This window comes from Meriones unguiculatus, assembly GCF_030254825.1.
Source record: "Meriones unguiculatus strain TT.TT164.6M chromosome 13 unlocalized genomic scaffold, Bangor_MerUng_6.1 Chr13_unordered_Scaffold_34, whole genome shotgun sequence".
Classification (NCBI taxonomy): domain Eukaryota; kingdom Metazoa; phylum Chordata; class Mammalia; order Rodentia; family Muridae; genus Meriones; species Meriones unguiculatus.
In genome coordinates this window covers 9,218,105-9,290,193 of record NW_026843646.1, presented here as the reverse complement: position 1 = coordinate 9,290,193, position 72,089 = coordinate 9,218,105, and the positions used below count along the sequence as shown (strand labels likewise).

General features: G+C 37.6%; 2 protein-coding genes across 2 annotated transcripts in view; one reads left to right on the top strand and one right to left on the bottom strand.

Moving 5' to 3' along the window:
• The window catches only part of LOC110541892 (vomeronasal type-2 receptor 116-like), a gene marked incomplete at both ends in the record, with an annotated part of 17,192 nt that extends 4,274 nt beyond the window's left edge, over positions 1–12,918 (bottom strand). The window contains 5 exons of the mRNA XM_060376246.1: positions 86–209; positions 2,388–2,615; positions 5,667–6,479; positions 7,210–7,501; positions 12,713–12,918. Coding sequence (XP_060232229.1) covers positions 86–209; positions 2,388–2,615; positions 5,667–6,479; positions 7,210–7,501; positions 12,713–12,918 — 1,663 coding nt within the window. The remainder of the gene's footprint in view (positions 1–85; positions 210–2,387; positions 2,616–5,666; positions 6,480–7,209; positions 7,502–12,712) is intronic.
• A 9,075-nt stretch (positions 12,919–21,993) lies between these two features.
• On the top strand, positions 21,994–56,681 carry LOC110543814 (vomeronasal type-2 receptor 26-like; the record flags this gene model as incomplete). The annotated part of the gene is made up of 6 exons (XM_060376245.1): positions 21,994–22,292; positions 29,555–29,846; positions 31,119–31,931; positions 47,393–47,620; positions 49,274–49,397; positions 55,807–56,681. Coding segments are annotated over exons 1-6 (2,631 nt in total), but the record flags the coding sequence as incomplete, so codon positions are not given.
• Positions 56,682–72,089: the final 15,408 nt, after the last annotated feature.

Here is a 72,089-nt window from a genome sequence, read left to right as displayed (position 1 = left end):
GCACTACATTATGACACCATGGTCACTTCTTAGCTTTCCTGTTCTACATTCCCAAGCAGTTTGAGGAAATATATTATTTTTATACCTGTCTGGTTGGAAATGTGCTGCTCTGGACAAAATACACAAGAAAAACAGCAGACAGGTCTTTCTTCTTGTGGAACTTTCCAGAATCCTGGACCACAACTCTGTGCACATACAGATTGAGGAGTCTGAGGCAATACAGAAAAACTCATAGTAATATTTTACATTAATTTAAAATACTTTATGCTAAATAGCTTAAATGCATACATCCTATGTAAAATCTATGTATTTATGAGGAACTCAGAGGTTTTAATATGGGAGTGTAGAATGGAGTAAGTTAGCACATTTCCCAATGCTAAATGTTCAACATCCCTTTATGGTGTCTAAACTATAACTCACTTCTTCCTAGCTTTTGCAAAATGTGTACAATATCCATATATTCTCTCCTGTGAGGTAGCAAGCCAGAACTCCTTTTTCATATAAATTATGGAACTGTTGGATTGTCAGACAGAAACACAGTCACCCCTGCCTCATCTATTTCTACCTTCACATTTCTAGTCCTGTAGTAATACCCACACACTCTCCTTCAGCTGCAAAAGAAAGTTCAATTTTATCATGAACGATGGTTTGGTCTTTGGTGAATTATGATCTATTACTGTGATTTTACCCTTGACTCCCAATGCTAGGAATAGTTCTATGCCTTCTTTTCAAACATTAGTGACATTGTCACATAAGATTTTTACCAGTTGCACTTTATTTAATCATATTAATTACTAAACTTCTAACACAACTTTAGCTTGTTATATGTTAGAAATTGTGTAGAAGAGGAACTATTTCTGTCTATTCTTAGACCTCTTTTCTGCCTTGATTTGGATTCAGTTTCTGTCTCATGAATATGAATATATTAACAGGAATATATTTCTGGATAACTGGCTCAGAAGTTAAGAGTGCACACTGCTATTGCAGTGAAATATGAGTTCAGTTCCTGTCACACATTTCTGGCAGTTCATATACATTGATTACAGAAATGGCTTGTATCTAAGTCCATAGTTTATTGTTCATGCTAGTTCACAAACTTGTAAAACTATTGATATGCTTTAGTATGAATTGTGTGCATGGAAGGATGCTTGAGCATGATCATGCATGTATAATAAAAATATGTGATTATATACATAGGCTTGTATGCAAGTGTGTGTACACACAGAAAAACCCACATACCTACAAACCTATATATATATAACCAAGAACATTCATTCATTCACTGTAGCATGAATGAACACATTTAAATTCAATTCATGTAAATCCATCTACAGGAAGTACTTGTTTTTATGTATATTTTATGTGCATATATAGATATACATAATTATGAAATGCTAGTTTATTTCTGAGTTAAAGTAATCAAAAAGGACTGAAGAGTTGATTTAGTGTTTAACATGCTTGTCACATGAACATGAATACCTGGATTTGATCATGCTGAAAGGATGGAAAGAAAAGTTGGGTGTAGAAAATATTCCTCTAATAGGAATTTTGTGATCATAAAGACAGTAAGAAAGTCAAGGAAATTCTGTCCACTGAATACTGTAAAATCAATAACCAAAGGTTTCAGAGAAATAGCCTGATAAAAATATAAGGGTGAGCAACTGAGGAAGATAACCAGTGTTGAATGTCGACCTAACAAGTATATGTGCTCAGTCACACACAAGCTCACAATAACAATAGAGCTAGGAACATACAATATATGAATCATTTAAATTTTTCAAAGAGACATCACACAATCAGGGAGACAAGGCACACAGTTAAACATAATAAAGGCAATGTACAGCAAGCCAATAGCCAACCTCAAGTTAAATGTTCAGAAATTTCAAGCGTTCCCATTAAAACCAGTGACAAGGCTGCCAATCTCACCATATCTCAATACAGTGCTTGAATTTCTACCTAGAGCAATTAAAAAAGTGAAGGAGATCAAAGGGATATAAACTGGAAGATAGGAACTTGAAGTATTACTATTTGCAGATGATAAGTGACTCTCAAGATTCTACCAGAGAACTCCTACAGAGGCTAAACAATTTCAGTGAAGTGTCTGGATACAAAATTAACTCAAAAAATTCAGTAGACCTTCTGTACACAAGCAACAACAGGGCTGAGAAATAAATTAGGGAAACAACACAATTCACAATAGCCACAAATACTACAAAATATCTTGGTGTAATTCCAACCAAGCATTTAAAAGACCTGTATGACAAGAACTTCAAGTCTTTAAATTGCTTTAAATTTAAATTACTTTAAATTTTCAAAGAGATATCACATGATTTTAAGAATTCTTTACAAATATTTCTCTACATATTAAATATTGAAAAATTTCAGACCTGATTGAAGTTTCTTGGCCATTTAATCAGAACTTCATTGATAAAAAAGCCTTGATCTTGTGGACTCTTGAAGACAAATTCTCCCACTTTAACTAGTAATGAATTATGCTTAGCATGTTCCACAAAATTTTGAATATCATACATTTCTATAATATTCTTGTTCTCATCAAAGCTTATTTCATCTCCAGCAGCATTTGTCACTTTAATTTTCCTCAGAAATGGATGCAGCTGAAGAGAGACATCATTTGATATGAGTGGCCCATAGAAATTACTGGCTGATGATCTTTAAGAGAAATCCATTCTCTCTCTCTCCCAACATGGCTTTCTTTTTGAAGAGGCTTAGTTTGTTTAGGTGTCTCCCCATTTGTTTTAGTGAGACGAACTGTTCTCCCCATAAAAAGTAATGCAAGAGTTACTGAACAGAAGTAGAAATGTTTTCTAAGGTATGGAAAATTTGGAGCATGTTCTTACACTGAAGAAGGCCCTGTGAATTTCGCCAGCACCAGCAAAATGTGTCTAATTAGAAAATTAGATTTCTGTAGAAAAATATTTTGAGTAAAAAGGTAAACAACATCATTTCAGTGGGTTCATTTGTATTAAGATATGTCCATTTCTATGCCACACAATGAATATGAGTGTATTTCAAAAAGGTATGCATGCATATACAGAGAGTACCTTCATGTGACAATATTAGTAGGAGTTTATGCAAAGCTCCAGATTAATTTTAAAATGTACATTAAATGTGTACACAATTTATGTAAGTTATAACTCAGGAAACTGAAGAGACACACTGCCTGCTTTCATTTCTCTTTGGTTTGTTTTCTGTCACAACAGTTGACTTTCAGTTTTGATATGAACACTATGTGGGTCAATATGGACTACAAATGTGCCTGGTGCCTCTGGAGGCCAGAAGAAGGTGCTGAATCCCTAAGAAGTAGAGTTACAGACAGTTGTAAGCTTTTATCTAGATACCAGGAACCGAGTGTAAGTAGTCTCAAGAGCAAGAAGTACTTCTAAACACTGAGCCACTAAACACTAAACACTAGGTGCCACCTCAGGCACCTAGATATGTGTTAGTTTTGTTTATTGCCTACAACTATGTATATATGTACACAAAGTGTATGCCTGATGCCTGCAGAGAGCAAAAGGGTGTGTCAGTTTCCTTGGAGCTGAAGTTAAAGACAGTTGTGCGCCACCAGATGTGTGCTAACAACCAAACTTGGTACGCTTTGTGAGAAGTACATTCTTATAACTGCTGAGTCATGTGTCCACCATTATCTAATTACATATCTAACAAAGTAAATGGTTAATATTTCAACTTCTGATATTCAATGTTGTGTTACCTAATTCCTACTAATGTTATAAAGAAGTCTTGTTTAGGTACTCTGTTATCTATAGAAGGCTTATACTAACTTACCTAATATCACAACTCTGGAAAGCTATGTTCACAAACCATGTCAATGTCTATATTATTGTTTTCCATGATACTCAAGATAACATACTACACTGTGCATTCAGAATTTATTTTTTGTTTATCTATCTTTGGTAGAATTTAATGTTAAATGGACTTGTTCAACAGTCTTCTTGATGATATCCTATTTGAAGGTGATCATTGAGGCTCATATGTATGCATGAGTCCCGTTTATCCTGTTGGTTTATAACCAGAACATATCCATTTATCACTAATGCATGGAGATATAGCTTTGGTTTATGAACACTGTGCTCTAACTTTAAGATGGAAGCACTGTTTGGTTTTAACTTCAATTTACATAATTATGAATAAAGAATATGTACAAGCAACTACTTTTCAGTTACTTATGACTCTAGGACAGGCAATTATTTTCCACAAAAGGTTTTTCCTAAGGTCTTGTGATATTAACATAAATTGTATTTTATGTGAAAAAGCAGATTTGGGTATGGTCACTATGTCTATATCTTATAGCACTTTATATATTCCATGAAAGCACATACATTTTGATTATTGAACTTGCTTTATTTCTACATGGATTACAGTTATACCTTAAAGAATTTACTATCACACTATGCAAGCATTTTAAAAAAGACATTTAAACTTACTGTCTTCAAGTCAGTGCTTTCAGTCCCACATATCATATAAGATAATTATAGACATATACATGTACACTGTAACAGAATGCTTTTCCATTATAACTGATACACTTTCTTTACTTTTTAAAATTAATTTTTTGTTTTTTATATTAATTACAGTTTAGTCACTTTGTTTTTAATTCTTTTTTAACATTTTATTTATCTATTATCTATCTATCTATCTATCTATTTATCTATCTATCTATCTATCTATTTAATATACAATGTTTTGTCTGCAGAACAAGTATACCCCAGAAGAGGGCATAGATATCATTATAGATGGTTGGGAGCCACCATGTGGTTAGTGGGAATTGAACTCAGGACCTCTGGAAGAATAGCCAGTGCTCTTAACCTTTGAGCCATCTCTCTGGGCTCAGTTTATTCACTATATATCCCAGCTGTAGCCCCCTCCCTCATTTTCACCAAATCCCATCCTCTCTCTTTCATCTCCTCCCATGCCCCTCTTCAAGTCCACAGATAGGGGAGGTCCTTCTCCCCTTCCATCTGCCTCTAGCTTATCAGATCTCATCAGAACTTGCTGCATTGTCCTCCTCTGTGGCCTTGCAAGACTGCTCCCCCATCAGGGGGTGGCAGTCAAAGAGCTAGCTACTGATTTCATGTCAGAGACAGTCCCTATTCCCCTTACTAGGGAATTACACTTAGATACTGAGCTGCCATGGGCTACATCTGAGTAGGGGTTTAGGTTATATCCATGAATGGTCCTTGGTTGGAGTATCAGTCTCAAAAAGGCTCTTATGTCCAGATATTTTGATTCTGTTGCTCTCCTTTTGGAGCTCCTGCCCTCTCCCTGTCTTACTATCTCCCCTTCTTTCCTAAGATTCCGTGCACTCTGCCCAAAGTTCGGTTATGAGTCTCAGTATACATTGATGCTTTGATACATTGACATACAAAAATTTTTACACCTAAAGAAGCTGAACTATAAAGAAGACCATGGGTAAGAGGATCAATCCTCACTCAGAAAGGCAAACTGAACAGACATTGGAAGAAGGAGAAAACAGGAAACAGGACAGGAGCTTACCACAGAGGGCCTCTGAAAGACTCTAACTTATACTTTTAATTATAAGATGAAAATGTTTTATTGGCTTAAACACAGTAAATTACTACTAACAATGTAAGATCCTGGTGATTCCCTTGCTTATGAGTGAGGCTTACCTGCCACGGTAGAAGGCAGTCCGTGTTTCTGTCTTCTTTAGATCCCATTTCAGTTTTGCTCAATAGCATTTTATGGAGGGCATGGGTCACTGCATACACTGCATTCCATATGGAATAGCTGGACTCTGAAATGGTCATCAGATCAATTTTATCATGCTTAATCCTTAGGGAAATATTTGCTGGGCAGGGTTTAGGATATTTACAATGCAAAGCAGGAGGTGAACAAAGAATTTTGTCAATCCAGAATTTAAAGAAATCAAAATCTCCTGGGTACTGGGAGGGTGTAAGATCCTCAAGAAAGTTCTTGAAGCCAGGGATAATTCTTGTCTTTGAAAATGAGATGCTTCCTCTGAAAAAGTTTATCAATTTATACTCCTCTGCTGCAGACTCTAAATATATGAAGTGTTGCTTTGCCATGATCCACACCTTCCCTCTGGCTAAAAAGATTTGATTATCATTGCAGAATAACAGCATGTCATCTATATCACCATAAAATACCTGCACATTTACTTGGGTATGTTGGTTCAAGTCCACCAAACCAGCAACATATTTTAACCCTAGCTTCCAATAAGCAGGGAAATTTTGTGTAAAAGCCACACAGATATCTTCTGTGGCCATCTCTGCTTTCAGGTGAGAGAGGAACTCCTTTCCTTTCAGATCATCAACCACAAAAAGCCCCACCCAATTCCAGCCAAAGTATAGCAATAAAGAGATCACCCCATGTGTTAGACCTCTGTCTTTAGGAGACATTTGATAAAGGGATGGGAATGTAACTTTGTCACTTAGCTCAGTATCAAAAGGTCCATATGTGACCTGAAGAAGCAAAGAAAAAAATGTGATTCTGATGTTCTAGGTATTTGGGGTCATCACCCTATGAGAGGAAATGGATTCGTTATTCACATATGAATTGATTAACTGAGTGATAGCAATCAGAGTTACACTGTGGGTTTTATACTCTTGATTTTTCCTGACACTTACACTCACCCAATGGTTTCTCTGTACTAATGCCTTCTGATGGATGCTTTGCTTCAGTATAGGCTGCTAATAGTCAGTAGTGGGAATATACCTGAGTAGATATTCTCTATGTCTGCTCTTCTGAGCTTTACTATGCTGAATGATATCATAAAAATTCTTTGGAATGTTTTCACTGGTGATCTTCTTGAGGATTGTTCCAAATTTAATTACATGTGCTGTACTTAATTTTTTCTTATGTCAGATATTGATCACTCTATGAATTACGAGATGTTTATATGCTAGATTGGGAACTTAAGTATCTGTGTTTTAGACTTTGACTTGTGAGCAAATACAGCCTGAGTATTCACAGTACATTTTTCCAGCATTTGGAGATAGAATCATGCATACTACTAAATGATCTGCTTTGAAATTCTTAGAATGTATTGCTCATGCTTTTCACTACACTCTTTCCACTGTTCATCATGGCCATATCACTGCTGTTTGAAATCTGCCTACATAAACCACTTATTTGTTTTCTTTTGGTCAGATTTCCTATGTGATTGTGAACAAAAATACTTTCTTAACTTACTTGTGGGACTTTGTAGAGCTCCAAAAGTGTTCCAATAGCAGCAGAAAATTCCGGCCTGCTTCCTGAGATGATTCCTAGAGCTTTGTGTTGTGTTTTGCATTTGTAATTAGGGATATAATCACTCCTTCCAGAAAAGAACATCAGAGGACCTTCCAAGGTTCTTTTGTTGGAATTAAAGGCATTGTAGATATGGAAGCCCATTGTCATATTAGGAAGCAGTTGTGAGTCCTTATTGATTTCCTCAATGGCAAAATATATGGTCAGCAAAATTTGATAGTTTTTCCATCTAGATCTAAACACATAGGGATAGAACGATGAGTATAGTCAATCAAGTTTTTTTTAATAAAGTCTTCATCAAATTCAGGAACCTAGAGATCTTAGACCTTGCCTTTTCCTGTGACATGTAAAGCTTCTGTGAATAAGCCACTGACAACTCAGGAACATCATGTAACAGCTCCTAAACTCCCAGACATTAAACTGCGTGTAGTAATTGTTTTCTTGGAGTGCATTGTCACTTGTCTGTGTCATATGACTGCTGAGTATATAGGTTCTGGTGATGTTTCTGTTCATGGAAGCATTGAGATATGGAAGAGTTACTAAGGTGTTCACTAAAATGTGAATAACTGCTTCATGTCCTTTTATTTTGAAATCATTCAATTTCATACTCACTTAAAAATTGTAACGAGTTTGAATGCACTCCTAGTGTTAAGGTGTCTCTTTGAGGGATCGACAATGTCCAGGCATCTAGGCACACTGGCCCCTTTGAATAAAAGCTAGTGTCAGTTCTCAGTGCCCAGATAGTAGCCTTGGAACCAAGTGTAGCTCTAAGTCATAAGGATCCTTCTGGCATCTTTGGACAGCAGGCACCACCTGTGACATTCACACATATACAAAAAGGTAAGCACTCAAGGACATGAAATAAAAATAAATAAACCTGTGTAAAATAGTGTTCTGGGGCCTTAAGAAATAACTGAGATATTATGACTACTTGCTGCTCCTGTGGAGGATCCTGATTCAAGTTCCAGTAGCCAGCTTTAGGTTCCTATAATATGTGACACCAGTTCTAGGTGATCCGTGTTCTCCACTGACCTCTGAAGGAACCATGCACATAAGTGGTACACACACAAACATGTAGGCAAAACACTTGTAAACAAGGTAAAAATTAATACATTTTTACAAAAATGTAAAAAGTAGTAATGGAAAGGTGTTTCTCGAAGCTTGCAGATTAAATGAAGGAGTAGAATTTCCTAGGTAAGGCACTGAAAGAAAAAAATAAGTTATACTAACGTATAAAAGAGAGGAAAGCCACAAGTACATTAAGACAGTACAAAAATGCTCTCAAGGGGAAAAAGTGAAACTTTGTTGCAGGTAGGTGGGCTGAAGTGTCATACTCATGGCCTTCAGTGTTTCAGGATAGGTCCTCAGAAGCTTCTTTCAAAACCTGTGGTAGATAAGAGTATGGGTGATCTTTACAGAGGGAGCTTAACAGAAATCATGAATCTGAATGTCACTGGGTTCTACTGAAGGAATGATTATGCCTTCACATCTGCCATCACCAGGAAGAAACAGCATTTGGTTGTACTACATTAATCTGAGATATATGGCTAGATCCTATGTTAATAGAGAATCTATTAGTCAACACCAGGCAATTAGGAACAACTGCAAGAAAGAAAATTAGTCTTTCCCAGGGGTTATGCCATAGAAAATATTGAACCGTATGAATGTATACATGTATCAATGAAAACTCCTGGAAAGAGCTGTGTCTGCAAAGACTGGCTATAATAACTTCATTGATGTGGAATGACTGGAATGTTGTAGTTCTAGGGGCTCATTAGCATAGTCAAAGCTACATGGAGTGCTCAGAGTATCCATTTCTTGGACACCTCTGCTGTTGAACTGATCTCCTATAGCTAATGCATAAAATCATTTTGGAATGTAGAAACCCCGAACACCACTGGCTGGTTTCTGCCAATCTAAAAAACAAGAATGACTTCACGTAGCATCTTAGGCCTGTATTATAACTTTCTCTGTTTTGTTGTTAACCTCCTCTCTGCTGTTTCCAGTGATGTATTGCTTTCTTTATTCTGTTACTATGAAAAAAAATGCATGAGTCTGCTTCCACATTGTAACATGGAAACTGGGATAACCTAAATTGTGTTCACAGACTCTCAAATATATTCAATACTGAATTCTGTCTTATTTTTTTTCCATTTGAGCTGAAGGCTGATGTTTTTTTTCAATCACATAAAAGTAATAATAAACACTAAGCAATGGGTTCAGTTGGTTATATCCACTTACATATTTGTTTATATATGTGTGACAGGAACTCCACATGAAGATCATCAGGACCAATCAACCAGGACCCAGAGGGATCTACAGAGTCTCAAGCACCCACTGAGGACAATGAATGGTCTGGATCTAGGTCCTCTACATATTAGTAGGTGAAGGGACGATTAGGCTTCATGTGAGCCCAGTACTTAGGTAGGATTGTGGGGGATTTCTCTGGCACGGACTATGTTTTCTATTTGTTACTCACTTTCCTCTGGTGGAACTGCACTGACAGACAACAGGGGAGGAAAGTAAACTCAATCACCATGAGACTACAGGAGCTGAGGTGTGTAGGTATAGGGCAGAATACGGGAGGTAGATGTAGGAGAGATGGTGGGATTGGGAGGAAAGTAGGGTAGGGCATATGACTAAGATATAAATTGACTTAATAAAAAATATTCAAGTGAAAAAATAAATATGGTAACAAATTAGGTGCTCTCCCTCAAACCCCTCAGAGATTTCTGCTAAATATAGCTTTAAGGAATTCAATTTAAAAAAGCTTTTCTCTGACAGACTTCTGGAGTTAGTAGCTATGCCTATCCTCAAATAAGATGGGCAAAAAATGGCCTTTTCTTTGATCATATTACAACTCTGGTAATGCTGACAACTGAACCACAAATTGCCACATGCTTCACCCACCAATCCATCCCTGCCCAACCTATGGACATTGTTTAGTTAAATGCCTTATTCCACCTGGCCAAGGTAGGTTACTTTTCCCAAGTACCACCTCCAAAAAAATCTCTCAGGCCTCAATAGTCTGGCAGTCTTGAGGCTGGTGATGCCTTGTGTGGCAGCTGAAGCCTTAATGTTGTTGTGTGTGGCATCCAAAGTCTGTCAACCTCTGCTTCCTACAAAGTCTTTGAGATTGCCATGGAGGATCACAGACAGGTATAAGTTAAGTCTCTGACATTTTGACTGATATAGAGGCCATTTTGATTATAATTCCTCTCAAATTTACCCCTCTCAGATCTGTTGTTGTGTTGAGAGCAAGTTGTCACTATCAAAATTTAGCAGAAGTGATGGAATCTTAGGCAGCTCTTCTGAACAAGGCTGCAGCTGCACGGTCAGTCCATATCATACAAGAAAGTCAGGCTTTGTTCTTTTCTACAGATACTAGGTTCCTTGCTGAGGAAGGGATTAATGCTGGCTTCACAATGAAAAATCTAGTATTACAAAATCATATTTAAATGAAATTCAAACTGAAGCTACTAACACCTAACAGCTTTTGTTTTATGGTTCTTTGATTTAAAAGAACATGCTTGTCAATCTTTTCTCCCAGTAATCAGACAACTCTGTCTCCTGGTAAATGCGTATATGGGGGAAACAAACACTTCAAAGTTGAGATAAATTTTGGATGTCTAAGAAAATGATTTAATGTATAGAAATGCAAGATGAGAAAATGGTTTAAAGTATGGGAAAATGAGACTTAAAAATTTAAAAATTCCAGAGTTTTAAAATATTAATCAGTGGAGTTCTGATATGGTATGAAAACCATCAGGTGAAAGCTCTGGTTTGTCTTCTCATAGTTGCGAATCAAATGTTTTAATGTCTTTTCATTCCTGCTGAAGTTATACATCAATGCTTCTCATTGTGCTGAAATTTCATCTGTCATTACATATTTAGAGAGAGGAAAAGCTGTTCATTTTTTTTATTCCAGAATCAACCATCCTTTTTCATGCCCAAGCTTTAGCTGTAAAGCATGGGTCTAAACCAGCTATTTACAGACACTTGTTACCTGCTCTTCCTACAGTGAGGATTTAAGTGTAGATTAAAGTTTGTGGTCATGTTAATATATTTAGAACTTTTATATCTTTGTGTAAACTTTAAAAACTATGACTTAAGCTTCAAGGAATTGAGACTTGATCCACCTATCACAGGTCAAATAGAATCTAGATTAAGACTTCTGTCATTTTTGTCTCTTGTCTATCTCTGAGGATGGGCTCTTTCCTTTCTCTGGTCATGGGATTCATTCTCTCTCTGGCTGCAGTAAGCTACTAAACTATGATTTCTCCATTTTGTGAGAGCATTCCCAAGAGTTCTTTACTCCCAAAATAAATTAGGCAGCCATAGGTTTCCTTTTTTTTAATTCAAGTACTCCACAACAATACAATTACCAGTACCACAGGTTTATATGTTTGTTTTCTGCTCAGGGAGAAAATATGTACTGAGGATTCAAGAAGACGCTTCACAGCAAAGGACCAGCCTAATCCCAAAATTCCTGTTCAAATGAACACATGTACCAATCAACAGAAAAAACAGGTAATATGATAAAGCCTAATGATTCCTCCACAATATCATAAATAATCAATAACTGAACTCACAGTTTCCCAGAGAGTTAAATTGGCAAATGAATACTTCAGATAGTAAAAATATGAAAAACACAAAAGAAGACAGAATCAAGCAATGAATTCAACTGGACACTGAGACAAGAATCAACAGCACACAGTAGAATTCAGAATAGCAATAGAATGAATAGCAATCCACAGGAAAGTCTTGGTACCATAAATGATGAATGCTAAGACAAATTTGATATTCTGAAGGGGGAGAAGGACAGATACAAATCTTGAAAATGAAAATCAGAAAACCTCCTATCAAAACATAAAGTACTGTGTTTCCAGCAGGCATGACTGACATGACTGTCAGAACACTTCATTACAATATCAATGGTAAATAGGTCATAAGTCTGACCACAGTGTCTAAACTCTGAGATACTTTAAACATACTAAAGCCAGAACCTGTGGAACAGGAGATGTTAATATCTGTACTGAGGACAGAAGGATATTTAAGTTCATTTTACCATAAACTCTGCAAGTCCCTGGAAAGAAACAGATATTCAAACATAAGACATCTAGTTGGCCAAATATAGATGAGCAAAGTGGAAACTTATCTTTACATATTAGAATCAATGTGTTAAAAATATGTAAGGCTGACCATGGACTCACACCATGGAACAGGCTCAAAAGTTGTCGATTTCTCTCTCTGATTTCTTCCTGACTGGAAACATAACAAAGAGAAGCAGAAATTTTTTATATACATAATGAAGCAGGGAATGTGAAACTATCTTTCACATTGCTCTGTATCTAGTTCATAATTCTCAATGGAATTGCATCTGTTTAGCATGTCATGTACTACATTTTAGCTGGAACTCCAATAGAACATTCAAACAAGTACTCACAGAAAGGCTTTCCATAGTAGACTTGGTTTTCTGTGAAAAATGTTCTGGACATTTTGGGGTAGATCGAGTGGGATGTAAATGGGGATAAAAGTACCCAGGATGATGTCTGCCTCCATGTAAGTGCTGAGCTCCCAGTAATGATCACAACTGAGCTGAGACATCTCCATTGATGTATACACAGACTTCAGGAGGAGGAGGAGGATGAGACCAAGCAAAGGAAGGGACATGTCAAGGTCTTCATAACACAGAGACAGTCCCCTGCATCTAGGCTGATGCAAGGAGATTATTGGCTGAAGTTGTGGATCAGGCTCAGACCTCAGTAGTCTCAGGAAAGACTGCTTCAACTGCTTCTTACAGTTGCTTCAGGCTATCAGTCTGTGCACACCCAATGGTGCTCATAACAGGCCAGCACACAAACTGCAGCAAAGTCCAGACAACCAAGGCTCACAGTGCTGAGATATTTCTGTCTCTGTAGCCAGAGTTGCTCTGAATCTGCTCTCTTTTCATTCTTTTATTTCTCTCTATCCATGTATTCTAGAAATCCCAAAGCCCTGGGGCTCTGCACCTGGTTCCTCTATGTGAGTAAAAAACAGGTTTGGTTCATTCTTTCTTCCCCAACCTGCATGATTTCATCATGGCCCATAGTGATTTTGGAGACCACCATAGTCTGTGACAGAATTATAGGTCATTAAAAAACACCTTGCTTGTTTGGGATTGCTATTGTGAAATGTATTTAGAACATTTAATTTCCTCTTGTAAGGGGAGCAGGGGCAGTCACTGTCATGAACTTGGTTGCCCTCCCTTTGATCACTTCCTCCACTTCAGGTGGCTTTATGAAGCCACAGAAAAAGAGGGTCCTGATGAGATCTGATAGGCTAGAGTCAGATAGTAGGGGAAGAGAACCTTTTCTATCAGTGGACTAGGATAGTAAAATAGGGGGGAAGAAGAGAGGGTTGAAGAGGGAATAGATGAGGGAGGGGACATAACAGTTGGGTTATAACATGAACAAACTGTAATTTATGATAATAATAATGAAAAGGTCATCCAAAATAACAGGTGATTTAAAAAAAGCCATAGATGTTTTCCACAAAGCACACACTTAAAATATTCAATTTAGTGCTTTTATTTAAGAAGGAGAACTGGTGATATCACTTTCCAGTGTCTGCCATTCAGAAGCACATTAGCGTTGTATCTATCTTGACTCCTTTGAAGATATAATAATAAAGTTGTGAACAAAGAGTAAGTTTATTACAACCAAGTACAGATGGTCATTTTCTACCTCACCCTTTCATTAAGATCCTAAAGCTTTAGTCTCATAATTTGTTTTCTGCTATCAGTACTCTATTATATTAGCCATTCCGCAATTACATTTTGCAATAAAACACAATGTTGGAGTGAGAAACACCAAAACAATCCAAGAAGTGTCAAAATTCCATTAAAGCAAAATCTTTATTTGGATTAAGAGGCAAAAACTGACCAGTCAGGGACAATAGAATAGATTTGGGCACTGACTAGTTCTCTGAACATTCATCTTAGTAAATATTTAAGCAAATGATAAAAATCTTACTGTACTCCTGCTGCTCTTGATTGGCCAGATTCAAGAGCTGAACTATGACTTTAAAGGGAAACTGTGCATCATTTTTATAGGATGGAGCCATGAGTCAATGGGAACAGAGTGAGTTTTAGCATTTTTCAATCATACATAGACAGGGGGTTTTGATGAAGAGGGTAAACACTGGTGACTCAGGCTTATCCAGGACACATGGGTACAGCTTTACCTTTCAAATTTCCTCCTGGAATTCTAGTCCCAAATATAGAATTATACAGGTATGAAAGAGGGGGAAATCTGCTCATAGTCAACTTAAGTCATGACAGGCAACAAATTTATGACTTGTGTATTGGTTTAGATTATCAGAAACTTCTTCTTTACATTTTTTCCTGATTAACAGACAAACATGAAACACCTGAAGAAGCAGGATAAGAGAAGGTTCTGGGGCCTGTGAGTATGAACTCAGTTTTGAACCTAGGAGCACATGTCCTGAGATGGTGGACTCAGCAACTGTCTCCTAACAACAATAACAAAATAATACTTCATCACTATACTTTCTCCAGTTTGCTGTAATACTGTTTATCATAAATAGTATTGATATAATTTTATGGTATTATTATATATTGTTGTTATTATAATACAATATAATGCAAATCAAATTTAGATAGCTAACTTATGGAAAATCCATTCATGAAAACATGGCCATGAATTTTCTTTTTCTTAAATTTTGTTTTTATTCATTTTAATTTTAATTTCATTTATTTATTACAATTTATTAACATTGTATCCCCTGTGAAGCCCCCTCCCTCATGTCCTGCTAGTACTACCCACCCTCTCTCTTCTTCCCCTATGTCCTTTCCCTGATTCCCTGATAAGGCAGGATCTCCTACCCTTCTATCTGACCCTAGCTTATTAGGTCTCATCAGGGCAGGCTGCATCACCTTCCTCTGTGGCCTGGCAAAGCTTCACCCAGCCCCCAGGGGGAGATGATCAAAGACCTGGTCACTGAGTTCATGTCAGAGACAGAGCTTCCATCCTAACTATGGAATTTACTTGGGAACTGAGAAGCCTATGGACTTCCTTTGAACAGGGGTATAGGTTGTCTCCACACATGGTCCTTTGCTGGGGTATGGGTCTCTACAGGGCCCCCTGGGCCCAGGTTTCTTGGCACTGTTGTTCTCCTTCTGGAGTTCCTGTCCCATCCAATCTATCTCTCTCTTATTCCATAAGTAATCTGGCACTCTACCCAAAGTTTGGCAATGAGTCTCAGTATCTTCTTCAATGCCCTGGTGGGTAGAGTCTTTCAGAGTTCCCTGTGGAAGGCTCCTGTCCTCTTCTTTGTCTTATACTACTTCTGATGTCTATCCTGTTTGCCCTTTTGTAAGAGGATTAAGCATCTTCCCTTGGGTCCTCCTTGCTGTTTAGCTTCTTTAGAACTATAGATGTTAGTATGTTTATCCTATATTACATGGCTAATATACATTTATAAGTGAATATGTAATGTGTGTCTTCCTGATTCTGTGCTATCTCACTGAGAATGATCTTTTCTAGTTCCCACTGTTTGCCTGCAAATTTCATTATTTCCTTGTTTTTAATTGCTGAGTAGTATTCCATTGTGTAAATATACCACAATTTCTGTATCCATTCCTAGGTTGAAGGGTAACTAGGATGTTTCCAGATTCTGGCTATTACAAATAAAGCTGCTATAAACAGAGTTGAACAAATGTCCTTATTCACTGGTGGGGCATCTTTTGAATACATGCTTAGGAGTGGTATACCTGGATCATGAGGTAACACTCTTCTTAACTTTCTGAGGAAGCACCAGATTTATTTCCAAAGTGGTTGTAGACGATTACATTTCCACTAGCAATCAAGAAGGTTCCCCTTTCTCCACAACCTCTCCATCATGCATCATCCCTTGAGTTTTTGATCTTAACTGTTCTGATGTATATGGTGAAATCTCAGGGTTGTTTGATTTGCATTTCCCAAATGACTAATGGTCAAAAGTTGGAAATATCTAGACTAAACATGGATAAAAAGGATTGATATAGCAAAACTCCACATCCTAAGAAATAGAATCATCATATTTAGTGCTCTCTCCTTCAAAATTCCAAACAATTCTTCCCAGATCCTGAAAAGACAATTTTCAGTTTCATATAGAAGCATGAACAACCCATGATATCTAAAAACAATCCTGAATAATAGCTTCTTAAGGGATCACCCATACAAAGATTAAATTCAACTACAAAACAGCATGGTATCGGCAGAGTAACAAAACCTTTCATCAATGATGAGAATGAAGACCCAGCCAGAAATCCACATACTTATGGGACATAATTTTTTAAAATAAGAATTCCAGAAATAGACACTGGGGAAAAAACAAAACAAAACAAAACAGAACATCTTCTGTATATTGTGTTGGTCAAACTGGATGCATACATGTAAGATATTTCAAGTAGATCCCTATTTATCACTCTGCAAAAAAATGATCACCAAAATGGATTAAAGAGCTCAGTAAAATCAAGAAACAGGGAATCTGATGGATGCCAAAGTAAGGAATATCTTTGAACTCACTTGCTGAGAAAAAAAAGACTCTAAATGCTAAACACAGTAGCATTTCTTCTAGTCTTGAGAGTTTCTTTTTCATATTTTGGACTGGGTTGGTGTGGCTTATCAATTGAGGTTTTTTTTTACCTCTTTTATTTCTAGGTTTATCTCAATTTTTTAATTGTTATTTTATTTTATTTTTTAAATTATACTTTATTTACTTTGTATCCCCCCCCTCTAGTTCCCTCCATCCTCCCCTCCCAATCCTTCCTTTCCTCCCCCTTCTCCACGCATGCCCCTCCCCAAGTCCACTGGTAGGAGAGGGTTTCTTTTTCTTCCTTCAGATCCTAGTCTGTTAGGTCTCATCAGGAGTGGCTGCATTGCCTTTCTCTGTAGACTGGTAAGACTGCTACACCCTCAGGGGAAGGTGATCAAAGAGCAGGACAATCAATTCATGTCAGAGGCAGTCCATGTTCCCATTATTATGGAACCCACTTGGACACTGAACTACCATGGGCTACATCTATGCAGGGATTCTAGGGTATCTCCATGCATTGTACTTGGTTGGAGTTTGAGTCTCAGGAAAGACCCCTGTGTTCAAATGTTTGGTTCTGCTGCTCTCCTTGTGGACCTCCTATCCTCTCCAGATCTTACTATTTCCCATTTCTTTCATAAGATTCACCGGATTCTGCCAAAGTTTGGCCATAAGTCTCAACATCTACTTTGATAGTCTGCAGGGCAGAGCCTTTCAGAGTCCCTCTGTGAGAAGCTCCTAACTTGTTTCCTGCTTTCTTCTTCCTCTGATGTCCATCATCTTTGCCTTTCACAATGGGGATTGAGCATTTTAGCCAGAGTCCTCCCTCTAGATTAGGTTCTTTAGATGTACAGATTTTAGTAGGTTTGTCCTATATTTTATGTCTATATGAGTGAGTATATATCGTGTGTGTCTTTCTGCTTCTGGGATAGCTCACTCGGGATGATCCTTTCCAGTTCCCACCATTTACCTGCAGTTTCATGATTCCCTTGATTTTCATTGCTGTGTAATATTCCATTGAGTAGATGTACCATGATTTCTGTGTCCATTCTTCATTTGAGGGGCATCTGGGTTGTTTCCAGCTTCTGGCTATTACAAATAAAGCTGCTACAAACATGGTTGAGCAAATGTCCTTATTGTGTACTTGAGCCACTTTTGGATATGTGCCTAGGAGTGGTATTGCTGGGTCTTGAGGAAACGCTATTCCTAGTTGTCTGAGGAAGCACCATATTGATTTCCAGAGTGCTTGTACAAGTTCACATTCCCACAATCAGTGGAGGAGGGTTCCCCTTTCTCCACAACCTCTCTATCATGTGTTGTCACAAAGCTAAATCAAGATCAGGAAAAAACTTTAAACAGTTCTATAACCACTACGAAAATAGAAGAAGTCATCAAAAAATCCCAAATAAAAAATAAAGCTGAGGTCTAGAAGGTTTTAGTGCAGAATTTAACCAGAATTCAAAGAAGAGTTAATACAGATACTCTTTAAACTTTTTCACAAAATAAAAACAGAAGGAACATTGCCAAATTCATTCTACCAGCCACAGTCACCCTGATACCTAAACCACACAAAGACCCAACAAACAAAGAGAATTTCAGACCAATTTCATGCATGAACTTCTTTGCAAATATATTCAATAAAATAGAATCTGAATCCAAGAACACATCATGTACATCATTGCAGGGGTGCAGGGATGGCTCATCATACAGAACTTCATCAATCTAATCCAACATATATAAACAATCTGAGAGAAAATATCACATGATCATCTCATTCCATGCAGAAAATGCTTTTGACAAAATACAACATCCCATCATGATGAAAGTTTTAGAGAGATCAGGGACACAGTGTCTATATTTAAACTTAATAAAGGCTATGTACAACAAGCTTATTGCAAACATCAAACTAAATGGAAAAAAACTGAAAGCAATTTGAATAAAATCAGGGACAAGAGAAGGGTGTCCCCTCTCTCCATACCTCTTCAATATTGTACTTGAAGTTCTAGCTAGAGCAATAAGACAACTAAGAGAGATCAAGGGCATAAAAATCAGCAATGAAGAAGTCAAAATATTGCTATTTGCAGATGAGATGGTAGTGTCTGTATGCAACCTTAAAAATTCCACAATATAACTCCTACAGCTGATAAACAGCTTTAACAAAGTAGCAGGATACAGGATTAATTCTAAAAAATTAGTAGATCTCCTGAACACAAGTGAGAAATGAGCTGAGAAAGAAATTAGGGAAACTACAGCATCACAATAGCCACACATACTATAAAGTGGGACTCCAACCAAAGAAATTAAAGACCTGTATGAAAATACTTCAAGTGTCTGAAGAAAGAAACTGAAGAAGATATCAGAGAAGGGAAAGATCTCCCATGCTCCAGGATCTGAAGGATTAACACAGTAAAAATGGCCATCTACCAAAGGCAATCTACAGATTCAATGAAATCACCATCAAAATTCCATCACAGATCTTTACAGACCTTGAAAGAACTTCATATGGAAAAACAAACAAACAGACAAACAAACAAAAACCTAGAATAACTTAAACAATACTACATAATAGAAGAACCTCTGGAATTCTCTCTGTCCTTGACTTCAAGCTATACTACAGAGCAATAATAATAAAAGCTGCATGGTACTGGCATAAAGATAGACTAGTTGATCAATGGAATGAAATCAAAGACCCAGAAATAAACACACATACCTTTGGTCAATTGATTTTTGACAAAGAAGCCAAAACCACATAATTTTTAAAAAGACAGCATCTTCAACAAATGGCCCTGGTCTACTGTATCTCTGCATGTAGAAAAATGCAAATAGATCATATTTATCTCCCTGCAGAAAACTCAAACCCAAGTAGATAAAAAAACCTCAATGTTACAGCAGATACACTAAATATTTTAGAAGAGAAAGTGGGAAGAGCCTTTAATTCATTGGCACAGGAGACAACTTCCTGAACAGAATATCAATTGCTCAGACTCTAAGGTCAACAATTATTAAATAGGACCTCATGAAGCTAAAGGAGGTCAACTAAAGGAGATCAAGGGCATACAAATCAGCAAGGAAAAAGTCAAAATATTGCTATTTGGGGACTCATAAAGAGTTCATGATATTGGCACTATCATGAAGCAGAATATGCCAGACTACACATATCACTGGAAAGCACTCTGATGAAGTCAATGTTCAATTAGTAAATAATAGCACAAGCTGAAATGTTGATTATCTTCCTCCTCAGTGATCAGCAGGAGTGCATCAATCTTAACCCTAACCCTAACCCTGGCTCAAGTCAAGCGTACCCAAACCCTGAGAGAAACCACTGCCTGCCTAAATCTGTGACATACCTGTTGTTTGAAGATCCTCTGGGCATGGCTCATTTATTTATTTATTTTGTATATGAAAATTATAAATAAATCATTTTTCTTTCACTTTACTCCCTTCAAAGCTTCCAGCAAACACTTTTTGGACTTTTAAAAATTCATGGCCACTTTTTCATAAACTGTTTTACATAAGTAACATTTCAAAATTTTGTTTGTATTATACTATATATATTATATTATCGTAAGAGTAATGTATAATATTATCATGAAATTATATCAAGCATGTTTATATAAATAGTATTAAAGAATAGCAGAAAAAGCATAGTGGTAAAGTATTATTCTTTTTAGTTGTTAGGTGATGGTTGCCAGAGTCAAGCCATCTCAGGAAAAACCTCCTTTTTACTGGCAGGGTCAAAACTGAGTTCATGTTATGCATGCCACATAACCAGCTCCTAACCCTCTTCTTCAGGTGTTTCATGTTTGTCTGATAACAGGTAAAGAATGTAAAAAGGGAAGTTGCTAATCATCTTAACTGAGGCACACAATTTGTAAATGTGTTGCCCGCCATTACTTAAATTCATTATGAGCAGCTTTTCCCCTCTTTTCTTTCTGTAGGATTCTGAATTTGGGGCCAGCATTCCAGGAGGGGATGTGACTGCAAACGCTGATTTGAGAACACAGGAAAGATATGTCCTGGATAAGACTCAGTTACCAACGTTTACTTCCTTGCTCAAAGCTCTGTGCCAAAGTTTGACTGCAAAATTCTATGGCCCACCCTGCTCTCCTTGCTTTGTAGTTCCATCCTATAAAAATGCTGAACAATTTCACTTTAGGATCATAGTTTGGCTACAAAGTTTGTTCTGAGGCTATAATTGGTCAGTCGTGGCCTGAATGCAATAGGATTTTGTCATCTGTTTACATATTTACTATGGGGAATATTCAGAGAATGAGTCGGTACTCAGTTCTATGCTATTGTCCTTGACTGGTCAAGTTCTTTGTGCCTAATTCCAATAAAGATCATACTTTCCTGGACTTTTGTGACTTTTTGGATTGTTTTGGTGTTTCAGAACTCAACATTAGATTTATTACAAAATGTAATTGTGGAGTGGCTGGGAGGAAAGTGTGCTATTAGCAGAACACAGATTGTGAGATTAAGGCTTGAGAACCTTAATGCTATGAATAGGTGACATAGGTAATGATCATGTGTACTTGATTGTAATACCTTTACTCTTTTTTCAATATAACTTTGTTATTTTATTGGTGAAAAGAGAAGACAACAGCTCAGGAAGTCAAGATAGATACAAGGCTAATGTGCTTTTGAATGGTAGACACAAGAGACTGACAACACCAGTGCAGCTTTGTGGGATACAGCTATTTTTTCCAAACTACCTTCACAACAGCAATCCAAAACAAACAAGGTAGTTTTAGATGAGCTACATTTCTGTTTCAGACAATGGGGATCTCCAAGGTCACTGTGGACCATGATGAAATCTTATAGTTTTGGAAAAAAAGAAAGAATCAAACATGTTTTTCACCCACATCAAGTATGCAGGTGCAGAGCCCCAGGGCTATGGGATCCCCAGAGCACACGTAGGAGAGAAAAACAGAACAGTGAAAAGCCAGGAAATTCAGAGTGACTCTGGTTACAGTTACAGAAATATCTCAGCACTGTGACCCACTCTCTATTGTCTGGACTTTGCTTCAGTTAGTGAGGGGGCTTGTCTTGAGAACCATTGGGTATGCACATACTGAGAACCTGAAGCAACAGTAGAAAGCAGCTGTAGCATACAAAGTCTTCTCTGACAAGGTTGAGGTTTGAGCCTGCTGCATGACCAAGCCAATAATCTCCTTGGATCAGCTAAGATTCAGGACATTGTCTCTGCTTTGTGAAGACCTTAACTTGTCCTTTCCTTTGATTGGTCTCTTCTTCCTACTTCTGCAACCTCCATTTACATCAATGCAGGAGACTCAACACAGTTGTTTTGAGTACTGGCAGCAGCCAAACACCTACATGAAGGCAGATATAATCCTAGGTGCATTTATCCCCATTTACATCGCAATAGAATCACCCTTCAAAATCATGTATATTTTTGACAGTGAACCAAGTCTGCTATGGAAAGCCTTTCTGTGAGTACTGTGTGAATGTGCAGTGGGTGTTCTGGCTATAAGACAGTGCTTGCTCTTCTGTGAACATGTAATTACTTTGATAAAATTGAACTACATACAGAAAAACATAAGGCAGTTTCAAAGTGTCCTCTTTCATTACACATCTACAAACATTTACTTTTCTCTTCCTTTTATGTCCAGTGGGAAATATATCAGTGAGAGAAACCAAAAATTTTTGTGTTTACTCCATGGTGGAATTCCATGCTCAGGCTTATATATTTTTGAATCATTGACTCTAATATATCGAGGAAATCTTCCACTCTGCTCCTATCTATTTGGGCAACTAGGTGTCTTTTGTTTGAATGGTTCTTTCCCCAGATTTGGAGATTTTGAGCTAAAAAGTAGTTGATTATCCCCATGTCCTTAGTACAAATCTGAGCATCTCCTATTCACGTGATCTGACTTTTGTCTCTTTAAAGTATCTCAGAATATGGACCCTGTGGTCATAGTTACGGATTATTAGTTTCTCAATTTTATTTTAATGCAGTGTTCTGAAAATCATGTTCTTCGTGCCTGATATTCTGTTGTCTACTTAGTTCTCCAGAAACACAGTGCTTTGTGGTGTGATTGGAGGCTTAGTGGTTTTCATTTCCAACATTTCCAGTTGTCCTTCTCTTCCTTTAGAATCTGAATTTTGTCTTAGGATTTTTGGTACTGAGTGTTTTATTAGTATTTCTCTTTTTGATCCCTCATTCAAGTTTTGCTATGCACTGTTGATTCCTATCTTAATACCCAGCCAAATTCACTGTTTGATTCCATCTCCTTTGGGTTATTCAACCCTTTAATTTTTGAACTATTCATCAGCTACTTTATCTCTCTGAGTATATTTGTGTTCATTTGTTATGTATGATATTGTGGAGGAGTCATTTGTCTTTTTCATATTTATTATTTTTCCATTCATGCTATGTGTGGCATATTTTTTCACTTGAGCAATAATTCTGCCTTAAGATGATACTTTACTGAGAACTATCTTCTGGAAGGCTCATGCTATGCACATATCTGTGAGCAGAAAAAAAACATATAAGCCTGTAGTATGATAGTTATGGTGTTATGGAGTAGGTGCAGAGAAAATGCTCAGGATGCCTGATTTATTTTACAAGTAAAGTACTCTTAGGAATGTTTTCACAAGATGGAGAAAATATAGTTCACTAGCCCCCTACAGGAGGTGGTAGAAGGAGTCCCAAGACCAAATAAGAAAAGAATTTTTGCTCAGAAATAGGCAAGTGGTAGAGACGACTGAATTATTAATTGACAGAGGTGTTAATCTAGTGTTTGTTTGACCTGTGTTAGGTAGATCAAGTCTCAATTCCTTGAAGCTTAAAATATATTTTAATACTTCACTAAACGATATGAAAGTTTTTTAATTTAATTTTTCTTTTTAGTTACATTTTGTTAACTCTGTGTCCTAGCTGTATCCTGCTCTCTCATTCCCTCCCCAACCCCACACTCCCTCCCTGGTCCTCTTCCTGCCCCTTTCCAAGTGCACTGTTTTAAATATATTAACACAAACACCTTCTGGAATACACACAATCCTCACTGTAGGAGAAGCAGGTAACAAGTGTCTGTAAACAGCTGGATTAGACTCATGCTTTACATATATACGTAAAGCTTGGGGACCAAAAAAGAAGGTTCTGGGCTAAAGTCATGAAAAATGAACAGCCTTTCCTCTGTCTGTATATTTAATGACAGATACAATTTCAGCAGAGTGAGAAGCACTGAAATATGTTTTACCAGCAATGAAAGGGTAGTAAAAATTTTGATTCTGTAACTATGAGAACAGGAACCATGGCTTTCACCAGGTGGCTTCCATAGCATATCAAAACTCCACTGCTTAACATTGTAAAACTCTGACATTTTGAAATTGTTAAGTCTCACTTTCCCATATCTAAAACCACTGTCTCAGATATTTACAACTTGCATTTAGATACCATAATTCACTGTCTTAGACAGTCAAAATTCATATCAACTTTAAAGCCTTTGTTTCCCCATCCAGATATTTACCAGCAGGCTTTGCTAATTAAATAGTGCTTGAAAAGCAACTTGTTTTAAATAACAATACTAACAATTAAATTTATAAATATTAATAACATGCTAGCTTTAGTTTTACTTTCATATATATCTGTTTTTGTGAGATTATATTTTTCCATGTGATACCTACAAGCAAGGCAATCCTGTCTGTGATGATGCCTCCTTCAACAAGTGACCTACTAGCTGTAGAAAGGCTTGATGTTACATATAATATGGTCTGACAATTCAGTGGCAGCTTGGTTTTGAAGCCTAAAGCTTCCTGGTTGCTGCTCAACTTCTCTCAAGACAACCTGTTGTCAAAACCACCAGAGATCTGAGAGGGTTAAATATGAGTAAGTAGTATAAATTAAATGGCCTTTGTATCAGTCAGAAAATGCTGATAGCTGGGCATCCAATCTGGGATCCTCCATAGCAATTTCAAAGACGTTATGGTGAGCAGATGTTGACAGTCTTTGGATATAACCCAAGACAACATTAAGGCTTTAGCTGGCATACAGGGCATCAACATCCTTCAAGCACCAGACTCATGAAGTCTGAGAGATATGTTAATGGAGGAGGAACTTGGGAAAACTAATCTACCGTGGCCAGAGTAGGGTATTCAACTCAGCAGTGTCCATAGGTTGAGGAAGGATATAGTGGTGTGTGAAGCATATGTCAATTCTTGTTGTATTTGTCAGCTTGGCTACAGTTCAAATATGATCAAGAGAAAAACCATTTCTACCCGCAGTATTTGTGAATTGCCTTAGCTTCTGACTCTGGAAGTGTATATATTTTTTTCTACCATATGGAGCCTTTTTCTTTAGGTTCCTGAAATCCATATTCTGAAGAACTCTCTGAAAGGTATGGGGAACAACATCTAATTTGTTAAGCATATTTTATATTAAATAAACCTCACTGATATTTAGGTACTTATTCCAGGTTTGTACTGAATCACATATGCAGAAGCTTGTCTCTCTGTATAGGAATTATGTTTAAACTGTGCGAGATGATAAGCCTACCTCTGAACATATTAAAAAATTTAGTCATTTAGTATGACCATTGAAATGTTAATTATCTTCTACAGCTTTCAACAAGTTCATAGCTTTATGTAACATTAGACTTTTGTATTTTACCCATGCTAAGTTTGAACATTAAATTTTTGATTTGAAGATTTAGGTGAAGCTCTTTTATAAGAAAATAAAACCTTCCAACATAAATACACTTAACAGAAAGACTAGGGAAATCATTTTCCAGATCCATTTTTAGTGTACCCTACAGAATATTAGTTATATGACTATATGATTTAGTTTTTCCAGGTAGTTAAAATTTAACAAACTAAGCAAAGACAGAGAGGTTTAATTTACATCTTTAAGTAAAATTCTTGTATTTTTAAAAATTCTTGTATTTTTAAAAAATCCAGATATTTTGGTTCTGTTGCTCTCCTTGTGGAGCTCCTCTCCTCTCCAGATCCCACTGTCTCTCTCTTCTTTCATAGGATTCCCTGCACTCTACCCAAAGTTTGCTTATGAGTCTCAGCATCTGCTTTGATACACTGCTAGGTAGAGTCTTTCAGAGGCTCTCTGTGATAGGCTCTTGTTCTGTTTCTTGTTTCCTGTTTTCTCCATCTTTAAATGTCCATACCATTTGTCATTCTGAGTGAGGGTTGATCACCTTACCCAGGGACCTCCTGGGTAAGAGTGTAGTATCCATTTATATATACTCACTTATACCGTGTGTGTCTTTCTACTTCTGTATACCTCACTCAGGCTGATCTTTTCTAGATCCCACCATTTGCCTGCAAATTTCATGATTTCCTTGTTTTTAATTGCTGAGTAGTATTCCATTGTGTAAATGTACCACAATTTCAGTATCCATTCCTCCACTGAGGGACATCTGTTTTTTATTTTCCAGGTTCTTGCTATTATGAATAAAGCTCCTACAAACAAGGTTGAACAAATGTCCTTGTTGTGTACTTGAGCAACTTTTGAATATATGCATAGGAGTGGTATTGCTGGATCTTGAGGAAGCACTATTCCTAATTGTCAGAAAATGGCAGATTGATTTCCAAAGTGGTTGTACAAGTTTACCTTCCCACCAGCAATGGAGGAGGATTTCTGTTTCTCCATGTCCTCTCCAGCATGTGTTGCCACTTGAGTTTTTGATCTTAGCCATTGTGTTGGCACTTGAGTTTTTGATCTTAGCCGTTATGATGGGTTGTTTTGATTTGCATCTCCCTGATAAATAAGGACATTGAGCATTTCCTTCATCCCAGGCATGCAAAGGTGGTTCAATATATAGAAATCCATTAGTGTAATCCACCATATAAACAAAATAAAGGAGGAAAAACCACATATTCATCTCCTTAGATGCCAAAAAAGCATTTGACAAAACCCAAAACTCATTCATTTTTAAAATCTTGAAGAAATCAGGGATATGAGTCACATTCTTAAACATAGTAATTTGATATACAACAAGCCTATAGCCAAGGTCAAACTAAAGAGAGAGAATTTTAAATAAATCCCACTGAATTTAGGGACAAGGCAAAGCTGCCAACTCTCTTAATCTCTGTTCAATATAGTACTTGAAATCCTAACTAGAGAAGTAAGACAACTAAAGGAGATCAAGGGGATACAAATAAGAAAGGAAGAAGTCAAAGTAACACTATTCGCAAATAGTATACATGAACGACCCCAAAAATTCCACCAGAGAACTCCTTCACCTGATAAACACCTTCAGCAAAGTGGCTGGATACAAAATTAACTCAAATAAATCAGAATACCTCCTGTATACCAAAGACAAAAGTTCCGAGAAAAAAGTTAGAGAAAAAACACCCTTCACAATAGCCAATAATATAAAGTAACTTGGTGTGACTCTAATCAAGCAAGTGAAAGACCTATTAAAAAAAAAAAACTTCAAGTCTCTGAAGAAAGAAATTGAAGAATATATAAGAAGATGGAAAGATCTCACATGCTCATGGATTGGTAGGATTAAAATAGTGAAAAATGGTCATCCTGCCAAAAGCAATCTACAGATTCATTGCAATTCCCATCAAAATACCAACACAATTCTTTACAGACCTTGAAAGAACAATTCTCAAACTCATATGAAAAAAACAGAACAAAACAAAACAAATGTCAGGATTTCCAAAACAATCTTGTACAACAACAGATTGTCTGGATGTATCTCCATCCCTGATATCAAGTTGTACTACAGAGCAATAGTGGTAAAAACTTCATGGTATTAGTATTTCTTTTATGTGGTTGGGAAAACATCATTGTTCAGCTCAAAGGAAAAAAAGAGAGAAATTATTTCCAGAGGTAAATTTGAGAATCTGAGGCTTATGAACACAAATTAGTTTATCCCAAATTCCATATTCAATGTGGAAGCAGCTTTTTCTACGTTTCATTGTAAAAAAGAAAAGAAAAAAAAGTGGGGGTAGAGAAGCTATAAATCCAAAACATTGCTGGAAACATCAGAGAAGAGGTTACAGCAAGATGGGGAAACTTATCAAACAGGTCCAAGATGCTGCCTGATATCATTCTGAGGTTTTACATTGGCAGAAGCCAGTGGTGTGCTAGATTACTACATTCTGAGATGATTTTATTCGTTAGCTATAGGAGATCACCTCAACCGCAGAAGTGTGCATGAAATGACTATTCAGGGTGCTGCAGGTAGCCTGGATTATGCTAAGGAGCCTCTAGAACTACAACATTCCAATCTCTCCACATCAATGAAGTTTTATATCCAGTTTTTGCAGATATAGCTCTTTCCAAGAGTAATTTTTTTATACATGTACACATTCTCACAGTTGATTATTTGGTATTGAATAAATCTTGTGGAAGACTATCCTACCTCTGTCTATAGTTGCTAATTGCCTGGTTTTGACCAATAGATTCTCTCCTAACACATCATCTAGCCATCGATCTCAGATTAATATAGTGCAACAAACGGAATTTCTTCTTGGTGATGGCAGGTCTTAAGTCAAAATCTTTCATTCAGTAGAACTTCAGGCTAATGATTTCTGTTACTCTGCATCTAGTGGGGCCAGGCAGGCTCTTATATGCCACACATTTGGAAAGAAGCTTCTGAAGACCTATCCCCAAACATGGAAGGTGATGAGTAGACAGTTCAGAACAACTACCTACACCAAAATTCCATTCCCTCCCATAACAAGCAATTTTTTTCTGCCTTATGGGACTTGTGTTTTCATCTTTTTCTTATGCCAGCTTAACTTGTTTATTTCACTGCCTTACCTTACACAGGAAACTCTACTCAATGATTTTATCTGAAAACTTTAGAAACAGTTTTCCTTTAGTTACTACTGTTTACATTTTTGTAAAAAAATATGTTCTTTAATTTTGTGTTAATAGGGGTATTGCCTACATGTTTGAGGTATGCTTAGTGTCTGCAGAGGGGAGAGGAGGACAAGGAACCCCTAGACGTAGTGATAAATAAATACTATGGTAACCCTAAAACTGGCTACTGTGACCAAAATCAGAGTCCTCCACAAGTAATCACAATATCTTAGCCATTTCTTAAACCTCTAAACACTATTTTACACAGCTGTATTTATTTTTCATTCACATACTTACATGCTTACCTTCTTGTGTGAATGCAACAGGTGTGCTTGGTGCCCAAAGATTCCAAAAGAGAATCTCATGACATAGAGTTGCAGATGGTTCCAGGCCACCCTGTGGGCAGTGAAAACTGATGTTATTTTTTGTTCAAAAGGGGTCAATGTGCCTAGATGCTTGGACATCTGTCTACCCTTCAATGAGACACTTTAACACTAGGAGTGCATATAAAGAAACTTGTAACAATTTTTGTAGATGAGTATAAAAATGAATCATTACAAAATAAAATGACATGAAGCTCTTATTCACAATCCTATTGGACACCTTATTGACTCATCTATATCCCAGTGTTTCCATGAACAAAAAGTATCATAGGCACCTATATATTCAGCAGTCATAGCACAGAAAGAAGTGACACTTTATCCACAGAATCTACAGCAAGGAAACACTTATTAGATACAGTTCATGTTCTGAGAGTTTACGAGCCATTCCATGATGTTTCTGATTTGTCAGGATCTTATTCACACAAGCTTTAAATGTCCCAGTAAAAGTCAAGGCCTAACAACTCTAGGTTCCTAAATTTGATGGAGTTTCTGACAAAAATGGACTGACTATACTCATCATTTTCTTCCTCTGGTTTAGACCCAATTGGAAAAACTATCAACATTTGCTGACCTTATACTTTGCCATGGATCAGATAAATAAGGACTCAAAACTGCTTCCCAATGTGACCTTGGGTTTCCATGTCTACAATGCCTTTAATTCTAACAGAAGAACCTTGGAGGGCCCTCTGATGTGGCTGTCTGGAAGGAGTGAGTATGTCGCTAACTACAAATGCAAAACACAACACAAAGCTCTAGGAATAATTTCAGGAACCAGGCCGGAATTTTCTGCTGCAATTGGAACACTTTCAGAGCTCTACAAAGTCCCACAAGTAAGTTAGGAAAGTATTTTTGTACACGATCACATGCTAAACCTGACCCAAAACAAAAACAAAACAAATAAAGGAAAGCAAAAGAAAGTATAGAAGTGGTTTATGTTTACTGTAGGCAGATTTAAAATAGCCACGAATGAATTACTTTGATAATGTAATGTTTAACAATGGAAAGAGTGTGGTTAAAAACACGAACATCAGTCTTGAGAATTTCTAAGCAGATCACTTAGTAGAAACCATGATTCTATCTTCAAACACAGGAACTGTACTGTGGATACTCAGTCTACATTTGGTCATAAGTCAAAGTCTACAACAAAAATACCTAACCACTCAAGAAATCACATATAGATCTAAAAATTCCTACAGTTGTCAATATCTGACATATATAAAAAGAAAATCAGGACATGTACCTAAATTTGGAACATTCTTAAAGGCCATGACCAATGAAAATCATTCAAGGAATTGATGATCTCATTCAGAAAAGTAGATCTCAGAATAGCATCCACAGAGATCACTTAGATAAATCCCCACAAATGACTCTTGCCAGGCTACACTGAAGGAAAGCATGTATCAACAGACATTACTACAAACAGAAAAAACATTGAGTGAACACAAGTGTCAGAAAATTATAAAATCCACCGTGTAACTCTCATTGTTATCACTCAGCTAAACAATTCATTAACATATTTAACCTAATGTAACAAAAATGAATCAGAATGGTTTACATCTGTCTCAAGAGTTTTGGCTCCATTAAATCTATCATTAGATTTGGATGATGTAATAACCAGTGACAATGTGACTTCAGATCTTCACAACATGCACCATTTTAATTTAGAGAACTGAATCTCTAAGAACGTTGTTAGCCTCTTTCCATATTTGCTTTCCAAAAGCTGAAGGTTCTGGGAAATATGGTGTTTTGTGACCATAACATACTTGGTAATGCTTTCTGCAGTCTTTCTCTACATCAGATACTCTGTTGCATTGTTATTTCAACAAGAGAGCTCTATCATGCCTTTCAAAGCCAATGAACAGCTCATTGTTTCCTTACTGGCAGATTCAGACATATTAGTAACGTTGGAGCCCATGGAACTTGAAAAATACCATATTCCATTACATGATAAGAGAGACAAGCTAATCTCGCAAAAGACATCCTCCTTACCAATATTCAGTCCCTTGACCCTCATGTGTGAAGAATGAACCCACTTCCTCTCTCAGCATCATGATTCCAAATACATGAAACGTAGAATCACTTTTTTTTCTTTGCTTCTTCAGGTCACATATGGACCTTTTGATTCCATGTTTAGTGACAAAGATACACACCCATCCCTTTATCAGATGTCTCCTAAATACAGAGGTCTAACTCAAGGGTTGATCTCTTTTTTGCTGCATTTTGGCTGGATGTGGGTGGGGCTCATTGTGTCTGATGATCAGAGAGGAGAGGAGTTTCTTTCAGACCTGAAAGTAGAGATGGTATCAGAAGATATCTGTGTGGCTTTTACAAAAAAACTGCCAGATAATTGGAAGTTTAGTGTGCAATATGATTATAGTTTGCTGATCTTGAACCAACATATACAAGTAAATGTGATTTTATTCTATGGTGATATAGATGACATACTGTTCTTCTACATAGGCATCAAGTTCTTTTTAACCAGAAAGGTGTGGATTATAGCAAAGCAACAGAAAACATACTTAAAGTCTATATTAAATGAAGAAAATGCTTGGATATCCTTTTTCAGAGGAAGCTTCTCATTTTCAAAGGAGAGAATTCTCCCTGGTTTCAAGCACTTTCTTGAGGCACTTACACCCTCCCAGTACCCAGGAGATTTTTATTTCTCTAAATTCTGGATTGACAATTTTTATTGTTCACCTCCTGCTTTGCTGTGTGGAAATAATAAACCCTGTGCAGTGAATATTTCCCTAAAGACTAAGCATGAAATAAATGATGTGATGACCAGTTCTGAGCACAGCTATTCCATATGGAATGCAGTTTATGCAATGGCCCATGCCCTCCATAAAATGCTATTGAGCAAATCTGAAATGGAACCTAAAGAAATAAAAAACAAGGGCAGACTTCTACCATGGCAGGTAAATCTCACTCATAGGCAATGGAAGCATCAGGATCTTACATTATTAGTAAGTAATTTACAGTGGTCAAGCCAATGAAACATCTTCATCTTATAATTAAAAGTATAAGTTAAAATGGAAAAGGGTTTTGTCACACTGTTATTGGATGTGTCTGTAATTATCTGACATGATTCTGGGACTAAGAGCACTGATTTGAAGACATGAAATTTGAATGTCTTTCAACAAATGTTTTCCTAATGTGAGATGAAATTCTCAAATATGTAAATTTAATTAATGTCAAAATATAGCAAGTTAAGTAATCAAAATTTATGTTTTCATAAAATATGTCCATTGCAGTGATATTTAGACCTAATAACCATATCCAAAGCTGCTATTTCACATAAAATGCATTCATATTTAATTACAGATGATAACATAAATAAGCCTCTCTGAGAGACATAAGTAACTGAAAAATAATTGTTTTTACAGTTTATTCATTCTTAATTATGTAACATGAAGTTAAAACCAAGACTGTACTTCCATTCTTTTTTTTTTAATTTTATTTTTTTTTATCAGTTACATTTTATTAACTCTGTATCCCAGCCATGTCCCGATCCCTCATTCCCTCCCAGTCCCTCCCTCCCTCCCTCCCTCATCTCCACCGTGCCCCTTTCCAAGTCCACTGATGGGGGGGACCTCCTCCCCATTCATCTTATCCTGTTTTATCAGGTATCTTCAGGACTGGCTGCAAAGCCCTCCTCTGTGGCCTAACAGGACTGCTCCTCCCTTCGGGGGTGGGAAGACCAAAGAGCCAGTCATTGAGTTCCTGTTAGAAATAGTCCCTGTTCCCCTCACTTTGGGAAACCAATTGGTTACTGAGCTACCACAGGCTACATCTGAGTGGAGGTTCTAGGTTATATCCATACATGGTCCTTGGTTGAATGTCAGTCTCAGAAAAGACCCTGTGCCCAGATATATTTGGTCCTTGTGGAGCTCCTATCCTTTCCCCATCAGACTAACTCCCCTTCTTTCTTATGATTCCCTGTACTCTGCCAAAGGTTTGGTCATGAGTCTTTGCTTTGAAAACACTGCTAGTTAGAGTCTTTCAGATGCGCTCAGTAGACTCCTGTCATACGTTCAATGCACATCCCATCTGTCTTTCTAAATGAGGATTGATCATCTTACCCCATGTCCGCTCAATTGATTATCTTTTTTAGGTGTATAGATTTCATTATGTTTATCATATCTTATAGGTCTATATAAGTGAGTATATCCCATGTTTGTCTTTCTCCTTCTGGGATATTTCACTCAGAATGATCTTTTCTAGATCCCACCATTTGCCTGCAAATTTCATGATTTCCTCCTTTTTGATTGCTGAGTAGTATTCCATTGTATAAAAATACCACAATTTCTGTACCCATTCCACCGTTGATGGACATCTGGGTTGTTTCCAGGTTCTGGCTATTACAAATAGAGCTGCTATAAACATGGTTGAGCAAGTGTCCTTTTTGTGTACTTGAACAAACTTTGGGTATATACCTAGCAGTGGTATAGCTGGGTCTGGAGGAAGCACTATTCCTATTTGTCTTAGAAAGCGCCAGATAGCTTTCCAGAGTGGTTGTACCAGTTTACATTCCCACCAGCAGTGGAGCAGGGTTCCCCTTTCTCCACAACCTCTCCAGCATGTGTTATCGCTTGAGTTTTTCATCTTGGCCTTTCTGATGGGTGTAAGGTGATATCTCAGGGTCGTTTTGATTTGCATTTCCCTGATGGCTAATGAGGATGAGCATTTCTTTAAGTGTTTTTCTGCCATTCGATATTCCTCTGTCGAGAATTCTCTGTTTAGCTCTGTTCCCCATTTTTTAATTGGATTACTTGAATTGCTGCTTTTCAGCTTCTTTAGTTCTTTGTATATACTGGATATTAGTCCTCTGTCAGATAAAGGGTTAGTGAAGATTCTTTCCCAATCTGTAGGCAGTCGTTTTGTTTTGATGACGGTATCCTTTGCTTTACAGAAACTTTTCAGTTTCATGAGGTCCCATTTATTGATTGTTGCTCTTAGAGCCTGTGCTGTTGGTGTTCTGTTCAGGAAGTTTCTCCTGTGCCAATGAGTTCTAGGCTGTTCCCCACTTTTTTTTCCAATTGATTTAGGGTATCTGGTTTTATGTTGAGGTCCTTGATCCACTTTGACTTTAGTTTTGTGCAGGGTGATAAATATGGATCTATTTTCATTTTTCTGCATGTAGACATCCAGTTGGTCCAGCACCATTTGTTGAAGATGCTGTCTTTTTTCCATTGAATGGAATTGGCTTCTTTGTCGAATATCGAGTATTCATAGGTGTGTGGATTTATTTCTGGGTCTTCTATGCGGTTCCATTGATCCTCCTTTCTGTTTCTATGCCAGTACCATGCAGTTTTTATTACTGTTGCCCTGTAGTACAGCTTGAGATCAGGAATGGAGATACCTCCAGATGATCTGTTGTTGTACAGGATCGTTTTGGAGATTCTGGGTTTTTTGTTTCTCCATATGAAGCTGAGAATCTTTTTTTCAAGGTCTGTAAAGAATTGAGTTGGTATTTTGATGGGAATTGCATTGAATCTGTAGATTGCTTTTGGCAGTATGGCCATTTTCACAATGTTAATCCTACCAATCCACGAGCACGGGAGATCTTTCCATCTTCTGATATCTTCTTCGATTTCTTTCTTCAGAGACTTGAAGTTTTTCTCAAACAGGTCTTTCACTTGCTTGGTTAGGGTCACACCAAGGTACTTTATGTTATTAGTGGCTATTGTGAAGGGTGTTGTTTCCCTAATTTCTTTCTCAGCCTTTTTGTCTTTGGTATATAGGAGGGCTTCTGATTTTTTTGAGTTGATTTTGTATCCTGCCACTTTGCTAAAGGTGTTTATCAGCTGAAGGAGTTCTCTGGTTGAATTTTTGGGGTCGCTCATGTATACTATCATATCATCTGCAAATAGTGACACTTTGACCTCTTCCTTTCCGATTTGTATCCCCTTGATCTCCTTTAGTTGTCTTATTGCTCTGGCTAGGACTTCAAGTACTATGTTGAAGAGATATGGGGACAATGGACAGCCTTGTCTTGTCCCTGATTTCAGTGGGATTGATTTAAGTTTCTCTCCATTGAGTTTGATGTTAGCTATAGGCTTGCTATATATTGCCTTTACTATGTTTAGGTATGTGCCTTGTATCCCTGATCTCTCCAAGACTTTAAACATGAATGGGTGTTGGACTTTGTCAAATGCTTTTTCGGCGTCTAAGGAGATGATCATGTGGTTTTTCTCCTTCAGTTTGTTTATATAGTGGATTACATTGATGGATTTCCGTATGTTGAACCACCCTTGCATGCCTGGGATGAAGCCTACTTGGTCATGGTGGATGATATCTTTGATGTGTTCTTGGATTCGGTTTGCAAGTATTTTATTGAGTATTTTTGCGTCAATGTTCATAAGAGAGATAGGCCTAAAGTTCTCTTTTTTTGTTGGGTCTTTGTGTGGTTTAGGTATTAAGGTGACTGTGGCTTCATAGAATGAGTTTGGTAGTGTTCCTTCTGTTTCTATTTTGTGGAATAGCTTGAGGAGAATTGGAGTTAGCACTTCTTTGAAGGTCTTGTAGAATTCTGCGCTGAAGCCATCTGGTCCAGGGCTTTTTTTGGAGGGGAGACTGTTAATGACTGCTTCGATTTCCTTGGGAGATATAGGGCTATTCAGTCTTTCTACCTGATCTTGACTTAGTTTTGGTAGATGGAATCTTTCAAGAAAATTATCCATTTCATTTAGATTCTCAAATTTTGTGGCATATAGGCTTTTGTAGTATGACCTAATAATTGTTTGGATTTCCTCAATGTCTGTGGTTATGTCCCCATTTTCATTTCTGATTTTGCTGATCTGGATAGTTTCTCTCTGCTTTTTAGTTAGTTTGGCTAAGGGTTTGTCTATCTTGTTGATTTTCTCAAAGAACCAGCTTTTTGTTTCATTGATTCTTTGGATAGTTTTATTTGTTTCTAGTTGATTGATTTCAGCCCTTAGTTTGATTATTTCCAGCCGTCTGCTCCTTTTGGGTGTATCTGCTTCTTTTTGTTCTAGGGTTTTCAGTTGGGCCATTAAGTTGTTTGTATGTGATGTTACGAATTTCTTCTTGCAGGCACTTAGTGCTATAAATTTTCCTCTGAGCACTGCTTTCAGTGTGTCCCATAAATTTGGGTATGTTGTGCCTTCCTTTTCATTGAATTCTAGGAAGTCTTTAATTTCTTTCTTTATTTCTTCCTTAACCCAGCTGTCATTGAGTAGTAAGTTGTTTAGTTTCCATGTGCGTGTCGGCTTTTTGTTGTTTCTGTTGTTGTTGAGGTCGAGCTTTAGTCCATGGTGGTCAGATAGTATACAAGGGATTATTTCAATCCTTTTGTATCTGTTGAGGCTTGCTTTGTGGCCCACTATATGGTCTATTTTGGAAAAGGTTCCATGGGGTGCTGAAAAGAAGGTGTACTCTTTTGAGTTTGGGTGAAATGATCTGTAGACGTCTATTAGGTCCATTTGATTTAGGGATTCTGTGAGTGCTTTTATTTCCCTATTTGGTGTCTGTCTAGTTGATCTGTCCCTTGGTGAGAGTGGAGTGTTGAAGTCTCCCACTATTAAGGTATTAGGATCAATGTATGATTTAAGCTTTAATAATGTTTCATTTACGAATGTCGGTGCTCTTGTATTTGGGGCATAGATATTCAAGATTGTGATGTCCTCTTGGTGGATTTTTCCTTTGATGAGAATATAGTGGCCCTCCTTATCTTTTTTGATTAACTTGGGTTGAAAGTCTATTTTATTAGATATTAGGATGGCTACTCCAGCTTGTTTTCTGGAACCGTTTGCTTGAAAAACAGTTTTCCAGCCCTTTACTCTGAGGTAGTGTTTGTCTTTGTTGCATAGGTGTGTTTCTTGGATGCAACAGAATGTTGGATCCTGTTTCCTTAACCATTCTGTTAGCCTTTGTCTTTTTATTGGTGAGTTGAGTCCATTGATATTGATAGATAATAGTGACCAATGCATGTTAGTTCCTTTTGTAATGGAGTCGATGATCTAACCCTGATTCATTGCTTGTTTTCTTTTCATTTTTGTTGGGACATTATCTGTATGCTCTGTTTTCTTGGGTGAATTTGTTTTCATTGGATTGGAGTTTTCCTTCTAGTATCTTCTGTAGGGATGGTTTGCTGTGTAGATATTGTATAAATTTAGTTTTGTCATGGAATATTTTGTTTTCTCCATCTATGTTGATTGAAAGCTTTGCAGGGTATAGTAGTCTGGGTTGACATTTGTGATCTCTTAGAGTCTCCATGATACTTGCCCAGGCCCTTCTGGCTTTCATAGTTTCTGATGAGAAGTCCGGTGTGATTCTGATAGGTCTACCTTCATATGTTACTTGGCCTTTTTCCCTTGCTGCTTTTAATATCTTTTCTTTGTTCTGTAGATTTAGTGTTTTGACTATGATGTGACGTGATGTGTTTCTTTTCTGGTCTAGTCTATTTGGAGTTCTGTAGGCCTCTTGTATATTTATGGACATCTCTTTCTTTAAGTTGGGAAAATTTTCTTCTATGATTTTCTTGAAAATATTTTCTGGACCTTGGAGTCTGGAGTCTTCTTTTTCGTGAATTCCTATTATTCTTAGATTTTGTCTTTTCATAGCATCCTTGATTTCTTGGATATTTTGTGATTGGAACTTTTCTGATTTTACTTTTTCTTTGAGAGAAGTATCCATTTCTGCAAGTGTGTCTTCAGCTCCAGAGATTCTCTCTTCCATCTCTTGTATTCTGTTGGTGATGCTTACTTTTGTGGTTCCTGATCTTTTCTCCAAGTTCTCCAGCTCAAGGGTTTTCTCATTTTGTGTTTTCTTTATTGATTCTAATTCTGTTTTCATGCCTTGCACCATTTCTTTCATGTGTTTGAATTTGGATTCCTGTCTCTCTACGATGGCCTGTATTTCTTTTTTCATTTCCTTCTTATATGCCACTAATTTTTCCTCTACTTGTGTATCTATTTGTTTGGCTATGTTTGCCTGTGTTTCTTTAAGGATATTGTCTATTTCTTCTTTCTTTGCCTCCAATTGACTGGCCATCTCTTTGAAAGACTTGTTCATTTCCTCCTTATGAGCCTCAAATAATTGGGCAAGCATGGCTTTAAAATCATTTTCCTGTGCTTCTGCTGAATTGGTGTATCCATCGATTTTGGGGTTTGCTGGTGAAGTCATGATGTCCTGATTTATGTTGGAAGTGTTCTTTCGCCTACCTCTGGCCATTGGCTTATCTGAAACCTTCCCTGTTTGTTTTTGGATTCTGCAGATCAGACTGGTGCTGTCTCTCTCTGGTGTCTGGAGAGTTCTTCAGGAAGCTGAGCACTCTCAGCGTGTGCTGAGGACTAGCTGTACCTGTGGGAGGAAAGTACGCAGGCGCAAACGGGGCAAATGCAAGCGTGTGTGTGCGCATGCGCACGTGTGTGTCTGTGTGTGTAAGTGTGCGTGGATGAGTTTCTCGAGGGACAGAGTGATGGCTAATGTTGAACCCTTGAGTGTGTGGGAGGGGCTCTGTACTGTATATGTCGCAGGCGCTAATGATGATCGCAGCGCAATTTCTGGTATTAACTGTCTTAGCTCCTCAATCAGGCCCACAGGGCAGGAACTTCAATGACCCTAGTGCCCCTCTGTTTCCCAAAGTGGGTATGTGGGTGGGAGCGGGTTCGATGCCTGGCTTCTGATTTAGAAGGACCCAGGATCTGGGGAACTGCAGATTCTCAAGGGTGCACTCACTTACAGGCAGGTCTCTTGGCCGAGATCGTGGTATCCGGGGCTCTCTACTCTCTGGTTTGGCCCTGCTTCTTTGATGTGTTCCGCCAGTTCTGTGCTGCTGTCACTGCCAGGTTCTGAGGTCTTGCTGCAGCTGGAGATTTCAGGGTGGTCACTTCAGCAGGGATGGGGTAATCAGGCTCTCTGTTCTCTGGTTTGGCCCTGGTTAGTCTTAAACTGGAAGGCTGTGGTGCCCCGCCAGTTCAGTACTGCTCCGCTGCCACGTCCTGCTGTAACTGGAGACTGGCTTGCTAGTCCCAATGCTTTCTGGGAATTCCTGGGATCTCTTCGTTGTGCTCTCCAAGCTTGGAAGGCCCAGAGCCTGGTGTGTCCAGGTTGTATGACGTTTCTGCCTGGTTTCGGTGAGTATATAGCGTATTCTCTGTCACTGTGGGATTGGGCGGGTCGTACCGTCAGTGATGGCGATCCTGCGGAGCTAGTATGGTGTCTAGCAGATTCGCGCCCTGGGAGGATGGTGCAGCCGCTGCGCGAATCTGGGACTCCGGGGTACGTACTGCTGGCTTTTGTCTGCCACTAAAGTGGTTGGGGCTCCGTCTCAGCGGTTGTATACCCCAGGCAGTTAGGTCTGCGCTGAGAAAGATGAGTCCGCTGTGCCGCTGTGCCGAGGAGGAAGGAGGTCTGGGGGAAGGGAGTGCAGCAAGAACAAAAGATCTTTTCTCTTCCTCCCCAAGCAAGTCTCCGGGTGACCGGAGGCCAAAGTTTTCACCTCCTGCGATGTTCTCTGGTGTTCAGAAAGCCTCGCTGTGGTTTTCCTGGGTTGGGGGTCCTTCCATTCTCCAACTCAGAAGATCAGGTATCCCACTGCTCAGAAACTGTGTGTGCTAGTCGCCATCTTGGCTCCGCCCTCCTCCTTCTGTACTTCCATTCTTAAATGATTGAACACATATAGTGCTCATGGCCTAGGCAATGCCTCCATGTAATAGTGATAAATGGATGTGTTCGGGTTTTAAACCAAGAAGATATAAACTTGGGATTCATTTACACAAATGAGCCTTGATGATCACATTCAAATAGAGTATCATTAATAAGATTTTTGAACACATCATTTATACTTTAAATTCATTCAACAATGAAGAAAATAGAAATTCAGATTGTATACTGTACTATATAATTTTGAGTATCATGTAAAACAATAATATTTTACATAAGCAGTGACACAAAGCAGTGAGCATAGCTTTTCAGGATGTTATAATATCTAAATTAGTATACCCTGTGTACAGATAACTGAGTACCTAAACAAACAGTTCTTTATAGCAGGAGCTCTTAATTAGGTAACACAATGCTGAATCTCAGAAGTTGAAGTGTAAATCCACTTTATTAAGTTAGATATGTAATTAACTCATGCTGGAGAATGAGTCAACAGTTACAAGCATTTGCTGCCCCTAGAGAAGACCCAAGTGTGGTTGTTAGCATATACATGGTTGCTCACAACTGTCTTCATCTCCAATTCCAGTTCTAGTTCCAGAATGCATACTATTTTGCACTCTGCAAGCATCAGGAATTGATTCATACATGCATGTAGGGAATGAACAACAATAAAAAAATACCTCTAGGAGAAACTGTCTGTAACTGTACTTCTGGAGGACCTTCTTCTGTCCTTCCCAGGCACCAGACAAAGGTGTAGTGCACATACATTAATGCAGGAAGAACACTCATAGAAAAACAAAGTGAAACAAATTAATCTAAAATATGAAGAAAAATTTAAAAACTTTAGTTAAATCACAGGTCATCTGAATTTAATTTTGCCACACATTGTGTTCATATCAAAGTTGAATGGCAAATGTTGTGACCCATAATAAACCAACTCAAGGAAAAATTAAGGCACGCATTACATTTTTTACATAGGTTTATACATAATTATTTTACATAGTTAATATATATATTTTATCAATGTGGAGCTTTGCACAGAAATCTTACTAATAGTATCACATCAATGTACTCCCTAAATCTACATGTATACCTATATACTAACTAAAAATACACACATATGTTCATTGTGTGGCATAAAGATATACATATCTTTTTTAACTTTTATTAATTACACTTTATTCACTTTGTATCCACCATAAGCCCCTCCCTCCTCCCCTCCAACCCCACCTTTTCTCCCCTTCTTCACACATGCTCCTTCCCAAGTCCACTGATAAGGGAGGCCCTCCTTTCCTTTCTTCTGATCTTAGTCTATCAGATCTTATCAGAAATGGCTGCATTGTCATCTTCTGTGGCCTGGTAAGGCTGCTCCCCCTCAGGGGAAGGTGATCAAAGAGCAGGCCAATCAGATTATGTCAGAGGCAGTTCCTCTTTCCATTACTATATAACCCACTTGGACACTAAACTGCCATGGGCTACATCTGTGCAGGGGTTCTAGGTTATCTCCATGCATAGTAAGATTTAGAAAGGACAGGAACTCCACAAGGAAAGCAACAGAACCAGAAAATTTGAACACAGGGGTCTTCCCAGAGACTCATATTCCAACCAAGTACTGTGCATGGAGACATACATATCTTAATACATATAAACCTACAGAAACGCTGTTGTTTACATTTTTACTCAAATTTTCCTCTAAAAAATTTACATTTTATGTTGCTATTAAGTTATTTTAAACTTATATATTTACATTTCGATCATTGCTTCCTCTTTCCTCTCCTCTCAGACCCTCCTCCCCACCCTCTTCACTGTATTTCCCCTTCCTTTGTGCTTAGAAAAGCCCATACTCCACCACTAACCTGCCCCAGAAATCAAGTTGCATCATCAAGCCTGAACTCATCATCAACAACTGCCAGGCAAAGTAGCCCAGTTACAGTAATGTGATTGAAAACATGCAGCAGAGTCCATGTCATAGACAGCACCTTCTCAACTTCCTCAGGGATCCACATAAATATCAAACTGCCCATCAGTTACATATTTGTATAAGTCTTAGTTCCACTCCGTGTATGAAGCCCCCATGTATCTAGGTCAGTTGACACTGTTTGTATTCTTGCAACATTCTAGTTCATTCTCGGTTCTTCTGTCCTTCCCGACCACTCTTTCACAGGACTCTGTAAGCTCTGTGTGATGCTTGGCTGTGAGTCTCAGCCTGTGATTTGATTAACTGCTGAGGGTTAGAAGGGCTAGCAGAGAAAAATTAAGTTAGGCTCCTGTAGGTAAACATAGCAGAGTATCATTAATGGTGTCAAGGATTGGCTCTCTCCCACGGGCTGAGTGTCAGGTTGGGACAGGCATTGATTGTTCATTCCATTAGGCTCTACCCTATCTTTGTCTCTGTCCATCTTATAGAGACGGTAAATTTTGTTTGGAAGGTTTTCTAGGTGGATTGGTGTTTCCCTCCCACCATGATAGGTACTTCCTGGCTAGAAGGTGGCTTTCTAAAGTCTCCTTTCCACCTCTGCTAGCAGGCTCAGCTAAAGACATCCACATACCCTCCCTGTACCCTACCCTGTTGCATCTCTACCTTTCTCAGTGATGCCCCCAACCTCTTTTTTCTTTTTCTCTCCAGGCTCTTAAACTTCCCTTTCCCACTCTCCTCACATCTGCTCTCCCTCATTTTCCTGTCCAGTTCCCGCTCTACTACCTATTCCAGTGTTGTATTTCCCCATCTGATTGAGATTTAAGAAGGGTGTACCCTGGGCCCTCCTTGTTACTTAGTTTCTTTGGGTCCATGATGAGTAGAACAATTATCCTGTGATATATGGTTAATATCCACTTATAAGGAAATACATACCATAAGTGTCTTTCAGGCCCTGGGTTACCTCACTCACGTTGATCTTTTCTATTTCCATCCAATTGCCTGCAAATTTCATGATTTCTTTGTTTTTAATAGCTGTGTAGTATTCCAGTGTGTAAATGTATGATTTTTTTTACCCATTCTTTGGTTGAGGGACATCTATGTTGTTCCCTGGTTCTTGCTAGTACAGAGTTGAGCTTAATTTACATAGTTGAGCAAATGTCCTTTTTGTATGCTGAAGCATCTTTGGGTATATGTCTAGGAATGTTATAGATGGTTCTTGAGTTAGAGCTAGTCCCAGGTTTCTGAGAAAGTACCAGACTGATTTACAAAGAGTTTGTACAAGTTTGCACTCCCACCAGCAATGAGGAGTGCATCCTTTTCTCCATATCCCTTTCCCAGCATGTGCTGTCACATTAGTTTTTTATATTAGCCATTCTGATGGCTGTAAGATGGAATCTCAGAGTCATTTTGAGCTGGATTTCTCTGAAGACTGATGACATTGAGCATTCCCTTAAGTGCTTCTCTGCCATTTGAGATTCCTTTCATGAGAATTCTCTGTTTAGCTCCCTATTGCATTCATTGAATTGGACCATTTTGTTTGTTGGAGTTTAATTTCTTGAGTTCTTTATGTATTCTAGAAATTAGTCCTTTATCTGAGGTATTATTTGGTGAAGATCTTTTACCCCATCTGTAGGCTGTCATGTTGTTGTGTTGACAGTGTCCTTTGCCTTACATAGGCATTTCAGTTTCATGAGTCCCCATGTATTAATTATAGATCTTATAGCCTGGGGTTGTTGGTGTTCTCTTCAGGAAGTAGTCTCTTGTGCCAATGAATTCAAGGCTCTTTCTCACTTTCTCCTCTAATCGATTTAGTGTCTCTGGTTTTATGTGAAGTTCCTTGATCCACTTGGAATTGAGTTTGTGCATGTTGATTAAATATTGGTCTATTGGTATTTTTCTACATGTAGACATCCAATTGGGTCAGAAATATTTGTTAAAGATGCTTTCTTCTTTTTTCCATTGTATGATTTTGACTTCTTGTAAAAAAAATCAAGTGTCAAGTGTCTATAGGTGCCTGGATTTATTTCTGGGTCTTCAATTCAATTCCATTGATCAAACAGTCTGTGTCTATTCCAGTACCATGTACTTTTTATTATGATTACTCTGTAGCACAACTTGATGTCAGGGTTGGAGATACCTCCAGAAGTTCTTTTATAGTACAGCAATGTTTTCTTAATTCTGTGTTATTCCTGTATTCCATATGAAATTGAGAATTGTTCTTTCAAGGTCTGTAAAGAACTATGTTGTTATAATGTTTTATAATATAAACCCCTGTAATACAACCCATTATAATAAAACCCCTATTTTCTTAGGAGTCATAGAACTGTTTAACCTGCTTACCTGAATTATGTTATAGCATGGAATCTATAGATTGCTTTTGGTAATATAACCATGTTTACTATGTTAATCCTGCCAAGCCATGAATATGAAAGATCTTTCCATCTTCTGACATCTTTTTCAGTTTCTTTTTTCCAAGACTTGAAGTTCTTGTCATAGAAGTCTTTCTCTTACTTGGGTAGAGTTACACCAAGATATATTATTTGTGACTATTGTGAAGGATGTTGTTTCCCTAATTTCATTACCAGCTCATTTATCATTGTATTCAGGAAGATTATTGATTATTTTGAGTTAAATTAATGGCAGCCACGTTTCTTAGGGGTTTATCAGCTGTAGTAGTTCTCTATTAGAATTTTAGGGGTCACATATATATATTTCAGTATATCATCTGCGAATAGGGATATGGTGACTTCTTCCTTTCCAATTTGGATCCCATTGATCTTCTTTAGTTGTTTTATTTCTCTGTCTTGAACTTAAAGTAGTAAATTAAAGAGATATGAAGAAAGTGGGCCACCTTCTCTTGTCCCTGACTTTAGTGTAATTGCTTTGTGTATCTCCACATTTAATTTGATATTGGCTACCAGCTTGATGTATATTATCTTTATTATGTTTATGTATGGGCCTTACATCCCTTATATTTCCAAGACTCTTATCATGAAGTGGTGTTGGATTTTATCAAAGGCTTTTTTCTGCATGTAATGAGATGAACATGTTTACTTTTTTCTTTCATTGAATTACAGTGATGGATTTAAATATGTTGAACCATCCCTGCATCCCTGGGATGAAGCCTAATTGATTACAGAGAATGATGTATTTGGTGTGTTCTTGGATTTTTTTTGCAAGGATCTAATTGAGTATTTTTTTTTCATCAAAGTCCAAGGAAATTTGATCTGAAATTTTCTTTTTTTTTAGGTCTTTGTGTGACTTGTTGCTCTCCTTAGTTTCTGTCTCCATGACCTGTCTTTCCATGAGAGTGGGGTGTTGAAGTCTCTCATTATTATTATGTGGAGATCAATGTGTGATTTAAGCTTTACTAATGCTTCTTTTACATGTAGGGTCCCTTGTATTTCGGGTATAGAGGTTCAGAATTGAGACTACAACTTGTTGGATTCTGCTATGATGAGAATGAAGTGTCCTTTTCCAACTCTTTTGTTTATGTTCTGCTAAAAGGTTACTTTTATTAGATATCGGGATGGCTACTTCAGCTTGCTTGTTGGATCCCTTTGTTTGTAAAACCATTTTCAGCCCTTCCATCTGAGGTAATGTCCTCCTTTGTTGTTAAAATGTGTTTCTTATATTGAGGCCTCTGATCCACTTGGACTTTAGTTTTGTATAGGGTGATAAGTACAGGTCTATTTGCTATTTTCTACATGGAGATATCCAGTTAGACCAACACCATTTGTTGAAGATATCTTTTTTTTTCACTGTATGGTGTTGGCATCTTTGTCAAAAAACAGGTGTCCATAAGTGTGTGGGTTTATTTCTGGGTCTTCTATTTGATTCCATTTATCCACCAGCCCGTTTCTATGCCAGTATCATGCAGTTTTTACTACTTTTGCTCTATAGTACAGTTTGAGATCAGGGATGGAGATACTCTAGAAGATATTTTACTGTAGAGGATTGTTTTAGCAATTCTGGGTTTCTTGTTATTCCATATGAAGTTGAGAATTTTTCTTTCAAGGTTTGTAAAGAATTGTATTGGTAATTTAATGGGAATTTCATTGAATCTGTAGATTGTTTTTGGTAAGATATTCAGTCATTGAGCATGGCAGATCTTTCCATCTTCTGATGTCTTCTTCTCTTTCTTTAGAGACTGGAAATTTTTTTCATACGAGTTTTTTACTTGCTTGGATAAAGTCACACCAAGGTGCTTTATGTCCTTTGTGGCTATTGTGAAGGGCATTGTTTCCCTAATTTATTCATCAGCTCATTTGTCTTTGTATACAGGATAGCTACTGATTTTATTGAGTTAATTTTCTATCCAGCCATTTTGCTGAAGATAAATATCAGCTGTAGGAGTTCCCTGGTAGAATTTTTGGGCTCACTCATGTATACTATCATATCATCTGCAAACATCTTGGGTGTTCTTTCCTTCCTTTGTTGGGGTTTTCCTTCTAGTATGTTCTGTAAAATTGTGACGCATAGACACTGGCACTTTGGAGTCCACACCATGGCATTTCACTTACTGTGGAGTCACTGCATTCCTGGCACTCAGTAACCATGTGCACTGAACACCACCATTTTAGATCCTACTCAAAATCTACATCTTTTAAATAGAAATATTTTTTCTGGTGCTAGAGAAAGGCACAAGCCCTTTTTCTAACTGAGGGCATACTACACACTACACTCTTTTCAGTAGTCAACAATATTTTTACTTGTGTTCAGGAGCCCGTGCTCTACTATCATGGGGAACAAATAGTGATACTTTTACTTTTTCTGTTCCAGTTTATATCCCCAATCTCCTTTAATTTTCTTATTGCTCTAGCAAGGAAGAGATATGGAGAGAGTGGGCAGCCTTGCCTTGTCCCTGATTTCAGTGGGATGGACTTAAGTTTCTCTCAGTTTAGTTTGATGTTGGCTATAGGCTTGCTGTATATTTCCTTTACTATGTTTAGGTAAATGCCTTGTGTTCCTGATCTCTCCAAGACTTTAAACAAGAATGGGTGTTGGATTTTGTCAAATCCTTTTTCAGCATCTAAGGTAGGGTGGGATTGCGAGAGGATGAAGAAGGGGGTTACAGGAGGGATAAAAAGTGAATAAACTGTAATTAATAAATATAAAACATATCTGAAAAAGGATGTTTCTTATATGCAGCATTATGATGAATCCTGCTTCTGCATACATTCCATTAGTCTGTGCCTATTTATTGAGGAATTAAGTCCATTGATGTTGAGAGATATTAATGACCAATGATTGCTAGTACCTGTTATTTTATTTTTTATGCTTGAAGTGAGTTTGTTTGTTTCTCTTCTTTTGGTTTTGCATCAGTAGTGTTATTTACTTTCTCCTTTCTTGGATGTTCTTTCCTTCCTTTGTTGGGGTTTTCCTTCTAGTATGTTCTGTAAAATTGTGACGCATAGACACTGGCACTTTGGAGTCCACATCATGGCATTTCACTTACTGTGGAGTCACTACATTCCTGGCACTCAGTAACCATGTGCACTGAACACCACCATTTTAGATCCTACTCAAAATCTACATCTTTTAAATAGAAATATTTTTTCTGGTGCTAGAGAAAGACACAAGCCCTTTTTCTAACTGAGGGCATACTACACACTACACTATTTTCAGTAGTCAACAATATTTCTACTTGTGTTCAGGAGCCGTGCTCTACTATCATGGGGAACAATTTTAATTTCATTGAACATTTGGGAGACACCTAAACCAACCAAGCCTTTCAAAAAGAAAGCCATGTTAGAGGGAAAATGTATTTCTCTTAAAGATCATCAACCTTTAATCTGTGTGGACCACTGATATCCAAATGATGTTTCTCTTCAGATGCATCCATTTTTGAGGAAAATTAAAGTTACAAGTGCTGCTGGAGATGAAATAAGCTTTGATGAGAACAAGAATATCATGGAAACATATGATATACAGAATTTTGTGGAAAATACTAAGCATAATTCGTTACTAGTTAAAGTGGGAGAGTTTGTCTTCAAGAGTCCACAAGATCAAGGCTTTTTCATCAATGAAGTTCTGATAAAATGGCCAAGTGACTTCAATCAGGTCTGGACATTTTCAATATTTAATATAAAGGGAATTATTTGTAAATAGTTGTGAAATTAATTATATATTTTTTCAAATTTTAAATAATTGTGAAATTTTAATTTCTTAGCTCTTGTAATTGTGAGCTTATGTGTAGGTGTTTGTGCATGTGCTTATTAAGGCCACAGTCAATGCTGGTTATCTTCCTCAGTTGTTGTCCACTTTATTTTAAACAGGATATCTCTCTGAAACCATTACTTTTTAATTTTGCTGTACTCTGTGTACTTCATTCCCTATGTACACTCTCTGTCTTCAGGATCATAAAATTTAGATTACAGGTCTATTCTTCTGCACACAAATTTTCTTTCCATTCTTTCATGATCAAATTCACGTTTTCATATTTAACATGGTTAGCATGTTAAATACTAAAACATCTCTTTAGTTTTGTTTGATGACTTTAAATCAGAAATAAACCAATATTTCAGAATTATATATGTATATATACATACACATATAAATATACATACAAATGCACAAATAATATAATATAATTCCTTAGATAGAGTTAGATGAATTAAAATTAAATGTTTGTGTTTGTTCATGATACAGTGAATGAATGAATAAGTGTTCATGGTTATATATAGGCATGTATGTCTGTGTTACTATGTGTAAACACACAAATTTATGTTTATGTTTACAAATGTTAATTATACAGGTAAGCTGATGTTCAATGAATCTTTTTATTCTCACAATTCATACACAAGTATATCAATAGTTTTACACAGTTGTGAGCTGGCATATACAAGAAATAAATTATGGATTATGATACAATACGTTTCTGTAACCAATTCATATGAGCTGCCTGATATGTGTGTCAAGAAGTGAACTCAGATTTCTGTGCAAAAGCAGTATGCAGTCTTAACTGCTGAGTCAGTTATACAGAAGAATATTACTGTTAATATATACATATTTATGAGACAGAAACTGAATGCCAATCAAGGCAAAAAGAGATCTAAGGAAAGATAAAAATGTTTCCTGTCCTACACAATTTCTAAAATATAACAAACTTAAACTGTGTTGGAAGTTTAGTAATTACTGTGATTAATTAAGAATGTGATTGGTAAAAAAAAATCCTATGTGATGATGTCACTATCATTTAAAAGGAAAGGCACAGAACAATTCCTAGCATTGGGAGTCAAGGGTAAAAGTCAGAGTAATATATCATAATTCACCAGTGGCTGAAACAGTTTCATGAGAAAATTGAACTTCCTTTTGCAGCTGAATCAGAGTGCATGGGTATTATTATATGAATGGAAATGTAAAGGTAGAAACAGATGAGGCAAATGTGACTGGATTCCTAACAATCCAACTGTTCCATAATCTATACAATAAATGAGTTTTGACTTGCTGCCTCACAGGATAGAATATATTGATGTCCTACAAATTTCATACAGGCTAGGCAGCAGTGAGTCACAGTTTGATCTCCATAAAGGGATGTTGAACATTGAGCATTGTGAAGCATGCTAGCTTCGAATCTCCATTCTACACTCCCATATTAAAACTTCAGAATTCCTCATAAATGCATACAATTTACATAAGTTCACATAAGTTGTTTAGCCTAAATAATTTTAAACAAATGTGCAATATTATGACGTTTTTCTGTGTTGCTTTCAGACTCCTCAATCTGTTTGTGCACAAAGCTGTGGTCCAGGATTCTGGAAAGTTCTACAAGAAGAAAGACCCGTCTGCTGTTTTTCTTGTGTATTTTGTCCAGAACAGCACATTACCAACAAGACAGGTAAAAAACTAATACCTTTCATCACACTGTTTGGGAATGTACATGGGGAAAGTTAAAAAGTGAGCTTGCTGTCATAATCAGTGCTGTTCCCTATGGATCATTCACTCATCCATGAATTCATTAGTAACCACTGCTGATTCCACACAATATTTGAATGGGAGTTCTCATGCTATTGTGTCATATGCACTCAAAATTTAAAAACCTACCTTTATGCTTAGCCTGGCCATCTCAGCTTTTGCAGTGATCCATGCTAAAGGTTGGCCATTGTACGTGAGTTTGCAAGTTTTCCAGGATTGATTTGTATTTCTGTAATTAGAAAAACCTAATGATTCTTGCCTGAAAATAACTCCAGGAAAAGTACATTTGTGGATGTTTCTTGAATGCACAAGAAATGGAACTGCATTTACAACACTTACAGTTGCCATTTTCAGTATTTACATTAGTAGAAAAAGCATGTCTTTGTAAATTAAAATATAGCTGCCTGTTTAGGGTTATGTTCAACCATGTGATAACATATACAAGTACTATCATATGGAACGAGCAGGTTACATTTTGAATGCAAACACACACATACACAAAGATACAAACACAACATTTATTGAAAAAAGGGCATGAATTTGAGAGAGAATAAATATAAGGTGGGTCCAGGAGCCACCAAACAAGAAAAGGCATAGTGAAGTAATTATGTTATTTTTAAAATTAAAATTTTTACAAAAAAATGAAGTCAGAAATACATTGTAATGATGAGAATCTATATTTATTTTATTCAAAAAAGGCCAACCCTTAGACAACTGCATAACAAACAGAAATTTTTATGTTTTATTGCAAACAAGCAAATGTGGAAAAATTAAATATTCTTTATATTCTTAGATTTATAGGTTAAATTCCTTGCAGTGTTCTTTATAACTTCAAGTCCTATGTTGAAGAGATATGGAGAGAGGAGGCAGCCTTGCTTTGTCCCATCCTTGATTTCAGTGGAATTGATTTGAGTTTTTGTTTAATTTTATGTTGGCTATAGGCTTGTTGTATATTGTCTTTACTATGTTTAGGTTTGTGCCTTATATCCTTGATCTCTCCAAAACGTTAAACATGAATAGGTGTTGAATTTTTAGAAATGATCATGTGATTATTTTCCTTCTTTTTGTGTATGTGGTGAATTACGTTGATGGATTTCCATTGAATGAGCCACCTCTACATTCCTCGGGTAAAGTCTATGTGCTTATGGTGGATAATATATTTTACGTGTTGTTGGATTTGGTTTGAACGTATTTTACTGAGTATTTTTTCATCAATGTTCATAAGATAATTCGTCTGAAGTTAATTCCTTTCTTGGGTTTTTGAGCAGTTTAGATATCAAAGTGACTGTGGATTCATAGAATGAGTTTGGTAATGTTCCTTCTGTTTCTATTTTATGTAATAGTTTGAAGAGTATTGGTACTAGCTCTTCTTTGAAGGTTTGATAGAATTCTGAGCTGAAACCATCTGGCCCTAGACTTTTTTTAAATGAGACTTTTGATGACTACTTCTGTTTCCTTGGGGGAGTTACAAATTTTCCATTTATTTACCTGTTCTTGATTTAACTTTGGTAAGTGTAATTTATCAAGAAAATTGTCCATTTCATATACATTTTGAAATTTTGTGATGTATAGGCCTTTGAAGACCTATTCCTTGGCTTCTGTCCTTATATCTCCCTTTATTGTTGTTATTAATTTGGATAGTGTCTTTCTGTCTTTTAGTTACCTTGGCTAAACATTTGTTTATCTGGTTGATTTTCCAAAAGAACTGCCTCTTGGGTTCTTGGTTTTTTTGTCGTTTTTTGTTTGTTTGTTTGTTTGTTTGTTTTTGGTTTTTTGAATCATTTACTTTTTATTATAATGATTTTAGCACTGAATTTCATTATTTCCAGCTGTCTACTCCTCTTGGTCCTGTCAACATCTTGTGTGGTTTTTTTTTTTTTGTTGTTGTTGTTGTTTTCTGGGTCTTTCAGGTGTGTTATTAAATTGCTTGTATGAAACATCTCAAATTTCTATATGAAGGCACTGAGTTCTATGTACTTTCCTCTTAGAAATGCTTTCATTGTATACCGCAAGTGTGGGCATGTTTTGCCTTCATTTTCATTGAATGCTATGAAGTCTTTAATTCATTTTTTATTTCTTCCCTCACATATCTTGTAGGCATTGTGCTTTCTGTCATTGTTGAGGTCCAGCTTTAGAACATGGTGGTATAATTGGATACAAGGGATTATTTCAATCATCTTATGTCTGTTTATACTTGCTTTGTGTCTGACTAAATGTTCAGTTTTGGAGAGGGTTCCATGATGTGCAGAGAAGAAGGTATATTTGTGCCTGGGAGAAAAGTTCTGTAGACGTCAATTAGGTATTTTACTCATGACCTCGGTAAGCTTCATTATTTCACTATTTATCTTCTTTCCCAATGATCTGTCACTTGGTGAGAGTGAGGTGTTTAAGTCTCTCACTATTACTGTGCTGAGACTGATGTATGATTTAAGCTTTAATAATGTTTCTTTTACAAATGCAGGTGCCCTTGTGTTTGGGGCATAGGTGTGATATTGTTGTCCTCATGATGGAATTTTCTTTGATGAGGATTAAATATCCTTCACCATCTCTTTGGTGGAAGATTATTTAATTAGATATTAGGATGGTACTTCCACTTTCTCTATGGGTCCATTTGATTGGAAAACCTTCTTCCAACACTTTACTCCGAGGTGGCGTCTGTCTTTATGGCTGAAGTGTGTTTATTGTATGCAGCAGAATGTTGGATCTTGTTTCTGTAACTATTCTGCCAGCCTTTGTCTTTTTGAGTTTATTGATGTTGATAGACATTAGTCACCAATGAATTTTAGTTTCTTTTATTTAGAAGTTGGTGTGGATAATGTGTTTGTGTGCTTTTTTCCTTTTGATTATTTTGTTCTTGAGTTATCTATATCCTGTGTTTCATGGGTGTAGTTCTCATTGGGTTGTGGTTTTCCTTCTATAAGTTTCCATAGGTCCAGAATGGTGCATTAACATTGTTCAAATTTAGTTTTGCTATGGAATATCTTGTTTCCTCCATCTCTGTTGATTGTAAATTTTGTTGGGTACAGAAATCTGGGTTGGCATATGTGGTCTCGTATTGTCTGAATGACATCCTCTGAGGCTCTCCTTGCTTTCATAGTCTTTGTTGGAAAGTCTGGTGTGATTCTGATAGGTCTGCCTTCATATGTTACTTGATCATTTTCCCTTACTGTTTTTAATATATTTTCTTTGTTGTGTAGATTTATTGTTTTGATTATTATGTGGCAAGAGGATTTTTCTTTTCTGGTTTAGTCTATTCGGTGTACTGTAATCCTTTTGTATGTTTAAAATTATCTCTTTCTTAAGGTTGGGAAAATTTTGTTTTATGATTTTATTAAAGATATATTCTGCATCTTGGAGCCTGAAATCATGTAATCTATTCTTTATTATGCTTACATTTCATCATTTCATGGAGTCATTGAACTTTTCCATTTTAATGTTTTCTTTGAGATTTGAATAAGTTTCTTCAATTGTATCTTCAATGCCTGAGATTCTCTCCTCCATCTCTTATATTCTGTTGGTGATGCTTATCTCTGCAGTCCTTGATCTCTTCTCTTAAGTATGACATCTCTTGGTTTTTCTCTGTGTTTTCTTTGTTGATTTTCTAATTCTGTATTCTAGACTTGAACAATTTTAATCATTTCCTTCACCTTTTGATTGTGGTTTCTAGTCTAAGATGACCTCTCTTTGTTTGCTTTATATTTCCCTGTATTTTTTGAGAGGTTTGTTCTTTTCCTCTTAATATGCTTCTAATAACTGCATACACATTGATTTAAAGTCTTTTTTCTGTTTTTCAGCTGCATTAGAATATCCATTGTTTGAGGTGTGTGTTTCTGGTGCAGCCATGATGTCCTGGTTTTTGTTGACTGTGTTTTTAGGCTGGCCTTTAGCCATCTGGTTTTCTGTAGCCTTAGCTGTTTGTTCTTGAAACCCACACCAAAGACTGAATCCACCTGTCTTTGGAATGTAGTGTTCAAGAAGAAGTCAAATGTGCAGTAGCTCAAGAATGGATGCTGGCAATTAAGATGCCAGTATCTTGAAAGGCAGGGCAGAGGGAAGTGTGTGGGCAAACAAATATGCAGGGGCTGGTGAACTGAAAGTCAGAGGTCATGGATATACTGGAACCCTAAATTTTGGGGTGCTGGTGTTGGGCATAAGCCTTTTGGGTGTAGGTGACCCAAAAGGCTCCATGCCCAAGTGGCATCTGTGGGATTCCTCAGAAGAAAGTTGGACTGCAACTTACAGGCCTGCCCAAAACTTTACTCTCAGTACTCAGATTTCTCTGAGCTCTGCCATCTTGGATCAAGGAACCATAAGATTCTGTTATTCACCTGTTGTCCACAGTGTGACCAACAGAACTTTGGCTTGGTAGCTGGGATGCTGTCCTAGGAATCATGATGCTGCCCTCAGGGTAATGGGAGGGATCTGGAGTCTGGCTGCGACAGCTGAGAGGCCCTGAATCTGGGGATCCAAACTCACTGGAATATGTGGAAGGGCAGGTGGCCCACAGTTTGCTACTCCTGGACCAGTGAGATGTTCACTGGGGACCTGGATCACATAGATCCCATTTCTGAATGTCTTTTTCAGAACAGGAAGCATCAAAATTGATGCACTAGACATAGCCACATATCCACTCACTAGTCTCAGAGTCTCTGATCCTCTGCCCCTCAGATATGGTGAACACTGTTCTCCACAATCTTGGATTCTCCTTTTTTTTCATCTTTCATCCTTCCTTTCTCTTTTGTGACTTTTTGAATTTCCTCATAGGGAAGTTTAGGTCTATCTAGATTGCTGTATTATTGTTGAATTCATGTTTGAATCATGGTTGCTAAGGCAAATCTAAAACTTATCCATCTCTTGTTACATTGTTGTACTTTTTATATTAATTAAAGTTTATTCATTTTGTATCCCAGCTGTCGCCCCCTCCATAATTCTCTCCCAATCCCACCCAGCCTTCCTCATCTCCTCCCATACCCCTCTCTAAGTCCACTGATAGGAGAGGACCTCTCCCTTCATCTAAACCTAGCGTATCTGGTCTCAACAGGACTGGATGCACTGTTTTCCTTGGTGGCCTGATAAGGCTACTCCCACATCAGGGGGGAGGTGACCAAAGAGACAGTCCCTATTTCCCTTAAAATGCAGCCAGTCCTGATGACACCTGATAGGCTAGATTCAAATAACAGGGGAAGAGGAACTCCCTATCAGAGGAGTTAGAGAGTGGCATGGGTGGACATAAGGGTGGGAGGGTGAGATTGACAAGCAATGAGCAAGGAGGCTACTGTTGAGATACAAAGTAAATGAGCTGTAATTTAAAAACAAATTATGCCTAATTTAAAAAAAAGACTCAGAAATAATTTTTCTGTAGAGAGAAATTGAATCATAGTGCAGAAAATACCCAGTAATGCAATACAGAGAAAAAATAATCCAAAAGTTAGAGATAAAAGAACAATGATTTTTAACAATCTTCTTAGTTTTGCTTGAATTGCATCAAGCAGGTGTGCTGGCTTCATGACTCTCACCAATTTCACTAAAATTGGCTGTGACAATCCCCTTTCTGATTTAATATTTTAAAGATTTATGGTACTATTTTATGACATGTAGGTCATTTTTTAGTCTTCAGAAAATGACTGGAAGAACAAGAGTGAAAATTAGAACAATTCCCAGTATTATCCTGGAATTAATAATGAAAGACAAAGAGTTCTATACTGGGTCAAAGGATGTCAAAGACCGTAGAAATTTATTTGCATCTTCCACAGCTGAGATAGGTAATGGTTGGTCTGAGCTTAAAGGTGGAGTTTGTTGATGCAAGTATTGGATATTTACTGCCAAATCAGAATTATTCCATAGGCCATGGAGGTGGGATCTATCTAACTTATAGACATAGTACTACAGAAAAAAATATATAGAAGAGGGGTAACAAATATCCACTGAAACTGTGAGTAACAAGAAAAATGAGAAAAACTCATGATGATAGAAAGGAAGTGTATTTTTATACACTGATGTCATTAAAATACAATGTATACATACCTAGAAACTCAAAGTATTTTTAAAAAGCATTTGAAGGATTACTTGACAGTTTTACTTTATTTCAAAGAGAGCAAGATATATTTCACTGCCCTCAAGAAACAGTGATAAACTGTTGAACAGAAAGCTTATTGTTAATGAGACAAGATGAACAGTGGAATTGGGAATAATAAAGAGTTCATGTTCTTGGCAGTGTCAGGATGCAGATTATGCTGGGATACACACATCATTGAAAAGCATTATCATGAATTAAATGTGCAATGATGAAACGACCGTAAAAGCAGAAATGTTGAATCACTTTGTCCACACAGATGAGCAGGAGTGCATCCCTTGCCCAAGTCAAGAGTACCCAAACCCTGAGAGAAACCAGTGCCTGCCCAAGGCAGTGACCTTCCTGTCCTTTGAAGATCCTCTGGGTATGGCTCTGGCTTGCACAGCTCTGTGCTTATGTGTCAGCACAACCGCAGTTTTGGGGATCTTTCTCAAACACCGAGGATCAGCCATTGTTAAGGCCAATAACCAGACTCTCAGCTACATCCTGCTCATCTCCATCCTCCTCTGCTTCCTCTGTTCCTTTCTCTTCATTGGCCACCCAAACACAATCTCCTGCATACTACAACAAATAACCCTTGCAGTTGTGTTCACCTTGGCTATTTCCACTGTTTTGGCAAAAACTATAACTGTAATTCTGGCCTTTAGAGTCATGAAACGAGGGAGAACAATGAGAAGGTTGTTTGTCTCAGGCATCTATAATGCTGTCATCCCCATCTGTGTCCTGATTCAACTTACTCTCTGTGGAGTCTGGCTGGGAACCTCACCTCCCTATATTGACACAGATGTACACTCTGAACATGCTCATATCATCATTTTATGCAACAAGGGCTCAGTTACTGCTTTCTACTGTGTGATGGCTTACTTAGGTACCCTGGCCCTAGGGAGCTTCACTGTGGCTTTCCTGGTGAGGAATCTGCCTGACACATTCAATGAGGCCAAGTTTCTGACATTCAGCATGCTGATGTTCTGCAGTGTCTGGGTCACCTTCATCCCTGTCTACCAGAGCACCAAGGGCAAAGCCATGGTGGCTGTGGAAGTCTTCTCCATTCTGGCCTCCAGTGCAGGGCTGCTGGGGTGCATCTTTTTTCCAAAGTGCTACATTATTCTCTTAAGACCTGATAAAAACTCTTTGAGATGTTTGAAAACAAAAAAAATAGCATACAAAAACTGATCATTTTGATGTATTGGTTTATCTATTAAAACCTATTAGTATACTAAAAATAAATTACCTACTTTTCAGAAACTTTTATCTGAAATGTATATTTAAAGAAAAATAATCGCCCCTCATTTTGTCTCACAATCACAGACATTTTATTTCACAAGAGAAGCTGCTGCTAAAAGTTTAGTATGTTATTCATGTTACTTATGAATTCAATTCATAGACAATATAAATATTCCAAATGTAATTACATGACAGTAACTGAGTTAAGTAGTACAAGAACTAAATACTTCTTCTCTTTGTTATTTTGGGGGGTATAACAGGGCATTTGAGATTCTCTTTATAACAGGCAAAAAAAGTCGATCTCTGCAAAGGGGACGGACTTTTAAACAGGTTGAGTCATTCCAGATATCAGTATAGAGAATTGTGTAAAAGATATAAATAAATCTACTGAATTAAATTGTTCTCTTTTCCTTTACATATGTAAAAAATGACTAGATATCTCACTTAGAAATACTTGCTCAGTCATGTTCATTATTATTCTATTCACAATATGTAAGAAATGGAAACCCATAAATATCTTTAACACGATAAATCGATAAGAAAAATATCACACATAAATATATGTAAGAGAAAAATTATACTTAAGGTAACCCATATTCAAAAGACAAATATCTCCCATTCTATACTCTGGGGCATCTAGCTCCAAATATTCAGATGTGAGTATTCACCACGGAATATCTGTAGAAACAAGAAAACATACAATGGCAGGGTATAATTGATCTGACTCGGATAATGTGGGGGACGAACTCTAAGTATGAAGATGGATAAATATATAGAAGAAGGAAGTCAGTGCAATAATAGTAAATATTTGTGAAAGAGATTTAAGCAACCATTCTCTGAATTATCTACATAAAATCCCTTCAATACATGTAAGTCCATTCATGAATATAAACATTGTAACCTAAATATTTTTAATAATGCACACAGATAAGTAAAGTTCACAGATAAGTAAAATTTCATCAGTTCATGACTGATGAAAGAAGCTTTTCTTTACACCAACAATCATAACTGAAAAACACAACCAATCATAAGGCAGAATTCTGGAGAACACTCACACATATCTACAAGACAATTCCCAGATCTAAGCCTCAGAGATCATGCAGCACAGCTGATGAAAAAAGTATATAAACAGAAAATCAGAGTAGGTTCTGGTAGTGTGTCTCCTAATAATACCAGAAGCCACAGCCATAAGACTTACCAATATAACAAATAAAGAAAAAAAAAAAAACACTTACCAATATACCTGTATAAACATGGACTGAAAGTTGAATAATATAAGACATGTGAACATGCTCCAGAAAGAAACCACTGGCCTCAATCATACACAAAAATCTACAGGGAACTGATAAAGGCTGAGAGTGGGATAAATATTCTTCCCAGGAAAGAACGTACAATCAGTAATCCAACACCAAACAATCAGCTCTGAAAACATCCATGGAAGTCACATTCTTAAACTGAGCAACTAATGTTAAGAGTATAATACCAATTAACAAACAAACAAAAAAAAAACAAACATGAATTTAAGAGAGAAGCAGGAGAGGTATATGGGAAGGTTTGGAGGGAAGAAAAGAGAAGGCACAAAATGATATAATTATATTATAGCCTGAAAAATGAACTAAATATTACCTCTTTAGCTCATGATTTTAAAATGAATTGCTATTGAGTAGTATAAAAATTTTGCAGGTAAAGAGGTAGAACTAGAAAAAAAAATATTTTATGAGGTAATCCAAACACAGAAAGACAAACTTCACATATTCTCTCCTCTAAGGTTCCTAGCTATAAACTGAGTATGTATGTACTAAGATGTGAGTTCATACCTGGCAGTTATTGCAATAACAAGGAGTGAAAAAGGGAGCATTTTCGAGAAGAGAATGGAGTTGTTGTGGGAGCAGTAGGGTTTTAGCGATTTGAAAGAGGAAATGGAAAAAACATGGGGGGGGGGGGGTAATAATAATCAGGAGGTGAGACTGAGAGAAATACAAAAGGGAGGAAGGTAAAATAACAGTAAGGATGTCTGAAAAAGTAACATGAAATCATACTAGTAACAATCTACCTAAGATATGTATAATCCATGTAAGTTGTATAAAACGAAAATTTAGTTTAAATGAAACTTTGCCCATGTAATGACAGTGGTCCCTCCATCTAACAAGAACTCCAACACCAGGCATGAGAAGTCCACTTTTGAGTTATTGGTAAGTGTTTTCTAAGAGAATCCTCAAAAATTATATGCTATCACCTATCTGATCTGAAAACTACAGTCCATTTCCATCCCTTAAAGATGCTGTTTGTTCGTTCTGAAATACCTGAAAATAACAGGATACAGAATGATTCCGGAACTAAGAAAACGAAGAGGTGCCCTGCTAACTCTTGAAGTTTGAATTCCCACCGACTGTCAGGTTCTTGGAATATTATAACCTTATAGATTTCCTCATGTGCCTGCAACATTACATAAGACATTGAAACCATGGCATGTACGCTTGTGGGTGCTCGCGTTCCACTTAACATTCTCCACAGTCCTGGTCCAATTGCCACTGTCTTAGGAGCCTTCCAGGTCCTGAATCTATCTTCTGCATTTCGGCCCCACATCTAGCCACTCACGTTGTATTATAGGTGTCTCTTAGAGAAAAATTATCTGTTTTATCTTGTACGCCTGTGAACATCCTTACGACAGAGCACTGAACTCATGATTAAATGTCCCAGACACGGATGTGAACCACGGACCTGGAGGATTCCTAAAGCCCAGCACTCCTTAGCCAGGGAACTACAAACAATCCCAGAGTGCATTGTGCTGGCTGCAAGCCTCTGTGGGAACTACAAATATGGCGGGTCTCGGAGCAAGGACTTCTGGGATTGCTTGTAGTCACATAGCCTGGTCTCACCATATCGAGTCGCAGACGCGGAAATACATTTCCCAGGAGGCTGTGTGCACTGCTCCCACCCTCCCAATGCCAACCTCCGTCTTCTTCCTTCGCCGCCTGCAGCTTTGCCGGGACTCAGAAGTGTCCCTTGAAGCCCTTTTCTGTCGTCACAGCGCACACTGCGTTTTCCCCGGTACCCGGTGTCCTATTAATGTCCCGGCCCTGCGGCCCTCGCTGTCTTCAGGATCCCGAGCCTTTCGGAGCCGATTTGTGACGTCTCGCCCCGCCTCCTGGTACCGGAAGTAAACCCAACTGACTGCTGGAAGTCCCTTGTGTGCAGGACAAAAGTGCACTTTGAATTTCCCTGATCATAAGCAGTCCAGCGGGTCCGTGGAGAAGGAATCCTGGGGTGCCTTCCCCCTTTTTAAAAGTAATTTCGAGTCTCCGAGTCAAAGCGGGACTATTCTCGGGAAGGCAGAAACGCGCTCACACGGATAATAAATCTTTTTTAAAGATTAAAAAAAAACAAAACCGGAGGCTGCAGAGATGGCTTAGAGGTTAACAACGCTGGCTTCTATTCTAGAGGTCCTGAGTTCAACTCCCAGCAACCACATGGTGGTTCACAGCCATCTGTAATGAGATCCGGTGCCCTCTTCTCATGCACAGACAGAATGCTGTACAATGAATGAATGAATGAAAGGATGGATGGATGGATGGATGGATGGATGACTAAGATCAGAAGGAAGGAGAGGGGGACCTTCCCTATCAGTGGACTTGGGGAAAAGGCATTCGTGAAGAAGGAGGAGGGAGGGTAGGATTGGGAGGAAAAGAGAGAGGGGTTTATGGGGAAAACAAAGTGAATAAAGTGTATTTAATAAAAGTTAAGAAAAAAGAAAAAAAAAAAAAACAAGCCAACCTTTGTCATCCCAACAGCCAGGGCTCTTACACAAAGAATCCCTCTTTTACCGATGTGCTGGGTTCCATCCCCAGTGACACGGTGGCGCTCGACCCATCTGTCAAGGGATCCAGTGCTCTCTGGTGGTGCTCATGTGTCACTTACTAACTAGCTTCATATACATGATGTGCTTAATTTAATATCATGTATTTATTTCAATTTAATAAGAACATATAAAGGAGTGTCTCGAGAGCCAGCCTCCTCCCTGAGTCCTGTGGGGTCAGAACGTAGGAAGACTCTGTACTAGATCAAAGCAGGGCATGGGGACACCGAACCTGTGTCCTTCCTCTCGTGCTCTCCTCAACCTGATGGTAAGATTCTGTTGCTGAGGACAACACCTCCTCAAGACATTGGACATAGAGAATCCCAGTTGGCACCTATCTAGAACCTTCACCACCTATGGGCTACTGTTCATGATACTGGAACATACTGTACTTGCCACCGGAAGAGAAAAGTACACACCAACCCAGCCATACGCCCTGACTAAAAGATTTGTTGGTGTGCTTGTGGCACAAACGTCATGGAAATGACCAAATAATACCTGGTTGGGTTTCAGGAGGCCCACTTCATGAGAAGGAACCTGATCCAATACTTCTTGGGTGACCAAGATCCTGAGTCTACACAGGCCAGGTATTTTGAGAGAAAATCTAAATGCTACAGTTGTGCTAAAGTAGCACAGCCATACTCACAGATTGGTGCCTTGCTCAGCCATCATCGGAAACTTCCTCCTGCAGCAGATGGGAACAAATCCAGAGACACACATCCAGTCAATACACAGACAGTGAGAGGCCTTGGAACATTCCACCCTAAATGAGATGTCTCCAGCAAACTCTTACCCCTAAGAGCTCAAGGTACTCTCTGTGCAGAGTGTAAGCATCAGAGGGGATGAAGGACACAAGGGTAACAACGCCTTGTAAACACAGCAGGACCAACACACATATGAATGCATCCTGACCCAACAGCTAGCTTTACTCACTTTCCCCTGTCTTGGATGCCTTCCCAGGCCAGAGGGGAAGAGGATGCGCTTAGTCCTGATAGTACTTGATATGTTGGCATTGGTTGGTGGGCACAAGGGAGGGGGTGTGATCCTCTTCTCTAAGGAGCCAGGTGAGGGGTGATAGGGGAAAGAGGGATGGTAGGACCGGGAGGAGAGGAGGGACGGGTCTATGACAGGGATGTAAAGTGAATAAATAAAAATTAAAAATAAAAAAACATAAATAAGGGGGGGGTGGAGAGACAGTACAGAGCTTAAGAGCACTTGCTGCTCTTCCAGAAGTCCTGAGTCCAATTCCCAGCACCCACACAAGGGCTCATGACCATCTATAGTGAGATCTGGTGCCCTCTTCTGACATGCAGGTGTATAGAATTCTGTGCATTTAATAAATCTCTCCCCCCGAAAATAACTACACCATGGATCATCAATACAGTTCTCCTACTCCTTAAAAGAACACTCACTAAATCATTAAATAATAATTAATTAAAAATTTGGTTTTCTCCAAGGGAGTCTAATTGGGGCAACAAACCAGACTAACGGGTGGGTCCCATGAACAGCAACAGATGACAACAGAAAAACTCAAGGGCATTTTTGTGGGTTGACAATGGTTTATGTGTGTGTGTGTGTGTGTGTGTATACACACACCTTTAGCACAACAATAGCATTTACTATATATATATATATATATATACAGTCTCTTTGTATGCATTATGGCTTCTGTGTTCATGCTTTTATGGTATTTCTGTGTGAGGAAATATCTGTATCTCTGTACTCACATGTATTACTCATGTTTTTCTTCCCTCTTTTTATTAATAATGATAGAAACATCAATCATTATATTGACCACGCTAGGCATTTCTGGAAAACTGGAACCTGACAATTTCTTCTCTATGAAATATGAAAGTTTGTGCTCCTGAGCTAAACCCACTTCCCCAAATAAGTTATCTGCCACACCTTTTAGGATCCTCTAATCATGGCTTTGGCATAGCTCTGTGCTTCTATGTTTTCACTGCTGTGGTTTTGGGTCTTTTCCTGAAGTACTAGGCCTTGCCCCGTTGTCAAGGGAAATCCCAGTATTCTAAGCCATCTCTTGTTCATCTGATGCTTCCTCAGCACTTTATTCTTCATTGGCCACCACAGCACAGTCATCTGTGTCTCCCAACTAGCTACTCTGAGACTCTGTTCATGATTCATTTGGAAGGTGTATGTTTGAGAGTGAGAGAGACAGACAGATAAATAGAGACATAAACACAGAGAGAATATTGCTGTGTGTGTGTGTGTGTGTGTGTGTGTGTGTGTGAATATTACTCTAATTCAGGAATACTGAGGTGGTTGCTGGTATCAGTCTCCTGTCTGTCTTCTTCACCTGCTCTTGGATTCAGTTTGTTGTCTGTGGAGTTTGATGGAAGTGTCTCCTCTGTGTTGACAGAGTTGCACACCCTGAACCTGACTGTCTACCTCATCATGGGAATGAGAATTTCCACAGAGGAGCTGTGTCTACACAGTCTGACTGACCGACCAGAACTGGAGTGATGTGGAGATGTTGGTGTGTCCAGAGCCTGATAACAATTTGTCTTGGGCCAGCTTTAGCCCCTGTTGGCCATTCCTTGCCAGCCATTTTTTTTGGACCTAGTGTCCTAGGATTGATGAATACTTGTATGATCGTGCTAACTACAACACAAGCTTCTGCCAAACCTGATGTTAAGAATTTCACCTGATGGCATTGGAGGCCCATATCTGAGTTTTCTATGTTTTGCCATAACCTGTTTTTCTATGATATAACTGAAGAACATTTATTGCTGTTCTGCTAGCAGAAATACTTGACAGGACTGCCTCCACATTGGAATGTGGAATTTGGTGTGACCCAAATCTATGTTCCCAGGCCATGGCAATTGTCATATTCAACAAGGATACAACTCCTGCTTTCTACTGTGTCTTGGGATACCCAGCCATCCCATCACTTAGGAGTGTCTACTGTGAATTTTCTGGCTAGAGATTTCCTAACTGATTTACAGAAGGCAGCCTCCCAAAACCCAGCATGCTGGTGTTTTGCAGTGTATTGGCCACTTTCTTGACTGACCCCCTTAGCACCAGGGAAAGGTCACAGGAGCTGCAGAGCATCATTGGAACCCAGAAATTTCACTGAGTACCTTCTAGACTTAGGGTCAATATTGTGAGAGGATTTCAACCAATATGCCCCAAAACTGAGGACCAGATCATGGATGCCTTTTATAGTTCAGGGCTACAAAGATGGCTCAGGGGTTAAGAGCACTTGTTCTTGCAAAGGACCAGGCTTGTTTCCCACCACCTGGTAGCTCACCTAATCTGTAACTCCAGTTCCAGGGGATATTGCTCACTCTTCTGGTCTCTTCAGGCACCAGGCATTCACTTGCTACACAGGCACGCCTGTTCATGCAGGCAAAACACTCATACACATAAAAACAAACAAACAGGTATTATTTATACTACTTAGGAGAGGGAAAAAAAGCACAACCCTCCATTAGTAAGTAAAGCTAGTTTATTGCACCCTCAGCCCCAGCCATAAATTTACATAGTCCCAGTTTAAATGTGTCCACTTTAAATTCTCCTGCTCAGCCACAGCCTAGCCAGTCCTTACTCACTGAAAAGAGGAATCCTGGGGTCCCTGTCTCCCTTTCTTTTAGGGAGTGCTGATTCTCCCAGTCAAAACAGGCCTGGTCTCGGGAAGGGAGACAGAGATTATAAATCATTTTTAAGGATTATAACAAAAAGCCAACTGTGGTGTCACATGCCTGTGACCCACAGTGGGGCAAGAAGAGGTGTGAGTTCCAGGTCATCTGGGTTTACAAATCAAGTCCAGGACATGCAAGGCCACACAGAGAAACCCTGTATCCTAAAACAAGGGCTTGTGTCCCCTGCCAGCTCTTTACACTCACAAATCTGGACATGTTATAATTCACATAGTATGACTTCAACCAGGCTATAGAAAAGTCCTGCCAATCATGTTGGCACTCACTTTTAATCCCAGCACTTGGGAGGCAGAGGCAGGTGAATATCTGTGAGTTCGAGGTCAGCCTGGACTCCAGAGAAAGTCCAAGACAGCCAGTGTTACACAGAGAAACTCTGTCTCAAAAACCAATAATAATAATAATAATAATAATAATAATAATAATAATGAAATTAAAAAAAATCAGAGCCAGGCCTGCTGGCATATTGCCAGTTTCCTTTCACAAGGAAGGCACACAGTAGAGTTTATAGAAAAAAAAAACAGATGGAAGAAAGATTTGAACCTTCATTTTATCTCATTTTTTAAATCTCCTTTACAAGAAATTCTTAGTGGTTTTGAGAGCCCAAAGACTTGAAAATCAAGTATTGTTTTAAAGTTTAAAGCAAAAGCCTGAAGGAAGGCTAGCTAGGTGAAGACACATCCAGCCACCTTCCAGGAAGAACTAGCCTTAATGCCCTGAGGGAACAAATTAGCCTTACTGCATTCTTTCCTGCCCACTAATTATACAGTTGCTAGGAAACCAGCCCATAGGACCAGGCCAGAATTGTTTGAAGTCTTGGTGCTTAAAGTGGACCAATCATTTCAAAAGTCAATTTCCCTTACCCAATCATGTAATGCCAAAGCATGTAAGTCCCTGCTTGCAGTTTTGCCCCATAAAAACCTTGCTTCCCTAGATCTCAGGGCTACATTCCTCTCCTGTGTCCATAAGAAGTTTGTGTCCCATGTCCGAACACATATACAATTTTAAAAACCTCATGTATTTACAACAGAGTATATCCTGGTCTTTTGGGGTTCCTGAACTGGGCATAACAGTTTCACTCTGATTAAGACAATTAGTACTTTATAAACATCTCCCAATGATAATAAACACTTATAGCCACAGAAAACAACCAAAAACCTACCCCCCCCCTTAAGGATAATTAGACATCATTCTTCTAGCTGACATTTTGGACATGCATAAATACTTTTGGGGGCCCAAAGAAAATTGGAAAAATGTTTAGTTAAGCAAGCAATATTTGTGGTCCAGTCTTTGAATGTTGAGAAAATAATAAAAGTTAATAAAAGTCCTATTTAGAACAGTCTAAAATGCTGGATCAATTAAGATTTGTGAGCAGGCCATGATGAGAAACAGCATTTGAAGCAGTTGAGGCAGGAACAAGCAGAATTCTGGAACATGCAAGATAATGAAACAGATGTGTCAATGTCTCAGCATGCTGGAAGGAGGATTCTGTCAGGTTTGGTCCAGCATCTCCCATATTCACTCCTTTTGTTCTGCAAACATATAATTTCTCACAAGCTTTACACAGTTCTAAAATTATAAATGTAAGAGATGTTCAGAATGAAATTAAACTGTAAACCAGTTTTATCAATGCCAATTAAAAGAATGGCATAATAAATATTGAGGCTATTATAGCCAAGGAATTGTTGGCCATGCACTGCTGAAATTCCGCTAGAGACATTTTTTATGTCTCGGTCAGTTTTAGAATTGTTCCCATGTGAAGGGATTATCAATTTATATTACCTGTTTTGTTTGGTCTTCTTGATTTCTCTCTTCTTGTGTGTGACCAATGTTTTCAGGTGGTATTCCTCTGTGATATCTGATTTTTATTAGTTTTGAAGGAACCAATAATTTATCTTCTCCTGTATGAACATATGCAAAACCTCTTCCCCAGTGTGTAACACATTCCCTACTGTCCATTGTGAAGTTAGGATATCTTTGAAATATATAGGCTGAAATAATTCAGCAGTTTTATTTTCTATAGCCCAGTGTTTATTGCAGCTGTTGTTTGTTGTTCATTAACATTTAAGAAATTTAAGGTCAATAAAGCATTCTGTAATCGGTCTCTGGGGGGGTGGGTGTTAATAACCTTCTTTGTTAGTTAAGCATGTCCCTTAAAGTATGATTCAATTTTTCAATGACTGCTTGACCAGCAGAATTGTGAGGTATACCTGTTACAGGTTTTATCTTATAATATGTAAGAAAATCTTTCCATTTTATTAGAGACATATGCTGTAGCATTATCAGTCTTAATTTGTATAGGAATAATCATAACTTGCATCAATTCTAATAAATGCATAATAACTGAATCAGCCTTATAAGAACTTATGGCTTTTGTTCATTGGAACCCTGAATATTTGTCTATAGTATGGTGCACATATATCAGTTTACCAAACTCTATAAAATAAAACACGTGATTTGCCAAATTTCATTTGTTTGGTTACCATTAGAGTTACTTCCTGCAGGTAGTGGAGTTTAGTTATATAAAGAACAAGTGGAACATTTTTACACAATTTCTTTGGCTTGTTGCCAACTGATAGAAAACTCTCTTTTTAAACCTTTGCTGTTAACATGGTCTTTTTAAAATGAAATTCTGAGGCCTCTAATGCGTTTCCTGTCAATAGTTGATCAATTTCATCATTGCCTTGTGCTAGAGGGCCTAGTGGACCCATATCAGATCTGATCTATGTTATATACAATGGATTATTTCTGTTTCTGATTACTCCTTGTAATTGAAGAAAGAGTGAAGTTAAGTCCAAATTATCCTGAATTAGATCAGAAGTTTCTATATGTAGAACAACACTTTCTGCATATTGAGAGTCAATGACTATATTAAGAGATTCTTGAAAACTTGATAACACCAACATAATTGCATATAATTCTGATTTTTGAACTGAATCATAAGGACTCTCCACCACTTTACTCAGATTTTCTGACTTACAACCTGTCCTTTTTGATTTATTGGCATCCGTATAAATTGTGGGTGCTCCAAAAATTGGAGTTCCTTTTATTATAGGAGGGAGAATCCAATTGTTTCTTTTTATAAACTGAAGTGACTTGATTTTTGGTATCTGTTGCTGATTTCTCCCAAAAACTCACAACAAGCTCTTTGTCAATATCCATTCTCTGCCCATAACTATACAATCTCAGCATTGGTAAAGGGCACCACAATTTCAGCTGGATCTATTCCAGCCTACTGATGAATTCTCATTTTTCCTTTTAGGATCAATTCAGGAACTTTTCTATATAGGTTTTTAAATTTAATTTTGTTTGTGTGCCAAAAATATCCATTCTAAGACACAGTCCACCTTCTGCATAAGAATTCCTGTGAGAGTATGTATGGAAAGCAAGATAACCAAAATACAGGCCCTCTTTGGATCAATATGGTCTATATATGCATCTTGTAATTTCCTTTCTCCCAGAGACAATTCATTTTAATCTTCAGTTGATAACATTCTTGGATTTTTAAAATCCTTATTATCCTGTAAGGTTTGAAATAAGTTGTTTAGCTCTTGAGTAGCTAAACCAAATGTAGGCTATATCCAGTTAATATCTCACAGCAATTTCTGAAAATCGTTGAGAGTTTTTAATTGGGTTCTTTTAATTTGTACTTTTTGTGGTCGAGTTTTCTGTAGATCTATTTTGTACCTTGGTAATTAATAGAATCTCCTCTTTGTACTTTGTTGGGAGCAATCTCTAAACCCCAACAAGGCAAATTTCTACTTATTTCATCAAAAATATTTTCTAATGTTTTTCTATTTGAATCAGCTAATAAGATATAATATACCTTATAGATATATAAGATATATATATATAGTAAGATATATATACCTTATATATATTTACCATATAGTGATAAATTATGGATTGAGGAAACTACTTATGAATTATCTCCAACAGCTGTTGTAAAAGTATTTGCACAAATTAGGACTGGTCAACATCCCCTGGACATCTTCTACTCAACGTGGGTCCTGAGAAAGCAAACCTTTCCCTATCATGCACATGTAAAGGAAGTGTAAGAAAGCAATCCTTTAAATCAATTGCTATAATAGGCCATTCCTTAAGTAACAAGGAAGGCAATGGGATTCTGGATTGTAATGATCTCTTTGGCTGAATAATTTTGTTAATGGCTCTGAGATCTGTTAACATCCTCCGTTTGCCAGATTTCTTTTTGGTGACAAATACAAGAGAATTCCAAGGGCTGTTAGACTCCTCTATATGTTGAGCCTCCAGCTGTTTCAGGACTAGCTCTTCTAGTGCTAGTAATTTTCTTTATTAATAGACCATTGTTCAATCTAAACAGGTTAGTCAGCCAACCACCTTAGTGATAAGGCTGTCAGGGTTTTATTAGCAGCAGCTTCCCAACATAAATTTGAAAAGATGTCTTCTTCTGTATTTTGTTGATGGACAGCCTGGTAAGTCTGTAACTTTTTGATGGCATTTTTAAATAATGTCAAATTCTTTATCAGAAGTACTAGTTGTTTTTTGTTTTTTGGTATTTTTCTTGCCTCTTAAATTCGCAGAGTGTTAATCTGGTTTTCCATTGTGGTAACAGATCTCTTACCCATATGTTTATGGCTATGTCAGCCATGTATGGCCTTAATTTTCCTATTTGACCTTCTGGTCTTGTATATTTAAGGCACCTCACACTTTGTTTTACTTTAGATAAAGTTCCAACTCCTTGAGAAATTGGATATCCATCTCTTGAAGTGGCTACTTTGGGGCCAGGATTTAGGAATAATAATTGTGAGAAAAACTCCAGTATCCATCATGCCTTTAACTTCAATATTATTTAACATTATCTTTAACTTTGGCCTTTGATCATTTGTAGAGGTTTGCCAATATATTTGTTTTGTTGTTGTTCCCTTGCTGGTGTTATTTATCTATAGAACTTGCTCTGGCCTCGCTGTCTGATTTTTAACATTTATTTCCAAAGCAGTGGTGTTTAATTTTGTTGTGGAGGAATATCCCTGGATTGTATTGGTAATTGCGAGAGGCCCCCTTGAGTGTTTTGGATAAAGGATTACCCCATTTATCTGTAACTGCTCTACATTCACTAGGCCAATGTCAACCTTTGCCTTTGCGTATTCTAGAAAGCATAGGTTCCCTTTTTGCATCATTTTAGTTGTCCTGGTAAGTCCTTTTGTAGCAACCTTGCCCATCACAATTAAGACATTTCCAAAGGTCTTTAGGGGTAGCTTCTCTTATCAAGGCCAAATTGGGTGAATGAGGTCTGATGTCAATTGTATGTCTAAACCATTTGTCTATTGATGCAGATCTTACTCTTAATGGATTTAATGCCTCTTTGCATTCAGAATTAGCATTTTCAAAAGCTAAAGATTCCATTAGTGCTCTTCTAGCTAGTGGTTCTGATATACTTCTATCCCCAGCTGAGGTCAATCTTTGCAAAACGTTAATGAATATTTCACTTGGAGCTTGTATGACCTGAGAGAATGGCTCAAGCCTTTTTCCTGATTCCTCAATCTTGTCCCAGGTATTTAAGGCTGCTAGGTGACATAATTCTAAGGTTTCTTCATTATATACAGCTTGTATCTCTGTGTCAGCCTATTGGCCACCACCAAGCAGCTGTTCCTTAAAAACATCAACAGCCCTGGCTCTAATTTTGTATGCTATCTCTCTAGCCTCTTCTCTTCACCATGATAGCCATTGTAAATATGGCTCAGGTTCTTTTATTGCCTTTTCCATAGCCTCCCAGTCCTTTGGGATTACTCTACTGATTGGTCAGGAAGTCAGCATTTGTTTTACAAATGGTGAATGCATTCCAAAATTGGTGACACTTTCTTTAAATTTTCTCAGGTCTAGCACTTCCACAGGGTGCCATTCAGCCTCTTGGTCATCCTGTGGGAGATTGTCATCTGCTGGTCTCTGTTGTACAATGACTGGATAAGCTAATGTTTGTTTTCTAACCACCTTTGTTTGGCTTTCTTTATTATTATCCTTTGCCTCTGCCTGAGTATTTTCTTTACTTAGTATTCTAAACTCTTTTTTAAAATTCTGTACCCATATTTCACACCTATCTCTCTGTTGTTTGTTTTGTCCAATAATCTCTTCAATCTCTTATTTTATGCCTCCCTTCTAACTTTTAATTTTTCTTTGTAGTGTTCTAGTTGTTTGTGTTTTCCAGTATCTTTTCTAAAACCTCTGCCCTATTTTCCTGTTGTTTCTTATGTTCTGTAAGTTTTTGTATCTCTTCTTTTACGTCCTGTTTCCAACCTTCATTATTTCTTTATATTGTTCTACTTGTTTTTTGTGTTGTTCCAGTATCTTTTCTAAAGCCTTTGCCTTTGAGAACACATAAAAGACTAAATCAATTATTAAAGTTAAATTGAGGAATATGAATGTAACCATAGTCATAATTTCCAAACTTTCCTTTATTTCTGTCTTAAAACTGTAGAAGATATTATCAGCCAAGCTCAAAGAAGTCTATTTTAATATTTCTCTCATCCTGTTAGACTGAAGTGGCAAACAGTTTGGTTCAGTCTCAGGTCTGCCCACAGTAGGCTGTCTTTTGCTCTGACTCTTGTTTAAGAGTCTCTCTTAAAGAGCCAGTAATTTATCTGGAGTTTTTAGGTTTAAAGTTTGGGTTGTATCGCTGAGAGCTTCTTCCTCTCCCCCACCAAACTAAATTAAAGTAGGATTTAAAGGGTGTGGCTACTTAGATTAGTTGGGTGCCATTTGTTGTAGATTATTAATATTTACTATTCATAAATCTTTTAGTTAAGCAGTGGTTATTCCTAAACAGTGGTATAACCAAATCATCACACAGAGACTAGGATTTATTTAATTAACCTAGAGCACAATGCTGGCCAACAGTTACTCCATCCTAAACCTCTAAGCCCACAGAGTTTCCTACCATTCAGATTCAACCATCATATGGCGTTTAGTGATATCTTAGTTCCAGTTCATTTCTACATGCGGTGCCAAGACCTCTCCTGCAGATTCTCCTCCTCTCCTCTCCTGCCTCCTACCTATTCCTCCCACTCTGGACCAGGATGTCTCACCCTGTCCTCTCCATTGCTCAGTATTGGGGCTGGTTGTTTTAATTGACAATATAGAGAACAAATGGTGGCATGTTTATGCAAACTTGAGACAGGTGATGCCTATAAATAGCATCACAATGCAGTATCTGGATTGAAACCAGACAACAGAGGAGAGAAATCACCATTTGAATGAACAAGGGCAAATTGTATACATTCCAAAAACAAAGAATATTACACCAATATAATCTCTTGTATCATATTAGAACAACATGGTCTAAAACTAGACCTTAATAGTAACAAAAAAGAGTAAACAGCCTGTATATGCAAGGAAACTGAATTCTACTGAATGACAGCTGGATTATGGAAGAAATAAACTAATTAGACTTTCTAGAATTTAACAAAAATGAAGGCACAACTTCCCTAAACTAATGAGACATAATGGAAGTAATTCTAAGAGGAAAGTTCATAGAATTAAGTGCCTTCATAAAAAAGTCTGAGGCATCTCAAATCAACATAACAACACATGTGAAAGACCTAGTCAAAAGGAAGCAGACATACACAAGAGGAGTATAAATACTCAAACTTAGGGCAGAAATCAATAAATTAGAAACAAAGAAAACAATTCAAAGAATAAACAAAAGCAAGAGCAGGTTCTTGGAAAAAATGACAAAGATAGACAAACCTTTAGCCTAAATAACTAAAACACAGGGAGACACTATACAAATCAGCAAAATCAAAAAATAAA